This window comes from Motacilla alba, chromosome 14, assembly GCF_015832195.1.
Source record: "Motacilla alba alba isolate MOTALB_02 chromosome 14, Motacilla_alba_V1.0_pri, whole genome shotgun sequence".
NCBI lineage: Eukaryota > Metazoa > Chordata > Aves > Passeriformes > Motacillidae > Motacilla > Motacilla alba.
Window position 1 is genome coordinate 10,550,523 of NC_052029.1, and position 72,089 is coordinate 10,622,611.

The 72,089-nt window shown below is 43.3% G+C and overlaps 3 long non-coding RNA genes across 8 annotated transcripts; 2 read left to right on the top strand and 1 right to left on the bottom strand.

Annotated features, from left to right (window-relative positions):
* The first annotated feature begins 20,270 nt into the window (after positions 1-20,270).
* LOC119707092 lies at positions 20,271-35,342 on the top strand. 6 transcript variants are annotated; one of them, XR_005258681.1, is made up of 4 exons: positions 20,271-20,719; positions 21,629-25,889; positions 28,004-28,332; positions 30,433-35,342. It is a non-coding gene; the product is annotated as an uncharacterized LOC119707092 (long non-coding RNA). The 6 variants fall into 6 exon arrangements; XR_005258685.1 differs by having other exon boundaries at positions 30,865-35,342; XR_005258682.1 differs by having other exon boundaries at positions 20,275-20,719; positions 21,629-24,290; positions 30,433-35,340.
* On the bottom strand, positions 27,146-35,870 carry LOC119707094. Its single transcript, XR_005258687.1, has 2 exons — positions 35,609-35,870; positions 27,146-27,262 (listed from the first exon to the last, which is right to left on the bottom strand). It is a non-coding gene; the product is annotated as an uncharacterized LOC119707094 (long non-coding RNA).
* Positions 35,871-35,982: 112 nt separating this feature from the next.
* LOC119707093 lies at positions 35,983-42,317 on the top strand. Its single transcript, XR_005258686.1, has 3 exons — positions 35,983-36,499; positions 38,993-39,177; positions 40,221-42,317. It is a non-coding gene; the product is annotated as an uncharacterized LOC119707093 (long non-coding RNA).
* Positions 42,318-72,089: the final 29,772 nt, after the last annotated feature.

The window sequence follows — 72,089 nt, forward strand, 5'->3', positions numbered from 1 at the left end:
ATACAGTTACTGATGCCAAAACAGCAAGAAAAAGATCATTACAGCCACTGGTGGAAACGTTTCTTTCCACTGCTCTTCATGAAAGAAACTTGAGGCCAGGAATTCTTCTCTTGATGAAACTGAGAATCAGGTCACCAGACCCCAGAGTATAAACAAATAAAACCAACCTTTTGAGCTTTATCTATCCAAGAAAATTGCCAAAGAAGGTCCTCAAGAACAGGAGCATCGTTCCCAGGTCACTGCTAGCCAAAAAAGGGGAGCTCCTGAGCTTTTTTCCAGCTGCCACTTGGGTGGGCAGGGTGCTGAGCCTGCCAAAGTTGGGAGCACTCTGTGCTTCCAAGCACTGCAGACTCCTTGGCTCAATCTCCATGTCCTATTTCTTTCTTGGAGAGAATCACAAACAATACAGTGTAGCAGGTAATAGCTGCAAGAAGTCCAAGGGAATTGTGATTTAAAGGCAGTCAAATAGATCAGTGCTTAATTTAACAGAGCAAACAGTGGGAATGCTTCCCTCAAATTCCTGAAGGGCATTGATCCAAACAGGTATCCAGGATGATTCTAGTGAGATTAGGATGTGGAAGGATACAAGACCAAGCCCATTTAAAAATGTCCCAAAGGCCTTTCATTCTGCAGAAATGGGATCCTTCAAAGCTCAGCAGTGGCAGAATGTCTCAGCAATGGAGATGGGCCAGGCAGCCCCTTCCCATGTGGATAAACCAGTTAAGTCTTTATGGCTTTAAACTCTGAGCCTCTGCCTGCTCAATATTAAAAATGAGATTTTATTCTCTGTCTGTCTCTACACTCATATTGTGGTAAGAGAAAATGCAGTCCTTACTTACCTTGTATTTGTATTTGCTTGCAAATGTCTCATGACTGTGATGGGACATTTCAAAAATGTTTCTGTTGCCTCTATCAGATCTTGCCCTATATATGAAAATTTAGGAGGAGCCTTTCAGGACACCTGTGAATCACAAAATCATGGACTCATAGAAATACTTGGACTGGATGGGACCTTAAAGCTCATCTTGTTCCAACCCCTTTCTCACAGGCAGGGAACATTCTAGTAGACTCAGTGATGCTCAGTGCCCCATCCAGGCTGGCCTTGAACACTTCCAGAGATGGGCCATCCATAACTTCTCTGGGCAACCTGTGCCAGGGCCTCCTAACCCTTACAATAAAGAATTTCTTCCTTTTGCCCAATCAAAATCTACCATCTTTCATTTGAAAGTCACTCTGTGCCCCCGTAGAAAGTCCCTCTCCAGCCCTCCTGTGTCCCTTCAGGCACTGGGAGCTGAATCCCCCTCTGCAGCCCCTGCTGTCCTTTGCAGCCTGATGCTTGGACACCCAGATCAGAGGACAGCAGGGAAAGGCAGCATCCTCTGGCTCACCTGGGGCAGCTTCTGCTCCTGCCATGGAGCTTGTGGGGGCTGGCAGGGCTGGGGAAGGGCAGAGCAGGGCACAGAAGGTGCTGGGGCTCTGTGTGTGACCCACACAGCCCTGGGGACAGCCTGCTGTGCCTGCCCAAACCAGGTCCTCAGAGCAAGGCAGGGAAGAAAAGATGCAGAAGGAGATTAAGAGTGCCCTGAACTCCAGGGCTCTGCATTTTGTCCTTGGAAGGAAGCAGAAAAATGTCTTTGTAATCCAAAGCAATGCAGTCAAACATGAGCCCTGGGTCCACTGCAGGAAGGAATCTGATTAACATTGCAATGGATTTGGCTGAGAAGAGCAAATCTCTGGGCTAATATAAGCCTGTCTCTGTCCATGCACTCTCTAGGACTTTTTCCACTATTGCCTTTTTCCCTCAGCATGATTTACCTATTCACAGATTTTTCAGATACATTTGTTTTATTTATAACAGCGCTCTAATCAAATCTTCAGTGCTCCTCACCTTCAAGGATGGAATCATAATGAGTGTATAATGAGCTACTCCACAGCCACAAGTTCCCGTGCCTTTTAAACCAGCTTCAACAACTCTGAGATCTTCAGTGCAGATTAGTGGAACCCTGCTGATTCACATGGCTATTGTCTCTGGAAATAAATGAAAATCATATTAATATTCACAATGTCATTCACTTGTATGCTAATTGGAAGGATTGCAAGAAAAAAAACAACTACAAAGACAAGCACAAAAACCACATGTGGCTAGAGTAAATCTCAAGGACATGAATAATAAAGTGCTGGATGGAGTGGGACCTCTGAAACCACCAACTTTTGGGAATTTTTCCCACATTCCTACAGTTCAAACAGAGAGGACAGCCTTAATCAGGGCCATGCACTTGTCCCATGGGCCAGAACAAATGGCAAGGATGGCACAAACAGGGCTGGAAAGTCTGCAGAGGTCAAGGTGCCCGTGTAGGTGGGGAGAGGAGTGCCCTGCTGGGCATCCACCCCATGGTGATGGGTTTGATTGCCACAGGCAGATGTTCCCACACTCTCACAGCAGTCAGCTCAAGGTGAGAATTTCTCCCTGCTCCACTTTCACCCCTGGATCATCTCAGATAAAACATTCAGATCACTGTAGTGAGATTTTCCAAGTTAAATGTCAGTGATTTTTTTTCTTTGTTTTCTTGTTTTAGCTTTTTCTTTACTTTTTGGAAAGTTGTTTCCTTGATTTCCCTGGCTTTGATTCAAACTGATTCAAACCCTGGGCTTTGCCAGCCTTTCTCAGGACTAGAAAGCAGAGATTCCTTCTGTGAGGATTCTGTTCATTGCTGACATCTGGCCTCTTGCAGAGAAAAAAGGACAATACAATAAACTACACCAGCCACTACAGCCATCCATGAACTAGTCCTCCTCTCAGTCTCACACCAGACACCAGGAATGACATCTCCTGCTCTGCTGGGCCTGCTCTGGTGTGACCTCATTTAATTGTGTGCAGACCTCCCCACCTGAAGATGTCTGTGATGTCAAACATCAGCAATGTGTAAAGGTAAGAGCCACACTGGGGTTTGCCCAGCTGCTGCCATTCTGGGGTGATTGAATATAAATATCCAGAATATTTTCCCTTTAGAATAAAATGTTAATTCCTCTGTCTAGCTGAATTAATTTCATGTATTAAATAAATCAATTAGCAGAAATAAAAACCACCAAAAATAAAGAAGGAAAGAGAACAAAGCACACAGACAGAGAAGTCATAGTGGGAGGATCACTGATTCCTTGTTTCTCTTTTATTCCCTGATCACAGAAGGTGGAACTGGATCTAAATTATTAACTAGGAATTTAAAATTATTCTGATTTATTTTTCCTTTCTATTTTCTAATTCTTTTCTCTGAGCTATTGTTTCCCTTCCATTGCTGACGGCATCTACAGCACCAAAACCAGACCAACACTGAGGTCCAGTCCCTTTCTCCATCCCTAAGTCAGGACTTAGCTTAGGGAGCAAGGTCCATACCTAGTTTTACAGCTACTGTGTGAAAACCAAGGAATGCACAATAAATATATGGAATATACATACATACAATATGTATATACACAATAAATATGTGGAATACACAATAAATAAGTGGAGGGGACAGGGCAGGTATGCAGTTCTTTAGCACTATAAATTCTCTAGTTTACATTTTAATCTAATTTCCATATACTGGTAGGGTCACACCCTGGCGGAGGAGATTGTCTTTGCTGTGAGCAGAGTTTATTGGAGCCTTGCAGTTCCTGAGGCTCTTTCTTTCCCCCCATGCAGTCCTGAAGTGCTGAAGACCATCCTTTCCTTGCCAGCCAAGCCTCTCAGCAGCTCCTTGGTGAAATGCAGTTTTCCAGCTAAGGGAAGCCTATTTGAATTGAGATATTAAAGATACAATTCAGTCAGATGGGTTCTAAAAGCTCATCTGTATCCTAACCAGCCCAGGGTCATATCCTTTAAACCTGTCTAACCTCACAGAGAATTTCCAAAATCTGCTAGTCTGTGGGGAAACAATTCCATCCCAGTCTGGTTTTGGCCCTGTCCTTGTCAGGACACACATGCAGTCTGACCTGCTGGGATGTGCCCGGCACTTGCCAGGCACTGCAGCCTGGCCAAGGCAGCAGACCTGAGGTCCCCAGCTGAGCTGAGGAGTGCCAGTGAGGGACATTGTGACATTTGGGTACAGGAGGGCAGCCCAGAGGAAGGAAGCCTGCAGCAAGAGCAGCCAGGCTCAGACAAACTCTCCTATTGTTTGGGGTCATCTGGTCTACAAACTGTTTCACATGAGAAAATTAGATTATGCCAAACCAACTTCTTTGGAGTTTTTTGGTTTTGTTTTTTTTTTTTGTTGTTGTCGTTGGGTTTTTTTGGTGTTTTTTTTTTTTTTTTTAATTCAGCATTAAAAGGGTGGAAATAACCATAAATCTGGAAGCAATCACACACGCATCACTTAGAAATGCTCTGCCTCAGTGCAAGGGAAACAGAATACATCAGTGCTGATTGGCCTGGGGTATCTCTCCCCCCACCAAGCCCATGTCCCAGACAAGTTAAATGTTTCATTAATTAGGCGCTAACTATTGTTAAAATTAGGAGAGCTGCAAGGATGTCTCATCCTCCTTCAGACTAATCCTCTAATTAAAAGCAGGGCCCCCAAATTGGGCTCTGGTTGTTGGCTTGCAGCCCCCGAGGTTGGGCTTGAGCCAGCCTGGTGGGGTCTGTGGGGCAGGAGGGGGTTTGGGTCTGCTGCCAGAGCAGGGGACACACGGTGGGAGCAGGCAGGGGACAGCTGGGGACACCTCTCACCCCACGCTGTGTGTGATGGATGTGCTCCCTCCCAGCTGCCCCATGAGCCTGCAGGGAACCCCAGCTGTGGGTGAACAGAAATGGGGCAAACCATGGTTCTGGAAGGCAAGTACCTCCAGGAGGGACACCCAGGACATCCATGGCCTTTAGTCACACAGGAGCAGCAGAAGCCACAGCCCCACCTCAAGTCCCCACAGCGCAAGGGACACCCCACAGGCACTCATCTCCTCCATGCTCCCCCAGATCTCCACAGCTCAGCAAAATGCAAAGAAAGACAGTGCTCAAGCTGGGAAAAACTTAGATTTGAGAGTCTTTCAATCTTTTTTCCCTTGGAGAGTCTGAAATCTCCTTATTCCTCCCAGGCTCTCTGTTTTAATCTTATCTGTGTGCATAGGTGGCTGCTTTGCATCACCATTCTCGTAAAAGACATAAGCATGAGGAGAAATCCCATTTTCTTTTCAAGAAGCAGGAGGAGATCTCCTCCATGTATCCTTCCAAAGTGCTGTCAGACTGTGATTTGAATCAGAAAACAGTGGTTTTGGCAAGGCATTCTGTCAAGAAACAAAAGCAAACCTGGCCATTGAAGGCAAGCATAGAGGGAAGAGCACCAGAAAAGAAAACAATGGGGACATTCTGTAGTAACCACAAAACCCGAAGTTTTCTGCCATATTCTGTTTTCCATAAATATTGGCCTCACTTTAATGTAGAGCAGCCAAGAGCTGCTTGTATGAATGCAGCCTCCCTACCCAAGAGCTTTAATCAACTATAAATAAAGTTGCTATGACAGACAATAACAAATATAAATGAACACTGCTAAGGTACATCTCAGCACCTTCCAACAAAATGGAAAACCAGGAGAGGGTACTAAAAGGCAGATGCTTCCAGATGAGAAACCACTATCTCTTTAGGGGTAGTCTACAATATTTGGGAGACAGCCAGGGGAAGGATGGAGAGTTGCCTGCCTTAGTGCACCTAACACTTCAGGAATCAAACCCCTAGACTGGTTAAAATACCTGTAATTTTGCTCAAACCCTTCCTCCCAGGTCAACACCTTCTCTGCATTTTGGGTTTTCTCTGTTTGCAGTTTAACTTTTGAGAATGAGGAGTGACTCGGGACACATTAAGCAAGTTTTGTTCACCATAAATCCGAGGCGTTGAAGTTCTCCTAATGAAAAGCTGAAACTGTCACATGAGGACTCAGCTCCAGGAAATGATGCATTTTGTACATCAAATACAGTGAGATTTGCATTGAAACCCAAAGATCTGGAAAGTCTGAGGATATCACAGCCGACACTGGTTCTTGGTTAGCAAATTTGCTTCCTCAAGAGGGACCAGGGGGTGAATACCTCCAAGAAAAGAGCTCCTCTTCATTTTTCAGCTTTGAACAGCAGAGATCAGGGAGTTCCACCTGATTTTTTTTTAACAGGAAAAAAAAAACCACCTTAAATTTCATTCAAGTAAAACACTCCAAGCAAAAATCAACTATGAAATATTTAGCTCCCATTAGTCCTCTCTCCTTGAAGTGCAAACACGTTCAGTTCCATCTCTAAACAAAAGTTCCAACAAAAATGTTGGAATCAAAGGAAAGCAAAGCAAAGCTTCATCTTGAGAACGTTGCAAGATTAGAGCATTATGAATTATTATTACTCTTAGTTATCATCTTCTCTTGGCTCAAGCACCTGAGAAACATGATTTAATTTGCAAGCCTGTCAGGAGGACTCACATCCACATTTTTTCCTTTTCTTCTAATGAAATATTTGGCCACAAACATTCACCCAGTTCCCATCCCAACACCCCACCAGCTTTGACCCTGTTTACTTCACGAGAGCTGATTCCTTCCTAGTCTGAAGTGGGGAATGACTGGAGGCAGGAAAGAACCCAAATAAACAACATTTGTAAGATTTCCCCACAGCAAAAGGAACTACAATGCAGTATTTTAACTCTCCCACTGTGCCAGGGAATTTCATCAAAGTGTGTGACCTTGGAGATCATGTGCCTTGGAACCCTGCCAGAGCCAAACAGGGAATTCTAAGTCAAGTAATCATTTCAATGCTTTTTTCCTTTCATTTACTGGCATTGAACCCTTAATGGGAGTTTATCATACCTTCTGTCTCTAATGTTAACATGTACAGATATTTACAGAAAAAACAGGCTGAATTACACTGGGAGAGGAAGATGCTGGAGTCACACTGCAGAAGTTCAGCTCGTAAAGAGGAAAAAAGAGAGCCCTGATGTTATTTCAGCTGGAATAGCTACTAAATTCACTACCAGCAGCTTTCCTTGCTGAGAACAGTATCTTCAGCCATCCTGGTCAATGCTTCTGAGATTTTGGGATAAATTTGACATTAATTGCAAGGAACTTTTTTCTGGCTGAGAACCTGGACCTGAGTTTCCATCACGAACCTCTGGTAGGTCCATTACGACCTACCTAAAATCCACCCTAAAGAAGACTAAACCCTGGAGAAAGCCACAGTTCTCCCAGAGCCATTTATAGAAAGGGAAGTAAATATGTTTTTTCACTGGCTGCTCAAGGAGATCGTGCACAGTTTGGTATCTGGCAACTAGAGATCCTCTCTCTCCCAACAACAGAGCAACCAAAAAAAAAAAAAAAAAGTAGTAAAAATCCCATCTGACTGACAGAGCAAGAGCTCAGACTCCCTCTCAGGAGGCCAAGCCGAGGAACACTATGAAGTTTTTCCATGTAGATGTGCCAAAGACTGTGTTTGCCTCATGTACTTTTTTGCTGAAGAGCACAGTTCAAAAGGGTGAGTCTTGCTGTGATTAAAGCCCCATTATCTTCTGATGAGGCTCAGGGCTCGGGGCAGGCTCTCGCAGTAAATGGATGGGGCTGTGTGGTTGTTGTGAGCGCTCAGAGACTTCCTTGGATACATTTGATAATATAAAAGGAAAAACACTCAACCCCCAGCCCAAACTGTGGCCTCGGGGATCACGTTTGGGCAGCAGCACAACCCCTGGTTGGCAGAAGCAGCAGCGAACATGAGCCATGAGAAGAGGCACTGCTGGTGCCCTCTGACACAGGGAGGGTGAGGGCAGCACAGCAGCTTTTTTGGCCGAATGGCTGCTTGTTAGAATGTGGGTTTGTCATACCCACATTCAGCCATCTGCTGTGGCTGAGAAATGATCAGCAGCTCCAGAACACGAGTCAGCCAGAATCACAGAGGAAGGGTGTTGGGTAGCAACGCTGCAGAGATGGTGGCACACATCCACAGACAGGTAAATACAGGATGCACAGAGGTTTTATTTCCCCTGAGCCCATCCTTTTGCTCCATTTGCACCTATGACCAGCTATAACACAGATGTCTGCCTTTTAAAGGGATGGGAGGGTTTAGACAAATCCAATCTGGACATTTTTTCCAACACTATTTTTTGAATGAGTGAAAAACAAAATGCAGCAGGAAACTTGTTCTGAAATCTTTCCAGTCATAAAACAAAACAAACGTAAGAATAAAGGCAAAGGGATAATTTTCATGAATTTCAAAATAGATTGTTTCAGTGATCCTTATAGGAAATGTGTTATTCTGAAAAAACCTCACAGTTCATATTCTGACACTTCCCAAAGTTCAACTCTTTGAATTGTTTTGCAAACACTGCCTTTCTTTTCATAAAGATCACTTCACAAGCTTCAAGAAGGATAAATAACTTGGAAATTAAATACAACACTGAGTTTTCAGTCAGACAAAACCATGCCTGGAACCACAATGAAAAATTGGGGGCAAGAGGGTGTGTATCTTTCTTCATTTCATTCAAAAATTTCCTCAAGCCTCTTTCACTTCAACCAAATTTTCTCACAGATTTGCATGGTTTTTTGGTTTGTTTTGTTGGTTTTTTTTTCCCAGCTTGGCCTTAGAACTAGAAATTAGAACAGTCAGGGGGTGCTCTCCCACACCCTTGATGAGGGAGGAGGGCAGCCAGAGGAGCTGTGAGAGGGGACAGGCTGTTCCCACGGTGGGGAGGAATGTGACAGCCCAGGAGCCATCCTTGGCTGATGCCTGCAGGAGCTCTGTGCTCAGGAGGGGCACAGGCAGCTTCAGTTTGACCTGGTCTGGTCTGAGTTGAGCCAAAGTTGAAGCAGTCAAGATTTCCAGTGACATCCCCACCAAGGAGGGGAGGAGAAGTGAACAACATGTAAATATATATATAGATATGGTGTATATAGGGTGATATATGCACCTCTGTGGTGTCTACCTATTGCCAGTTGTGCTCTCCCCTGCAAGACCCAGTCAAGACACTCCAAAGCATGACTTGTGTCTGCAGCTTTCTCAGTCAGGTCAGCTGAATGCAGTGCCATGAGTGCTCATTTCTGTAACTGCCCTGGGACAGGGATGCAGGGTGGCTGACTGCAGCCACTACACTGGGTGAACTCAGCACACACACAGAAAAAGGAAAAAAAAAAAAAAAGAGAGAGAAAAGGAACCATTAAACAGCCTGAATTGGAAACAGGCTTCAATAAATCACCCTTGTGAAAGAGGCAAGCAGTAGATGCCTTAGACCACCTGTTGGGATGGGGCGTTGGACATGCTGAATGATTGTTGTGTTCTCAGACCTAACCCACAGAAGAATAATGGCATGGCCACAATCCCTGCTCTTGTCCTTGCCATCAGGACAGGCCCTCAGCCACACAAAGGGACAAAGGCAAAACTGGTACTGTGGTTTAAGTGCTTGAAACCAGGCTGGCTCCAATGGCTAAGAAAAAACAAAGGTCAGGGCAGAGGACAGGATTAAATGGAAAGAAAAATGGCATTGTAGGTATGGATCAAATGCTTGGTAAATGTTTAACCTGCTAAAATATGTTTAATAGCAGCAGAGGAACAAGACCTGAGGGGAAAGGGACATGATAGTCCAAATGGAACATAATGGTAGGAGGATTCTCTAATGCAGTGGTTAAAATACTGGGCACACTGCTGAAATAACCAAAATACAGGCTTTGTGACCTTAAAAATATAGGTTTCCATCAGTAATAAGGCATCTCACCAGTCTTCTTTCTGAAAAATCTCTGTTAGACATATTTTAAGGGAAACAAAATAGAGCTCCAAAGGCAGCTCTCAGAACTGCCCTGCATTTTGGTCCTGTCAGGTCACCTCTCACCCAACCCCTTTTCATCCAAGCAGCACAAAGATGTCACTCATGAGGAGGGTTCTCTCAGCAGCTGGAAGTCTCCAGCCTGGTGACAAGTCCCAGTGCCAGGTGCCAGGGGTGGGCAGAGGAAGGGCTGCTCCCTGTGTCCATCTGCTTGGAAAGGAGCTTAGGGTTGCTCTCCTGTGTGGAAACACATTTTATTGTAGCAGTGCCCATGCCATGGCTGGTTAGAGGGGGATTTTGGACAGCCTGAGACAATTGGGAGGAGTCTGGGAAAGATGCAGGAGAGCTGGAGGGTCCCTCATCCCCAGAGCTTGAGTCCAGCTGAAAATCCCAACTCATTTTGGGAACTTCACTGCAGAAGCTCTGCCTCGAAACCTGGCAGAACTTTCTGCAGCGTTTCTCTGAGAAGACAAGATAAAGACTTTAACTCCTGTCATTATTACAAATATAGTGGCCTCTAAATCTCTCCAAATACAGCCGATATGAAATAAATCATAATGAACAGATATATTTTGTGGCAGTTAATGATGCCATTTGTCGAATTTCACCACATGGTGGCAATAGTAGTAAAGGTTTGATGCAAAAGATTTTTCTGGAAGCTCCCAAGACATTTAAACTATAAACTGGGCTGCTGTTCAGTCTACCTTGTGGCATAATATAGCTCTTTTTTTTTTTTTTTTTTTAATGTGTGGAGAAATCAACTGTCACAGCTCCCTTATTCTAAACTATGTGCACTTCTCACTCACACGTCTGGTGAGGACTACAGACAATTTATGACATTTTTTTAATGTCTTCTTCACTTCTTTTTTTCTCTCCTATCTTTTCCTCCTCCAAAACACATAAGTGCAGCTTCTGTGAAATGTTAATTCACAGAAGGATGTCTTCTCAGAATCAGGAGTATTGCGACATTCATTTCTTTAGCAAATGAAGGAGACTTCATAACACATAAGTTGCCCAAATGTTCCAGTAAGGTCAGATATTTGTATACCAGATTAGTTGCCAGCAGAAGAAAAAAAATATAAAAAAACCAAAAAACCCTCACAAAACAGAATAAATAATAATAATAAAAAAACCCAACCCCCAAAGGGAATTAAAAAGCAGTACTTTGGAGTTGAAGTATGACTTCATTACAACTTCAGTTGCTAGTGGTGACTGACCAATATTGCAACATCATTTCTAGAGGTAATAATAAACTCCTATCATCGTTCATTCTGCAGAAATACAAATTCAGGGCTGATGTTCACCCACCTCCAGGGTGGAGCAGGTTTGTCTGGTTTGTACCAGGCACAGTGTGCACCTTTTTAGCAGGTGGGAAAAAAGCCACAAGGGACAACAGGATACAGGTTGTATTTTAGGTAGCCAAATAAATATGCATATTGTGGTTTGTCTGATAGACATGTGCCCCTTAAAAGCACCCTGCAGTGATGGTGAAAGCCTTTAGAGTGTTCACCACAGTCACACTGATGTGGTGGTTGGTGCATGAGAAGGAGAACAGAGCAGGAGCTCTCTCCCATGCAGAATTTCAACATGACAGCACACACACAAGAGTTAACACCCCATTCCCATGAGAAGTCCCAGGGATTTCCGGCTCTCCCAGGGGATTTGCTGCTGTTTCAGCCATGCTCCAGGAGCCCCATGCAGTGCTGTCTGCAGCGCTGGATCAGCCGTGGCATTTCCTGGAGCACCTGTGTTTGTCTTGGAGGTCTCTCCTCTCCATACTGACCGGACCTGGTGTTGCTTATCTTCAATGATTAGGTCAGCTCATATCTCCAGGACTGGAAGGAATGATATAAAAACATGCCATCCTACACCATCTCAGATGACCTGCCAGGAAGCAGTTTATTTATATGTCCCAGGCACTCATTGAGGTATGTGCAGGCAGACAGGTGCAGACTGAGCAGGAAAAGCCCCAGAAACGTGCTTTAACCCTGTGGTCACCCATTCACATTGCCAGGGAAGGTCCAGTGCACAGACTGCACTGCATCACTTCGGACCACCTGGCAGCTGCCCAGACCTCAGTGGTGATCACCTCCATCCTGGCTAGCAGAATATGGTTTTCACACCTTCTGGAAGTAACCAAGCTGCTTGGGTGAAATCAGAGCTCACCTGAGCCAGGCTTTTAAACATGGCCCTTGAACAAAACCCAGGAGCAGTTACCAGATGGTGCAGGATGATTTGTCAGCAGTAACACCACTCCTGCCTTTGTTTGGGACCACCAGCCCAAACTGCATCATCTGGGGCAGCTCCTCCCTGTGACTACCCCCCACTTCTCTCCCACATCTCATGCTCTGCCCTTTCTCCCCTGTGGCAGCCCTGGAGGAGTCAAACAGCCACTGGAAATTGCCAGAGCATCACTGAAACAAGTGGTTCTTTGCTATTTTACCTCAGCAGAGCCCTCACCACAAGCATCCAGGGCTGTCAGGAAGCTTTCCCTGCAGTAGCTGTGCCACTGGTGTGTGCAGCTCAGGCCATCCCACGGTTCTGCTTCAGGAACAAAGCTGTTTGCAGCTCAGATGGAACAGGATTGCAAGGGAGCCATCAGTAAAATTGATCTCTGTGTCTGAGGAGAAATGTTGGATGAAATCTTTCCCTGCGAGGCCAACAAAAACAGCACATCAGTTACTCCAGTGGATTTAATTTCACATGTAATTCCTGGACAGATGCCCTAAACTGAAAGAGTAAAATACTCTGCTCCTGGATACTGGGATTGCATCAGAGTGCATGTCCACTGCTAAGCACAACTCTAACACAACTTTTTATTTGTACTCTGCCTGAGACTGCCACAAAGCCCAGCCTCTCAGGGGACCAGTATTTTTATGCTGGTTTTCCTAAACAATTAGCATAAATCACTCAGAAAGGACCAGAAAGAAATAGTTCTGGGATCTCATACTGAAACAGCCTCATGTAACCAGGTTAACAATTATCACACATGAAAAGAATATGTAATAGCTGAAACTCTGTGGTGTGCCCCCAGGATTTCATGGTTGGTTTTGGAGAAGGAGAGGCAAGATGCAAGTGGAGTTGAACATCCCTGGAGACATCCTTTGCTGCAGGACTTGGGAGTCTTTTGTCCTTGCTTGGGACAGAACACATCCCTCAGGCACATCTTTTCTGTGTGCCCTTGCTCTAGTATTGGTGTTTTTAACTGAATTCTGTATTTCTCAAGGGCTGTTAATATCCTGGAGAGCCTAAATGGAAGGTGATCAAACAGCAGAAGAAATCAGTAAAGCAATTTAGTGGGCTATTGACTTATATCACAATTTAACAGGTGTCTGAAGGTCTATTTGTCATTTAGCTAACTGAACAGCACATTCAAGGAAGATACAGACCTTATCCTAATTTTCTTCTTAGACACACTAATCTTTACTGTAGGAGCTCATATGAATCAAAGAGAAAACCAGGCAGTATCTGCAATCCAGTTCACAGACAGAGTGGCTTAGCAGGCAGACATAGCAAGGCCTGTCTCCCCCTTTGTCAGGCAGGGCTGGGCAAAATTCAAACCCCAAAATTTGATAGCAAGGAGGAAATTACAGTTAAGCTTCTGTGCCTGCTCATTTTTTATTTCTTTTAAATGCATTGAAATGTACTGTGCTCTGAACTGATGCTTGTAGAAACAGCAGAACCTATAAATGCTTGGAATATTTGCTGTACAGTCTGTCCAGCACCCACCAGGGCAACAACTTCCTGCATCCTGAGGGAAAGATAATGAGGATAACACACTCTCACACTGCCCACATCAGGGGCTGTCCTCAGCAGCACTATTTAACTGAGTGCCATTTAAAATCAGGCCCATCATATGGTTTACTGGTGAATATACATCATTAGCTGTTCTCTCAGCTCTCTTTACTAATGTTACTGCTGTTCTTTCATAGACAGGAGTGACCCTTTATGAAAGATTTCCCTTTTCACACATCAAACAGTGTCAATCAATATCCAGTTTTCAGTGTTACACCCTTCACAGTATGCAAGACCTTACTGAACACCTTATCTGACTGGCCATCACTGAGGCCATCAGAAATTCCTGATTTCAGGCATTTCTCTTAGTTTTACACTTGTCTCCACTGTATTTGACAGAAAGTATTTCAGGCAGCAGGAAGTGTTTAGATGTATTAGAACTTCCTTGCAGTAAATATGTTTAGTTAACTCAGTGATTAGGAGCAAAGGAGGGTCAGGCTGACACCAGGAGCCCACGGTGCCCCTTTGTTATTCCCTTTGTTAGCTGGTGGTGTCTCAGCAGTTCCTGCAGGGGCAAGGACCTGGCTGTGAAACTCAGCCAGGGGCAGGGAGCAAACAAACCTGATTCCCATGTTTCCCCTAAAAACATCCACTTTTTAACACAGCTGTAACTGAGTGCACGCCAGCACACGCTACCCTCTGCAATGCTGACATTTCTTCTACCCCTTGCCTTGCTCAGCTGCAGAACCCGGATTCTCCAGCCTTTCCTCCTCCTTCCAAAGGGAGGTGGAAGCTGCTGAACAAAGCCAAGCACAACCTATAGTTCTGCTTTTTAACTTGCTTTTGAAGATGCTGCTTAATCTCTCTCTGAACAACAGCCAGTTCCAAGAAAGCAAGAGAGAGCAAGGTCCTTAGGACGAGATGATGGATGGAGCCATGGAGTTCAGAGCACTTTGTTCAGCCACTCAGGTTCTTTTTTTAGATAATGATAAAGTTAACTGGATCAATTTTAGAGGTTTATAACAGCAGAATGACTATGGATTGACAAGTCAAGAAGTGCATAACCCATTTAGAAGTCATCAGGCTGACACAACACAGACTGTACCTGGAATATCCAGCCCTAATATATTTTTAATAGACTAATTGTCTTGTAGATGGCATGTCTTAAATAATACTAAAATCATGGCTTCTCTGTTCAATGTTATCCTGGTTTTATTATTAATATCACCACCTACTGACCAGGACAATTCCCAGGCTTTCCTAAATCCATGCCAAAGCACCCATTAACTCCTGTGAGCTGATACTTCTGAGAGCAGGAGCAAATCCCTATGGAGGTAAATTAGTGTAACTCCATTAACTTAAATGGAGCTTTATTTTCTCACAACAAGCAAGCAGCTCCCTGTCTTGGATTCTGAATTGGTCCCACATGTCAAGCAGCCCCTCTTCAATGAGTTAAATTGACTCATTTTGCTCTGATGCAAAATTGAGCATAGAGAAATGGTAGAGCATTGTCAGTTTGCATTTGACTATGGACTCCAGAGACATTTTCTCTTTGTCATGCTTCTCTCTTGCTCTTCCAGTGAATGTAAAATTAGGAAATAATTAAAGAAGCCATGGGCATGTATCAGCCTTGCCACTTGACCAACATTTTACCTGCCCAGCTGGAAACTCAGGTAGTGTTCTAAAAGCAGACAGTAGACCAACATTTTACAGACTAATGGTACTCTCAGCCCTGACCAAAATAGACAGGCTTAGTGTGTCCTATCCTTTGCACTGTTTTTTGTAAGCGTTTAATTTCAATAAATAGAGGGTCATGCTCTCAGCAATGTACACAAGACCAGATTTGTGTCCACATCACTTGTGCAGCTCAAGGTACACTTATTAATTTAAGCTGCAAAGGGGCTGGGGTATTCTTTGAAGAGGGCAGTGCTGTATAAAGGGTAGGCAGGGAGGCAACATTCTCCTTTAGATCTGTGGTTCTATCCAGATAAATCCATTTTTCCCCTTTTCCTTGAGTCTGATGTCTTCTGAAAGGATCCTCCAGAGGTGACCATGAAGTACAAATGCACATTTCAACAGAGCACTTTGGGAATGCGAGATGTCAAAAAAATATGTCAAAAAAAAAAAAAAAAAAAAAAAGAAAACATAACAAAAAGGAAAAAACCCCACAAAACCTCAAAACAAAACAAAACAAAAAAAAAACCAAAAAAACAACAGGCTTGTGAGCCACCAATTGAACATGTTGAAAATTGCTCACCATGGTTGTGAGGAATTCCTTGGAATTGCCAAGGATGTGGTGCAGGGGAGTGACATGAAAGGTGCCCTGGTGAAGTCAGGGGGGAAATCCTTGGTTTGAAGAAAAGCTTTGCAAATTGCACTGCAAGTTGTGTGTCAGTACAAGTTTGTACAACTTTCCCTCTTCGAGCAGTCGGTTCATTGCTTCCGGAAGGAGAAGCAATGGAGTGAAACTTTGATATTGTTTAACAAAGCAACCTGTGTGTGAGAGTCAGGGTGAGGTCTTGGCTTTCACGTTGGCTCCTGGCACGCAGGGAAACCCAAGAAAAAGCCACCTTTTCCCAATCAAGTGGATGCTGCTGAACTTCCAGCCCAGATTTTGGAAGAGAGATGACTGCCCCAGGGTTATTTTAGGTAGCTCCCCTGATTATAACAGTTGTGTTGCTGTACTGACACAATCCTGCTTGTTGCTGAGATGAAACGACACAGCAGGTTCAGAGCAATTTTCACAAACTGAAAATCAACATATTGAAATAACGGAGGCAAATTCTGATCCCTGTCACATCTGGAACATTCTGGAAGCTGCAGCAGCATTGTTAAGTCGGCCTGTGGCTGAAGCTGTTCTTTGGACCAGCTGGTCCCATCTTCCCATCCCACTTGCACACTGGGTTTGGTGTGGTATAAGTCAACACTTCCACTCAGTTCACTCATCCGTGCTCTTTCCAGCTTTCCATGCAAGGCCAGACAAGATCATTGTTTGTTTGCTTGTTATTTCTTGGTTAGCGCCTCTGACAAGTTCATAAAACAATATTAATGGATCGACCCAAGAAAACAAAAGATTTACATATTTTAGCAAGCTGAAAAGCAAATAAATTTACAGTTAACACTGAGACCAACAGAATAGCTTGTTTGGGACAGAATGTTATGTTTGCATTCAAGTTTGAGAAATTTCTTTTTTTTTTTTTTAAACTGGCAGTAAGGATGGTGGCAAGTGTTAAGATATTTGTTCTTATAGGAAAATCAAAACATTCTGTTCTGAAGGATGCTTTCTCTGAATGTTTGTTTGCCCCAGCAGGAACAATTTACAGAAATGAGGCAAATTCTCAAAGCGTTTTCATGTTGCTGAATCTCTGTTAGAAAAAAGGCAAAAAAGCATTTAGAGCATTTCCCAGCATTACTAACAAACTATTACAGAAATTAGAGCAAAATAGTACTGATTAAGATGGGTTTGAGGGGGCATCACCCTTGCAGTATCTCTATCCAAGGCAATGGATTTACTCGACGTTTGGGTTATGATATTTCTAAAGCCTTAAGGGGTTCATTTTCATAACATTCTTCTTCGATGAATGAGGGTGGAACATTGCAGATATTAGCCCCACTGTTTACAGAAGACAAAAGAAGCAGGATTTACTCAGACAACAACATGCAGGTGCTGAGGTGTGGACTCAGATGGGCAGTAGGTGCAGCCAGCTGGTCAGGACAGCAATGGCAACACATCTGAAAGGGACCTGCCCTTGGCCTCCTCTTCCTCCTCTCACTTCTGGCTTTTATTTTTTCTTCATTTGGTATATCAGGCCCATCAATTATGAATTTTCACTCTGTCATTAACCCACATTTTAGAGGTTCCACCCTTCCATTTTGCCAGCCTGCGGCAGCTCCACTTGCGCAGCCCATTGAGGTTACCCAGGAGCCAGACTTCAAACATGGGAGTGAGACAGAGGACACCCACAGGAAAAGCCCATGAGTCTTTCCGACAGGGACAAATGTCCTTCCAAAGAGTGCATGTGGTTCCAAGGGGAAGGCAGAGGAATTAGCATTAAAATAAAATATTGGTTTATGGCAGTTTAAAAATTACACATAACTGTTAAGCACTCTCCTCCATAAAATGGAAAAATTTCAGTTATTGTGGGCTATTTGCCAAGGATCCAAATTCTCACAAGCAAGCTTCTCTAAGCTCATTTGAAAATCCACGTGAACTCTGCTGCCTGTCCCACATAGGGTTCAGGATGAAAACGAAACCCTGGAAGCTGCTGAGAATCCAGAGGGCTGCCAGTCCTCCCAAATCCAAGCGTGGGACTCAGCTGAGTTTTCCCCACCCCACAGAAAGCAGATGACATCATCTTTGGGCTTGTTCTGTCCATCCCCCACGTGGTGGAAGCAGAGGCAGGGACCAGCTCACTTTTGTTTGCAAGTTTTCAGTCTGCAAGTTTGCAAAAGGGTTGGCAGAAGATCAGGGGTCTGCATCCACATTTTCTAGGAAGGCCAAGGCTGCTGTCCAGCTCCAACTGGACAGCTGTCCTAGCTGGGGCACACAAGCACACAGCTCCTCTGGATGGTCCCTTGATGGGCTCAGTCCACCTGTAGGTCACCTGAAGTCCAGCCACGAGCCTCACTAAGGTCATTAAAATATGCCTTGGGTTTTACATGGTTTACACTTTGCCTGGCTACTTGTTGACGAGTTTGACAGCAGCCACGTCTGTCCTTGTCCGTACCCAGGGGCTGGGGAGCCTGCTCAGGTGTAAACCTTGGAGCATGAATAATGCACATTACCAGCCACATGTGCACGTGACGGTACCTGTGGGTAGGTGTGTGCACGTGTCAGCTCTGGGGAGCTGATCCAAGCATGCAGCAGGGAGGGAAGTGCTGCACATTGCACAAGCTCCCTGAAGTGAGGAGGGAGTGTAGGACCCCCTGCCACAAAGTGCTTATTTGATTTCATTTTAGATAAGGACATTCCAAAGTTAAAATCCAAGCCTTGATAATGGTGATGAAAAATGAAACTAGTGTTGAATGCTCACTGCCATTCCTTTTTTTTTTTTTCCACAAAGACATGAGCAAGTTCTTTCTAAATTATAAATAAAATATGATACCTGGAAAAGAAGGGAAATTCAGAGGTAAAGCTCAGCCTGTTGACCTCATTGTCGTGCAGCTGAACAGCCAACACTGGGACACAATTCCAAGACAGACTGTGGGCATGTCCATAGCTGTGCACAGCTGAGAAAATAAAAGACCCCTAGCTAGGGCAATAACCCAGATAAAGCATCACCTTTCCCCTCCACCCCAGCAGCTGGGCTGTCACTGATTTCCCCAAAGCCACAGACTAGAGTCCAATGTCACCCCCCGGCCATGGCAGCGGGACATGTGGGTGGCAGCAGCACGTGTCTCTGAGATGTGCTCATAAAGTCAGTCACCTCCTGATTTTCTTCTTGAGCAGATTTTCACAGCTCCAGCTGCACAAGTTGATTGCACTGTGTGTTTTCCCCTGGTGCAGGGTGATACTGGAGACCTGGAGGCACAGCTGAGGGTGTGTGGGCAACCCGGCCTGGGCTGTTGTTCTTTCCAGGGAAAGCTGCTGAGGGAGGATTTGGAACATCCAGCATTGATTTTTTGGATGCCAGCGTTCAGGAAGACAGATAGTTTGGGGGATTTGGGGTGTTCTTTTTGTGTTTAACAGAAACATTATTTTAAGTGATTTTTTGGAAGCACTGCTGATAAGCCTCAACACTGAAATGCAGGTTAATGGAGTAGGGGAGGTCTGCATGGCGCAGCCTCAGTTCTGGAAGAAAACCAACCAAGATCAACCTGGTTTAGCCACAAATCTCACACAGGCTAGCAAAGAGCCATTTCAGGCTGCTGTCTGCACAGAGGAGGTTTGGTCTTTCAAAACTTGTTGTATGGAAATCTCTTTTGCAGTTTGCAAGGGATGAACAACGATGAGCTTTGATGCAGATTGCTGGGGAGGCCACAAACATCTGCCACTGCTGTCCTCCCACCATCCCAGTGCACAGGGGGAGGTAACTCAGGGAGAGGCACATGAATGTTTTCTTTGCTGCTGTTTCAGAATACAGTTTATAAACTTTAGTTCTAGTGGTGGCCTGCTGATGCTATCTGCTGGCATGCAACCAGAATTGTGACCTGCAGCAGGTGAAGAAGAGCCACTTGTGGGGAAGCTCTTGAGATGTCCCACGTCAAGTCCACAAAGTCATGGTGCCTTTCTGAAGATGAAAAACTTTAAAAGAGTGATTTAAAGGTAAGAACACACACTGGCTCATTCAGGCAGAACCACTCTACCCCCACCCTGAACTTATCTTTAATATCTAATTATCAGGACTAATGACTGATAATGTGTCTCCAGTGTTCTCGACCTTTAATAATTCCTGTCCCAATATGCTTTACCGCTTTCCGGGGGAAATGTTATCTGAAGTGTGAAATTAACCATTCTTTTGTTATGAACTCACCACTTGGCCATAGCTGCTACATAGTTTCAAACCTGAAACATATTTGAACTGTTTCCAAGTTCATCTAGAGCGTGACCTTGTGTGTTTTAATAATTATAATTTCCTCAGTAAAGTACAACTCTAGAACCAGAGAAAAAATGTACAGACAGCTGCAGGGGTGGGTATGGCTGACCTTGATGATGAGCTTTACAAATATAGCAGAAGGAAAGCAATAAATCTACAAAACCAAAATGCTTTCTCATTTTAACCCCTAGTGTGCAGCAATGCCCTGATGGTAGAGGGGAGCAGACCCTCCTGCAGGCTGCCCCAGTGACCGTGGAGAGGGGAATGTGGAAGAAGAATACAGAGGAGGTACCAGCTTGATTTTCCTTTTCCTGTTGAGCTGCTCCAGTGTCAGATTTTCAGCTCCAGAGTGGTTGTGTAAATCAGCTGAAGGCAGCAGGATTTGCCCCTGCTCTGCAGAGCCCTGGGTATGCGTGCACATGTGAGTAATCCCGATGGAATCAAGGACTTGCAGGAGGAGCGGGCACATGAGTAATGTTTTGTAGATACAAGGGCTGGAATCTGGGCCACATGGCTCAGGACAAAGAGACATGTCAGTTCTGCATAAATAACACAGGCACTCAGCTTCCAAACTTCAACCTACTTAGCAAGTGCCAGAGTCACTCTTTCCATCCCACGACTCGGGAAACAGGACCAGGACATCCCGGTGACCTTCGCTGGAGCTCGGGTGAGCCCAGGGGCTGGGTGCTCCTGGCACCCAGGAGAGGTGGGTGCACTGCAGCCAGCGTGCTCTGATGGGGCAGGGAATGGGATCTCACTGTGCCAGAGCTGTGCTTTGTGCCCTGATCTTACTGAGAACAAAAGCCTGCTGCAGCCTGCTGTAGGTACCATCCCTGCTGCAGGGGAATTTGGACCATAGCAGGAGGAAATAGCCTCTGTTTCTCCTCCAAACACTTTCCCTCTGTACAGCTATCAGCTCCTAAAGCCTCAATGAAACGGGGTTAAATAACAATCAAAGGAGAGAGCCAGGGTGACAGACCACCCAGGTCAGGGTGCATTTGCAGGCATGCATTGCTCCATGCAGTGTAAGCCTTCTCTGAGCCACTTCTGGGGGATTTTACCATAGGAATATGACTAACACAACACTTGGCAAGGCAAAGACTAATAGTGTGATTGTTCTGTCGGCTTCTTCCCTTCTTGAGTAATATCGTGCTGAGCAGTGTTTTAGTGAGCGATCTGAAAGGCCTTTTCATTATTGTATCGAAAACTCCTCTGACTGCAGATCTCTTAATCAAAGGACTTTTATGTAAAGTCACATTTTTTCCAAAACCAGAAAAGTTCAGGCTCAGAGCATAAACATTAGACTCATTATTTAGAAATAGCAAGTAAGTCCTTTGGGTTCTGGTATCAGATCAAAGCTAAAAAATTAAATTGCTTCAGAAAAAAAAATTAGTTCATTTTGGGAATCAGCATATTTCTTGTTTGCTTTTTCATTATGGAGCTAAAATAAGGAATAGTGAGATTCTGTTGGTGGTTTTCAAGTGTTTTCCAAAACTGGATGGATGCTGCATGCTAAGTACTTCCACAGTCTGTGGAGGCAGAAAATATTTTGTTGACATGACAATAAAAGCATTCTGCAGACTTATCGAATTATTTTCTCTGTCACCATCCACAGCCACAAGAAAGCAGCATGATCCCCACACTGCCATGGAACAGGAACCTGCTCTCACCTGGCAGTGCCTTTGAAATGAAGTGCTGGAATCTGCCCCAACATGTGGAGGAAGAGATTTCTGACCAGGTTGTGGGTGAGACCTGGGAAGGGGCCTCAGGTCAGCAGTGTCCCCCACTAACACATGGCCTGCCCATGTTGTCCCAAAGAAATCACTCCTTTTGGGACTGCCTGGTGGTAACCACTTTACTAATGGTGGTTTGGGCAAAGATAATTCCAGTGGTGTCCATCTTCCTCCAGCCCCACCCACGCTTCTGTCTCCTCCTTCCTTGTGGCCCCCCCTGGTTTTTAGGTTGTGGACACATAAGTGGAATTGGCTCTTGGCACAGGTGCAGGATGGAGATGGGAGTGGTGGAGAGCCATGTCCCACAGATCAGACACTGCCAAGACAGACACTCTCTCCATCCAAGACAAATCCCACTCTGGAAACAGCTGCTGCTGACAGCAGCTCCCACTCTCCTGGTGGTGGTGGATGCTGAGTCCATGGTGCCGTCTGCCACGCTGACCGTGTGATATCTCAAGAGAGAGGGAGCAAGGGGAGATGCCAGACTAATATTTGGGCTTGCTTTATTATACCTTTGCCTTCCTAATTTTTTTCCCCAGCATCCATCACCTGTTATAATTCACGAGGCGAATGTGACCAACCTGAATTCCTACTGATTTTGTGAGCTCTGCAAGTGCCTCAGAGAGAGGTGGGACTCTCAAGAAGTACCAAGGAGAGCAGGCTGCTGAGGGCTGAGGAATGGCAGCAATGCCCACATGTTTTCTGTTTGTGACACCGTGGCTGATGGGAATCATTTAATCACACAGTGAGACCGGTTCACTCTACCTTTACACCAGTCCTTAAGATGTTTCCCTTATCTCTGACTTTCTGCAGACGGCTGGGGCTTTCCCTGCCTGGTTCCTCTGTCACCTACAGATGGCTTTCAGTGCTTAATCCTTGGGAAATGTGAGTTTCTCCATGACTCAGCCACAGTTTCTCTGCTTGGCTGTCACACGGTGTTTCATCTTTTCACTTCTCAGTCCACATCTGTACAAAGAGGTCAGTAACGAGAGGAAAACAAGCATAGCAGGGCCAGCTACACACAGATCCCCAAGTGTTGAGGGGCCACATAATTTCTTAAATGAATTGGTCACATGATACTCATGATACTCTTTTTTTTTCTTTTTCCTCCTTTACTGGGTAATTGAAACTTCATAGACATTAAGAATCTGAAACATGCATAACAGTTCTTTATGTACAAACAGCTTTTTCTCTGCAAACTGAGGGGTTTGTAGGGAAGAGAGTTCTGTGAACACTGGAGCAAGCAAGCACCTGTTTCCCACAAGCGTTGCAATTCCCACAACTGGCAGGAACAGTTGATGTTCAGGGTATAAATGCCAATTTTCCATCTCTACGTCGCAGGATTATCTGCGTTGTCCCCAGTTAAACCTCCTCACTAAATATATAACTAAATATTTCCAAATGACCATGTCCTGCTCCCTCTAATAAGTTCTGCCTTCATCTGGACAAACTTCTGCCCAAGTCTTTGCATTTCCTATAGACTCAACACTTGAAGACCTCAATTAATCTCCTAGACCAGGAGGTCTCCTACTATAGGAGACAGGAGCCCCAAGAGCATGGGTGGGTGAACTGGTCCCCGGGATCTTATTGAATGGGAGACACATGGCCATCAGATTGGCACCATGCCAATGGAAAGGTCCCTGCTGAAGCCAGGGTGTGTAATTCGACCTTGTAAATTCAGTAACATGGGAAGCAATTACACAGAAATCCAAGCTCCAGCAGGCAAGGCTGCACTCTGCTGCTCTTGGGCGAACAACACACAGTGAAGGTCGGGATTGAGCTGATGCTGAGCTGGCAGCAGTCCTCAGTCCTCTGGAATTCATGTCCTGTCTTCAGAAAGGAGGAATTATGTATAAAAATGTCTTCTGGTCACCCATTTCCACGCTGCCACTCAGCCCTGACCCATTATTTGGGAAATTGCTACTTGAGGAAGGAAAAGATAAATCAGTGTACATTGGAAAAACAACTCCAAACTCTGTCTCAAGGCAGGGAATCAGAGGAGAGCAGACTCCAAACTTTTCTACTAGTTCAGTAAAATGTTGTGATATGATCAACTAAGCAGGGGAAGTCAAAGACAAGCTGCCTTGCAGGCATTGCTGGGCAATATGAAGAGACCCCTGGGAAGAGACTTTCTGGCAGAAAGGACTGGGCTCAAGGAGGTAGAAGTGACCCTTTCTCAGATGTTATTTTCCTTAACTACATTCAGCACCATCTGATGGAGCTCACTGATCACACCATCACACTTCCCACCGCGGGGAGATCGTGTGTTACAGACACTGGAACATGGAGAGCTGCTCCTGGAAGCCAAGAGAGCAGCTGGGAAAACACCACAGCCAAGGCAGCTCTGCACAGGCACCACCAGACGGGGTCTGGACATGGGGACCCAGCCTCCAATGACCCTGCACCACACTCCAGGGACAGCACAGCATCACATCATGGCAGGAAAGCTGATTTTGGGGAAATGGAAATAACACCAGCGCAAATCACTCCCAACTGAATTGTTAATGGGCGATTCAGACACCATCAAAGTCAGGAGCACAGCAGGTTTGTGGCCAAATTCACTCACTCCATTCTCACACTGGGAGGGGAGAGGGTCAGAAGTAAAGAAATGTTATTCTGTGTTTGAAGGAAACACTCAACCAGAGACCTATTTTTCTTTCTATAAGAGAGTAAATTTGCCATAGCTGCAAATGAACTGCAGGGATCTACTACAAATCAGGATAAAAAAATAATTTTATTTCATTGCAATCAGAAATTTCAGAATTTAAGGAGTAGAAAGTATTGCTTTAAATAATGACATCATTTTATAATCTTATACTTAAAAATCTCTGCCTGTAAATATGGAAACAAAGGACATTATGAGCTTTTGAGGAGAACATAATAGTCTAAGACCCAGGGAGACTTCTGGTTCTCTGAAGCTCTTAAGTGGTCACCTAAACATCTTTTAAACTCTGGCCTGCCTGCATTTTTACAGGTGGCAGAGATTTTCTACTTGTTCCTCATGCCCAGAGTTCACCTTTCAGTGCTCCACTTGTTCCCTGTACACCTTGAGTCCTGGCTGTCACTCTTTGCCTCTGTGTCCTGAGCCCCTCTGAGCAGTCTTCATGTCTCTGGGCCACAGCGTCTCTGTGTTTCATACCTGAACCTATCCCTTTCCTTCCATATCTGCACTTATAAAGTATCTCTTCTTTTCTGGTATTACTTACTCCTAATCACTCTATAATTACATTGTGGAGCCCTGTCAAGCTCCCAGGAACAAAGCTCATATGAAGGATGCAAAAATGGACCTCTATCTCAGGGGAAATTGTGCTGTGGCAGAGATGAGGAAATTGTTTGATCATTAGCCTTATCTAGAACAAATTGCACATAATAACTTTTAATATTTTCCATCAGATTTGGTTCCTCAGACAGACACAATTTTTTTAATATTAAGCTGTATTTAACTGAGTCATCTAAGTATATCTGAGTCCCCAAAATAAGATACTTAAATGTGCATTAAGAAATAAACAAATCACTAGTCCACTGAATGTGGCCCTTGTTTCACTGCCCTTGACATAGGCTTTAGAACTCAAAACTTTTGTATTGACTTAAGATAAAGGCTGCAAGACCATAAGCAATGCATTGTTCTTATGGTACCCAATAATCTAGTCCTTTTATTTAAATATGATATAAGTAATCCCAGAGCCAATGAAAGCATGGAATGACTAGGTGCTACGTTCCACAAATACTGTATTGCATAGAAGAGTTTAACTCCTTATCTGAAAAACAGTTGGCTGTGACCGTATTAACAATTATATTATCAGTTTTCCTTGGCAACATTTATGTGTCAAAATGTATCATGGGTTTCACAGCTTAGTTCCAGAAATAGGCTGTGGTCCGGGTGACATCATACCTTCCCCCATAAAACCCTTTTTTTTTTTTTTTTTTTTCCTTTTCATCCTTCCATAAACACTTGTTCTCCCAGCCCTGCGCTGGACCCACTCAGGCCATTAAGGCATAACGAGCTCTTCCCAGCTCTCAGCATCCCAGTCCTGCAGGAGGGTTGAAAAGTTTACCAAAACAGCGCATTTTGTGCCGGAGAGCCGGAGACTTCGCGGCTCTGCCGTGGCGGGGCAGGAGAAGAGCAGAGGCCGCGCTAAAACCGTGAGCACTGAGCACTGAGCAGGCACCAGGGGCTGTGGGTGACTGAACGGAGCTGTCTGTCGGTTGGCTGTGTGATGTCAAAGGATAAAAATGTGTCAGGACTGGGAGGTGCAATCCCTCCCTCCATCCGCGCTCCGCGATGAGCTGATCGCTCCGCCAGCGGTGCGGCGCAGGGAGAGATTGTGAAAAGCCAGGAGCAGGCAGAGCTGAAACCCTCCTCCCCAAAGCCTAGCTGGGGTTTTTAAATACTAACAAACTGGATTCTTACAAAGGAAGCCTTACAAAGTGGCATTGTGAAACTGCATTGCAAAACTCAATTAAGTGAAGTTGCAAACAGCTATGCAACAGCGTTGTGTTGGAGTCTGGGTGCCATTTGGGTGATTCACCAACAAACATTGCACTGTCTTTTCAATTTTTTTTTTATTTTTTTGTGTGTGTGTCTTTTCAATTTTTTCACAAGTATATATTAAGGGAAAAAATTCTAGAATAGATTTATAGCATTCAAAGAAGAAAGGATATAAGGAATTCTGCCAATCCTTTCCTTCAAAAATAATGAAGGATGAAGTATAACTAAAAAGATGTAATATGTTGTTATGGTCAGTTTTGTGTCTTCATGAAAAAAGCCGCAGACCAAAACATTTTCCTTTATTTTGAAGGAGCAGTTTCCTCTATCTCAACATAACTGGCTTTTACCTTCAAAATCTAGGAAGTTACAAGATGGAGTAAAAAAAGAAACCAAACAACCAAAGAAAATCCACCACTGAATTGAAAAGTTGTCTTAGGAATCATTCAGGAAAACTTAAAAACTAAGTTCAACTTTGAACTTGAGTGTTTGGGCCACATTAAACTCCGGGACAGTGTTATTCAAGTTTTAGCCATTCCAGTTTTGATTTCATTTACTTTGGAAAAGACTTCAGCAGCAGTGAAGTTAAGGCACTCTGTCAGAAGCTGAAGAGAAGCTTTATAACATACTTTGAGATCTTTAGGGGATTTTTGGAAGCTTCTGTGTACTTCCTCATGCAAACAGCTCTTCACTGGACAAATAGCATCTGAATATTGGGATGTGCCTATCAATTCCTACAGAAGTTTAGAAGTGACACATAGCCCAAAATAAAGATATATTTTAAAATTTCTTGGCTTTTTTTCTTTTCCATTTCCTTTTTTTTTCTCCAAAAGCCAGCGGCATAATTAAAAAAAATAAGAGAGAGAAAGACAGAGAGAGAGGAAGAACCAGTGGAATTGCAGAACAAACAAGATGGCAAAATAACACAACTATTTTTTAATAAGCTGGGAATTTGCCTCAGTATGCAGTTCTTGGAGGAGAGGAAGTTTCTGTGAGCTGGCCAGATTCCCCGTTGCAGACATATGGACACCTGGAAGAAAAGACAAAAGAAAGTTTTATTCTTGTATAATCCTAAGGTTACCTTTTTGTGACAAGGATAAGTACACCTTATTAAGGAAAGCTTGAGAGATTGCAAAACCTGTAAATTGTAGCTTTTACTGGTAAATGATAAGCATAAACCCAGGATCTTTACTCTTCCTGTGAATGCAGGATAGTTCCTTTAACATTGATGGAGCTACAGAGCTGGAAAGTTGTTTTTGAGAGGATAGTGCAGCTGGTGAAAATAAAATACACTGAGAAAAGTGAAGGGGAGATGAGGAGGGAGAGGAAGGGGAAATTCTGTAAATAAAACCTATATTTGAGTTAAGCTCTTCTTGATCTTTAATGAGTTATGTTTCCTAAGGGAAGAGAGAAATAAGAGCTGTAATGAGGGAGACAAATACTTGTTGAAAATTCAGAAGATATTTTCCAGGGTCCCAGCCTTGAGGCTGAATGGTAACAGAGCTGGACTCGCCCAAGGGAAAACACAAGATTAATGAGGAGAGCTATAAAATCCAGAAGAGAAGAGACATGCAGAGCTATGTTCCTCTCACTGAGACTGAGCATGGGATAGAGGGGGATTAGAACCTAAACATTGCTCATGCGTCAACTTTTCTTCAAACCTAAGCTGTGGAAAGCTTCTTAGCTCTGGGATGATTTTGCTGGTCTTTCTAAACCTTAATTAGCTAGCTATTAATTCCCTATCATCATTATTTATTTTAATCTATTGCAGGGAGGCTCAGACCAGCTGAGAAGCTGGTGTGAGGGAGCTCTGGAGCACCACCGACTCTGTTCCAGTGACACTTTGCTGTGGGGGTCCAGGACAGGCAGAAGTAGCAGTTGATTCAGTTTATTCTGGGCTCTTTTTTAAGATGAGATGACCTGAATTATGCCTAATTGTTGGCAGTTGGCCTCAGCTGCTTTACAGGGTTCTCTGGTAGCTCTGGGCACTCTTGCTGGGGACATCAGCAGCAGAAGCCTCCCTTGATACAGAAGTGCTGGAAATGGACATTCAGCGCTACTTTTGACTTTAAAGGGAGCTGAAATTCAAGAAAAAAGTAGGTGAGTCGAGAATTCTCAAACCTTCTTAATGCACCAAAAAGGAAGGGGTGTATCTCTTTTCCTTCCCTTATAGAGATTTTCCTTAAAATGAAGTCATTCCACTTTGAGAAAAGCATGTGCTAATGCGTGTGGAAGTGTGTCACTCCATTAGATGTCATCCATCAGTTGTGACATTCCATTTTTAAAGGAAATGTGTTTTGCCATCAGGACTTGCAGCTACTAATATTACCAGTAGTCATTTTCATACTCCATGATCTGCAAGTACATCAACTTAAACAGCAAGGCTGCTCTTAGGAGGGAGCATGTGTTTATCCAAAGGCAGCACAGAAGTCACACAGGCTGCAGGTGTTTTACTGGAGTGCTTCAGAGGCACTTTCTCATTAGGGGTTGACACAGATGTGTCTGTACGTCTCAGAATTCATATTGGCTTACCAAACCTCTTAACATGTGCTTGCTGGGAGGCATTAAAAATATTACCATCCCCCTCGTGAAGTGCTTGGATAGGCTGTGTGTCTGTGTCAGTGCAAGTACAGTTCCTCAGGTGCTGCTTGTGTGCCCTTGTGACCAGACCTAAACTCTTTGTGGATGGCGCAGCCTCTGGCACAGGAAAGGATGGGAAATGCAACCACCTAAATGACATCTTTCAGCATTAGACTTTGTTTCTCTCACAGGGCCTGAGAAACACAGCATCTACCAGTAAAAGGCATCTCCCTTTGCAGTTAGAAATAAATATTTTCATGATATCTCCCAAATATTTGATGAAGGCAGAAATACTGAAAAATCTACAACTCTGAAGGCGTCTTCTTCCCACTGGCACTCTGGAAAGGGATGTTGTGGGAGCCAGCGGGACTTTAGGTCCACAGAGTCTGTACTTACTTGTCCATGAGACAAAGTGAATCCCCTCACGTTCTGAGTTTTGTGAAAAAGGAGAAGCAAAGTGTCCCCTCTCAGAAGGACCTGCCACACTCAGCTGAGCTTGGTAAAAGACACAGCCTTACTAAATCATTAAATTGAATAGAAACATCAGATGTCCACCACCATGGATTGGTGGGCATTGGTGCAGAAGAGCAGAAAATGAAGTTTCTGCTCACATATTCTCCAAGGTTTGTTTCACTCTATGCCAGTGGTGTGCTAGGGCACTTCTGCCTACAGATCATTACCAGGGTTGATGGCTTTTTTTCACACCAGAAGTGGGAATGTAGGGAACAGGTAAACGCACTCCTGGTCTGTCTGGAACATCATATTTCTGCTGTCACACACATCCTGCCCTTGGGTGTCACAAGTCAACTTGTGGCAAGAAAGTGCATTTGTCAAACACATCTGTTGACTTTTCTAAGCAAGTTGCACAAGATGCTCACCTCTAAAAAAAAAGGATTGTGTTGCAGCCAACATTGCTATCAGAGCTCAGGAACAAATAAACGTGTGGCTCATCTCCAAGGGGCTTTCCCCCCGTTTCCTCACAATTGACAAAGAAACCAATGTTGTTTAAGAGTAAGACAGGATGACAAATCCATGCATGTGCTCCACTTTGTAGCTGTCTGAGCCTGCTGCTGCAGAGTTGTCTTAAGAATGACGGCATTATTATATATTTCCTGGCACAGACAACCTAAACTGATGCCCATTTTCTTCCATCTGCCCTGGGAACTGCAGGGAAAAGAACAGACAATTGTACCCAGGATGGATTAAAACAGGAAATATCATCTAAAATAATGGAAAAACTGGTTGTCAAGCAAGAAAAAAGAATAATAATTTAAAATATTAACAGTGGACAGATTTCTGTGGTGGTACATAAGTGGATGTAAAACTGGAATGGAATGATCTCAGTAGAGCAATTGTGTTGTGTTATGTCACATTACGGCCCCAGTTACTTCAGTTCATTCAGTGACATTCTTTGGGATGTCTACAAACATTAAATAGTTGGTTAGGATGTTGAATTTTTTGCAGTTTGAAATACATATCCAGCAGAGAAAATCTTGACCAATTAGAAAAAAAACACAGACAGGTGCCCTCAAAGAATCTCAGTGCAGTCTTAATGTTTGTCAGGATTCACCTAATAACAAATGACAAATTAACCATTAACCAAATATTCCATCTCCTCAGGGAACCTGTCAGGCTTGTAGGCAAAGGAAACCAAGCTGGGCCATGGAGGGATCCCACACAGCTGGCTGCAGCCAGAAAAAGCTGCTCCTCTGCCTCCTGGGCTGCTCTCCTGTGTCTGAGACTTCCCATCTCTAGGGAGTCAGGCTGGAAAGGAGTTTGCTGTGGAAGCTGCTGCTGCTGCAAAGTTAAGATCTGATTACAGGGAGAAACAAAGCAGAGCCAGCTAACAGCTCTCTTCCTCCTCCTGCTTCTGCCACTTACTCCTGGCTGCTCTTCTCCCACATAAGGATGGAGAAATATGGTTTGCAATTGTATGGAAACTCCTTGTAACCTCTGACACTGCTGCCAGCTCCTTGTATCTTAGAAGCCTACTTAAATTACAATAAAACAGCTCACAAGTCTGCCCTTCTTCCTCCTGTTTCCTGTAACTAGAATTAAGCTCTGCCCTGACTCCCATAAAAACCGTGGGTTTATGAGCTACCTGCACGTCAAGAAATTCCTCGTGGGAGATCCATTAATGAATGAGAAACAGCAGAACTGAGAGAGCTGGGGAAGAGTCTGCACCTGGAGGAAAGGTCTGATGGAATCATCCCTGAATGGTGATGGTGAAGGCTGGAGTGTGCCCTTGGATGTCCCTGTGAAATGGAACTGTCTGCACACAGCCCTGGGCAGCCTAAGTTAGCTGACCCTGCCTGAGGCTGGGTTGGACATGATGACCTCCAGAGCCCCCTTCCAACCTCAACCATTCTGTGACTTTGTGAGCCCATTGATGAACTTTGTTTTGTCCAATTCATGCAATTTATCACTGCCTTCGTATCTCATGGCTGTAGCCTCTATTTCCTACATTTAGCTACCCATTTTATGTATTAGGAAAAGAAAAAGACCTCCCTGCCTCACAGATGCCTTCTGCTGAGACTTGCCCCAAACGCCTCACCCCTTGACAGACCTGTAAATCTGATGGCACTCTCCATTTGGCTCATATCTTTGGCTTGGGTGTGGAGGCTCTGTGGGGAGATGAGGGACTGGGAACTGGAATATTTTTTCTATCTTGCTCCCTGGGGTTAAATATATTGCTTTCCCTTGGTTTAGACCGGCAATTTTCCCACTGACACCCTGGGTGGTAACATGGCCACACTGAATTCAGACTCCCCCTTGGGCTCACTGGAGACAGAACTTCAGCCTGTGCTTTCTGTCGCATTGCCCTAGGTTAGCTCTAACATTTAGGACCTTTGAAAATGACACACAGGAGCCCTGAAGCTCCTCTTCCCAGCAAAACAACTGATTTAGAAAGATCTGGTCTTTGACTCCTGGAAAATTATTATCTGTATTCAGAGGGATGCAAATTCTAACCACTGAAGATGATCTGATCTCCTCTATGACTCACTCAATGTCATTTAACTGCAGAATTCTCTAATTCCTTGATTAAGAAAAGTCTTATCTGTAGGCATCTAGTCACCATCTGAAGGCTTGAGGAGACAGACAGATAAAAAACACTCCTTCATCTCTTTGCTGTATTTCTTTCTTAGACATCAGTCTGTTACATCCTCTTTACAACCTGTCAATGATTACAGTAATGGGAGAATATGAAATATAGGGACAGCTTAGTGATTTAGAATCAGAATGACTGGTATCCCTCAAAGATAAGGGCATGTGAAACTTATCAATATGTATTAGAGTGTTTTTAATTTGGAGAGAGAATTCCAATAGGGTCATTTGGGAAAATAAACAAACTTGCTTTCACATTGCTGAGATTTTGACTTTGTTTTTCAGTTATCAAACACGCCAGTCAGCCCAGAGACTAATGAGAATTCCACCCACCAAAACCAATTTATGTTCATAATGAGTAGAAATGGTTGAAAATTCTGAGTTTTGAGTGCTTGATAAAAGTGTGTCAGTCACTTCATTTTTCAAACAGGAAAGAATCGATTCTGATATAAATATGGTCAAAGACTCTTTTCCATGCAAATTTCCTGTGTAACTAATAACATGTTGGGTTGAGTTTGTTCATTTTTTAAGTACAGAGGTCTTCACAAAAGTTGTGGTTGATCCTGAATTAGGATATGGTTAATATAAATGTAACACCCAGAGAAAGAAAGCCATAAATCAGACTGTCTGTTTATGATCATAAAAAAGTTATTACCTTTGCACTAATGCTTTGTCTTCACTAGAAGGGAAGAAGAAGGAGCTAATTTGAAAAAGACAACCAAAAATTTACTTCAAAATTAGTTGGTTGCAGCTCATGCACCAATCCAAACTCTGCTAGCATTTGGCTATTTTAGTGTAAAAATATATATTTTTTCCTCCTGTCAAGTAATCCTAAGATCAGGAGGAAGATATGGAAAAGGTCAATAAGGATCAATTTTTGAGAGGGACAGATTTCCCATTAATGAGTGCAATAGACTGATCACTACAGAAAGAATACAATTTAGTGATTAAATCTAAGAAGTATGTATGTTTTTCTTGTCAAATGTCATTCCCTTTAAAACTTGGCAATAGTAACTTATTGCAATTTTCTTTCAAGTGAATTTCAGCTGGGCTGTGACTCTGTGTGTAATCGTTTTCTCATGATGGTAGTAAAATTTGACATATCAACTGTATATTTATAATGGAAATAAACTTCATTATGAGTCCCCAAAGGGATCTGATCTAAATCTCACTGAATGAAAAATGGAAAGACTCCCATTGACTTCTCTGATCTTTGGTCAAACTATAGCTGTAGAATTCTCTCACTTTCCCCCTTTATGCTGTGTTTTTGGAAACCACATGTATTTTAAATCTGTGTATCCTAGTCATATCTTGTTTTGTTCCCATTGCCTCGCAGAGCATTAGAGGTGCAACTTGCAATGTAAAACTGAAAAATTATCATCTTGTTTCTGGGCTGTTTTCTTGGCAGCAGAGTGTACAAGTATTACAGGGCTAAAATCCCAAGTTTACATTAGGCTGCACAGAGCAGATTTCACAGGAAGGTAACTGCTGACTTCTGTAGCATCATGACCAGTTTCAGGGGAGTAGAATTTGGCCCCATTTCTGCAAAATAACTGTGGCTTTCCTTAGCAGTCTGATCATGTCATAATTCACTTTAATGCTCATGTATACTGGCCCAAGGGCTTATATAATTATTATGCCTGTCTCATCATGAAAGATGGATAAGTCACACCTGAATACAAGAGTAGGAACTTGTTGTTTTGTTTAGATTTTAAACATTTTAAAATCATTATTAAATGAGCAAATTACACATGCCCTGCAGAAGAGGGTACAAGTCAAAGATCTCTGGGCACTTCTTGCTACTCCTGCTATGGATTTTGAAGAGTAATATTTCATTAGAAGGAAACATGGATTAATAGGATTGTGGTGAGTTTATGTGCATATAATTCAGGGAGTCAAAAACAAAGAGAAATTCATTGTGAACTGCATTCCAGTGGGAATTCAGAATATGTCATAGATCAATTAATACTTTACTGTAAGCCACAGGATGTCATATTCATGGGGGACCCTAATTATGCAGATATGTGTCAGGAGTGTTATTTACACAAAGCCTTCTGAATAACACAGATGATCATTTCTAGTTAAGATAAATTCCCAGGAGATGGGTCTCCCCAGAGTGGGAAGCAGAGATTCCCACATTAGCTGAGCCTGCAACACACATTAAAGTGACAAAAAGTTAAATATTCTATGAAAAAAGTGTCAAGGGAGATGAAGATATATAAACCCTAGGGAAGAGGGTAAAAAGGATCTCTTTCACTTCCACAGCCTTATACCAAGATCTTTGGAGGTTCACAAATGGAAGCATTAAAACCCTGGACTGTGGTAAAATGAAGAAGATGCTGTAGGCGTGGGTTAAATCAAGATTCCTCATGAAGGAAAAGTGCCATGCTGGTGGAAAAGCACTCAAGGGCACTGAGAAAGCTGTTTCCAGTCACTCCACACAAATTGCACAGTTCCCTTCCTGCCTCACTGGATACATTCAGACCTTCACTGTTAACTGGTATATATTTAACTTTGTGGGGTTTTTTCCTGATTAATTTAATACTTGAGGAGATAACTATATTAAACACTATGAGTACTGGTTATTGCAGGGACTGAAAAGAGTAGGAGTATGGGACTGCAAAAGGCAGTTTCTTCCTTTTATTTTTCCTATACTCTATGTTAATGACCTTAATTTTCTTTCTTCTCCAGCCAAATCAGCAGAATTTGTATTAAGATAGGTACTAAATGATTGCATTATTCAAGGCCAGCTCCACTCCTGGGGTCACTGTTACAGCTGGCTGACTGTAGAGCTATAACATCCTCCCTCCTCACAAAGAACACGTGACAATTAGATCAGCTTTACCTCCTCTGAGGAAGAGGACGAGACAAGGGCTGAGTGTTCACATCCTGCCTTCTCTGACTCAGGAAAAACCAAATTTTGAGCTGCCACTCTGGCAACTTCTGCTCCTCTGCTGCTTTCACATGGTCAGTTAACACTGAGATCTACAGCTTTTCTTTCTCTGTCACCCTGATGGTAGATGTCATGTCCCAAAGGCTTTGGGAATTACAAATATTATAAAATCCAAAGTCCTCATTTGTCACAAATAAAAACAGATAAAAGCCTAGGAGGCCAGAAGTGCTCCATTGCTGACTGTGTTGATTGAGTTGTCCCTGTCAGCTAGGGTCCTGTACTTCCTTCTTTTTCCATGTAAGGGAAGGTTTCAGCTGGAGGACACTTGGGTTGATGCTAATTGACCCATCCTGGCTGCAAGAGCTTTTATCTTTGTGGCAAAATTAATCCTAAATCAATATCATCCATTCAGCATTTACTTTCAACCCAACCCAAAGTGAAAGCTCAGTTTTAGGTAAGGCTGTGCTCTACTTTATGCTGCAACAGTGCTCAGAGAGGCTACAGCAACATTCCTGAAACCAGCCTTCCATAAAGCCTTGTGACCTGCTGAAACCCAAGTCATGATGACACCTCTAGCATCTCCCACAATATTTGATAAGTAAAACTCAATAAACTGAGTTTATGTCAACTATCCCTTCCTCAATTTTCCTCATAACAGTTATCTTGCATTTTGTCTGAATTCTACCCTGTCCTCCATCATACTCCAATGAGAACAAAACACAGCTCAGTCCTGTCATCTGCCGAATCTTCTTCTGCTATTGCAGTCACCTGCCATGGCTGGCCAACTTCATTCCTTACCTTTTGTCAGACGTTTGCTCTCTTGGTGAAATATCTCGGTGCACCTCATGAAACAAATCCAAGGATTTGCCGGGAAGCAAAGGGAAATTTCAGGCTGAAAGCAATGGAGGTTCTGGCTGTAAACTCGTGAGGATGGCAGGGAGTAAACAGGGTGATTTGTCCCGCTGAAATGTTTCAACTGAGTTGGCAAAATCATGGTTGGCAACTGCGGAGCACACAAGTATCAAAGGGAAGTAGGGGTTAAAAGGGAGAAACCCAGTAAAAGAATGTATCCTTTGTGCAGGGAGGTTATGGATTTAACAGATCTCTGCTCAGTTACTTAATAACACACCAGATGCCAGGGACCTCTCGGAAAATGGAATTACTTAGAACTCCAATGTCAGAGTGTTTGCAGGCATTCCTCCTGGCTGTCCACACTTCTGCCACAATAGCTCGAGTTTTGTGTTCTCTCCTCTCAGGGTTTCTGCTGTGGATGGATGTCATTGCTGTGGCTCTGTTTGCCATGGAGCAAAGGGACATTCATGGGCCACAAAAAATCTGGGGACAGAGCCCTGCCATTTCACCACTGCTGTAAAAGGGGCAGCTTTTAGTGAGCCCTCTCCTCCCGACCACCAGGTCTTGCACTTCACCAGGGGCTGTGAGTAAAGCTGAGCAGAATGAAAATCGTTTCCACGGCACTAATCACTTTAAGAATTTCAAGCCTGGATGCCAGGAGGGTGATGAATAAGAGCTAAACCACCTTGATGGATCTTGAAGTTTCACTGGAATTTCCCTTGCCTTGAAAATGGAGTCCAGCCACGATAAGAATTGCGACAGCTTTCTTCACTGATGGACCTTCAAAGAGATCCCTCCTTCCAGGTGTATCAGACAGGAGATTCCGAGGAGAAGGAGGTATTGGGGCTTTGCTGAGGTAGTAGTTAAAATTTTAATTTTATCTCCCATCATAAACAGAGCCAAGCTGCCCCTGTCATACAGCTCTGTCAGACCATTTCAGAGACAGCCTGGCTGAAGCCACCCACTCCACCTCCTGCAATCCTCCCTCTAAAATACTCTGTATCAAAATGCTTTGGGAAGCAGCTGTCCCAAATTCTCCATCAGCATCTGGCCTTATTTTTTTCCTTGGCCCAGAATTTCTAGGGGTCTTTACTAATATTAATGCAAGACTAAATATCTGCTCTGACCTTACTGGGAAACTGAAATTCTGGGAAAGATGGAATGTATTTGCAATTTTTAAATCTTCTTTAGCAATTTTTTAAAAATTATTTCTTCATGAGCAACAGGGCATTAAACTGATTAGGTGTTTTTTGATTAACTTCATTGACTCACAATTGGGATTTATCCACAGGAACCAGCTTCTGTTCCTCTACCAAGACCAGCACCATTAGCTCTGTCCCTGCTCTCAGCTAGAGAGAATTTTTACCTTCACTCAGGTCCTTCCTCAGGACTCTGATGAAATAAATTCCCATCCAGTTATTGTTTGACCTGCAGAGGGTTTCATATGTATCAAGTTTTTATTTTGCAACCCAGAGACCACTTTGGGTTTTTGGTTTAAATATGATCTAGATGGAGTACCAGTCTTATTCTTGCATGATTTTGCCAGCAGATTATGAAAGCTACCGATGGAATGGAAATGGTGTTAAATCAAAATTGAAGGCTCATCTAATCCCATGTCAACACAGCACTTCAAATAGGGCCTAAAAACCACAGTTGGCTTTTATATGAAATAGAGACGAGCATTTGCTAAAAAATAAACTACACAAAATATGTGTGCACTTCAAAACAGCTGACCCTTGGGCACATGAGCCTGTGGTCACATCCATGAAAGCAGGGAGAGCTGTGTTATTTCTCTGAGCTGACAGACATGTTAAGAGGCACCTGGGTAATGAGCCAGCACTTTCACTGCTACTCCAAGCTCATCTTGGCTGCATCTGCTCAATAAACAGAGGTCTGTGGGAACAGAAAGATTCCCAAATTTGTCTAGCTTTTTCCAAGTGCATTCATTTTTTCTCTCTAAATTCCTGAGTTCTCTTCTGAGAGGCTGTCAGAAAGAACAAATGGAAACAATGTTTTTTTACAGATGGGAGGAAATGTGAAGTAGACAGATCCCACCCACTCTACATGCTTTACCTTCTTCCTACCAGCCAAGTCACAACTCTTTTTTAAGCAGATCCTCTGCTTGTACTGCATTTGTGTTGTAGGTGAAACCTCATTGCTGAGGAAGAGCAAGATTCCCTGAGTCATCAGATTAAACACCTTAGTAGTTTAACACTTCCAAGATGCTTTGGAGCAAAGGTGTGAGGATCTAATTTGGTCTTAAATTTCAGTATCTGATTCTATGGGCTCTTGTTTCCTTGAGCAGTCAAGAGTGGAACAATGGGAGTGGTGATAAGCTTTCCTCAGGAACTCTGGCAGGGATATTATCTACCTAATGTGATTAGTATGGTAAATACCTTTGTAGTGCAAAGCTAAATAAGATTATTTGGATACCATGAAACAAATAAATAAATAAACACATGATTTCTTAAAGAGTCAATATGATTGAAATATGCACCTGTGATCTTATTTGCCAAGTGGTCTGTGGTCCTGTGCAAAAGAAGGGGTTTTATTAGCTTCCCCATCCTGCATATTCATTTTACCTCCTCCCCAGCTCCTCACCTCAGCTGACTTAGGGCAGGCACCATCCACCCTATCTGGAATAAAAATAAACAGTCCTTCTGCCCTCCTTGTAAAAAAAGCAAGTTTAGCTGGTGCTCCAAAGCCCTGAACTGGGAGAAATTGATTGATTTACAGTACAAGTGATCTCATGAGGAGTCCCTTACATCATCAGGTTGTAGATTTAATTCTACTGAAAATAAATTTCTCATCCCCCAAGCATAAATTAATGAGTCAGTAATTTACTGAGTCAGTAAATGATAAATCTTTCAATAGAAGAGAAGAGGTAAGAAAAGTATTCTTCAGAGAAGCATTAATGTGTTGTCCTCTTTATTTGGTGCAATAATCACATTAATTAAGGCAATTTTAATTAAATTATTTTCACCTAGACTGACTCCAAAAATTGCATTATTAACGATAAGAACACTAATGGCTCATCTATGCTGCAGTGGGTTTTAATGACAGCTGTGTTAACTATGAGAGCTTGCACCCCACAAGATTTTCAGATTAAGCAAGTGGGTGTGTTGCACCCACTGCACAGACAGAAATGTCACTATTGTCCACATTGTTTTTATTCCTGCTCTTTCTCCACAATAGCCCAACTCACTGTATCCTTGCCTTCTTTGTCTAGCTTGACATTTGGTCCCACACCACCAAATAGTGTCTGGTTGGAGGTAACCAAGTAGGAGTTGGTTGCACTTCAGGTCCTTTTTTTCTTTCTTTTCTAAACAGGTCTGTGTGATAACAGAGCAGTGTGGCATTTCTGAACACCACAGGGGCACCCACTGTGGAAAAGAAGCCCCTACCTACATTTTTATGGTCTGTCCACAGATGAAAAGGTGCCTTGACAAGATGTCCTTCTTCGTACTCTAAACATGAAACCTGTAATTAAATAGGAAAAACGAAGTTACCAAGCAGTAAGTACTAAAAAAGCTCACACTTCAATAGTGTTCTGTTTCTAGGAGCTCGGGTTTAACCTGAAAGGGTGGAAATGGTGCAAAAAAGCAGGTCACAGCTATTTCTAGAAATTGTGGAAGTGATTGGAGCCCCTTGACGCCAGGAGCTGGAATTTCCAGACAGTAAAGTAGCACTAAGGTAGACTGTATCTGATGCCAAGGAGCTGGCAATTATTATTAATTCAACCACAAGTAAGTGCATTTCAGGTAGGATTAAAAGGCTGAATTAAGACTACAATAGCATGGACAGTCAGCTAAGGGTGGAAGTCCAGGCTGGCAAGTCAAGCTCTGCCCATTGGAATGTCCCATGAAAACAGGCAAAATGGCACAGAGATCAAAATGATTTAGCTCTTGGAGGTCTTACTCTCCCTTTGTTTTGGAAATGAAGACACTTCATAATATAGAAATTCTGGTGATTAGACTAGATTAAGTTTCTAATTACTTTTGCAATCTTTCTTAAAAGGAGCCCTGAAATACAACAGTGACTATTACTTAGGTAAAATACACATTTTACAGTCTTCCTAATTACATGTGTTTCACCAGCAGTTATTATGCATAGTCAATTAAACATGCAGTGGAAACACCTTAAATTGCATACCATGGACAATACCGAGTAAATAAATAATTAGGGAGTTATTAAAATGCAAATTCATAACATAAGGAGCAATTATGGAAGAAGAAAGTATTTTAGTTTATGACTTATTGACCATATCAGCTCTTCTGGTGGGTCCTTCTGCATTAATGTGAATGCTGCTGACACAAAAGACAAAGCAGCAAAATTGTTTGTTTTGGTCAATGCCTAATTACTTACAGCTTTTAGATCTTGAGGTCTTGGCTTAATGGATTTTAATGGCTCAGAAGAAAAAAGGAAGATCACTGCACACAAAAAGTCTTCACAAGATTCTGGAAAACAAACTTTTTCTTTGCCCTTTTATATTTTCTCTATATCTATCTTTGTCTATCATTCAAAATTGGTATTTTTTTTTCCTTTCTTTCAAATTTAGCTCACAGAAAAAGAACCATCATGTTTGCCAGATTTTTATCAGTGAAATCTGAGATCAAATGGAGCTTGGACATCAGAAACTGGCATAGACCCCATGCGTTGTGATTTTTCAAGCTTCAGATGGGTCCTACCTGATGCATGGTCTCCTGCTTTGGATCCACGGAGCTTCAGCTGTGCCTCGTGGGTTTTGGACACGAAACTCAGCAATGGACTACTCTGCCCAAGAGCTCATGCAAAGTAACACCAGAGATTATCTTTTATGGTCAAACACATTTTAATCTCTTCAAACAGAAGGCATTGGATGTTCGCAGATGAAGGTGTCTTGAAAATGTTGTCCAGGGAGGTCCTTGCAGTGCTCTGGTTTGTTTTAGGGCCTCTTTTGTCCTGTTTAAACCATGAAAGCACAATTTACAGCTCATGCAGTAAGGCACGCTGTGTGTGCTGAATGAATTTTATTCATATGAGGAACAGACTCAGATTTCTTAAGCTGATAGTGTTTTCAGTATTACCTTAAAAGTCCTCTATACAATGTTTAAAAAAAAATTTGAAACCTAAAGTTTCTTATAAATACATTTTTCAAGATGTAGGAGGAAATTTCTATGTGTTTCTGCTCCTAAAAATGATATTAGCATTATTTTATTGACATTGATTCCAGCTTTGTTGCAATAACTTTCTTCTGGTGCTGTGGTCTTTGCTATGACTTGGCTAGACTTGTCTAGAAAACCAAAATTAGAAGAAGAGTTGCAGTTCAGAAAATATTTATTGCTATACTAATTACATGTAAAAGTAATTTATACAAATCATATATTGCAAAATTCCTCCAGGAAAAATAAAAAAGCCCCCACATAGTAGTTGGAATAAAACAGCTGGTTACCTTTCAGTTTTATTGGCATGAACACTGTGATTGCATCAAGCCAACTCCTCAGCTAATGAAAACTAGCAAAGCTCTATTGCCTCCAGTACCCACTGCTTCAACCAGAAATAAATCTTTGGCTCTCACATTGTATGTGCAAGGCAAGTAAATTTAGGGATTTTTTTTTTTTTTTTTTAGATAAAAAAGAAAAAGACAAAAACTACTGGCTGAAAGTTTTCCCATGTAGGGAAGTAACACACCCCAGGCCAGGCACCTCCCTGTGGTTTGGGGTGGAGGTTGAAATAAAAATGAGGGGTCTGGGATGGAAACTGGGCAGTGAGCAGATGATCCCACATCTCGTGCAAATGTCCTGCCTATTATTTATTCAGTGTACTGATTATTATTTTAAGGCTTTTATTTTCTAATTGCTCATGGCTGTACCAGAGTGTATTTTACATATATGTATTTGTATATATCTTTAGTCAGCAGAGCTTCCCCTAAATAAAACTAAAAATGCTTCTTAAAGTCCCTGGGAGTTTGGAGGTACCGGCTTAAACCAGGCAAGCCATGAAGAAAATCAATGAAAAAGGAAAAAACAGAACAGTGTACATGTGCTGTTATCTCTCCAATAACTTCAGCATAATAAGGTTAGAGAGGAAACTCAGCTAATCATTGTACATTTTTCTTATTAAAAAAAAAAAAGGAAAAGTTCCTCACAAAACCATGGGAATTAATGTAACTGGTTTCAGTGAATTAAGGAAATCATGTGTGACATTCTTTTGTGAAAAAAAATCCCTTCTCTTTTCCTTAGCTCTCCATTTTCAGCTCTATACATTGAAAAACCATGTGGGTCATATCTAATTAAATGTGGACTCCTCTGACAAAGCATTTTTGCCTGGTTTTAGATAGCAGCAATCTGTAACTGATGTGATCAATTCTTCCACATCTGCCACAGACACAATGTGTTCTGTAAGGCACACAGGCCTGGGGCTGTGAGAATTCATTTCAGCTCCCAGCTGGGCACAGTGCACCCAGAATGGTTCTTTTCTGCCCAGTTTGGGTTTTCCCAGCTCTGAAACAACTTCTCCATCTCCAGGTACTGCTGTCTGGCTGAATATGTTTATGAATGTAAGGTGCTTAGATGAGTCTGTGGACAGATAAGTGAAAAGTGAATTAAAACTCTTCATTTCATTAATGTCTCAGTCTTTAACTGCCTCTCCACACTAATAAAATGTTAGAAATATATAATGCACTCACATCATGTTGTCTTTCAAGCAAATGGTAAAAGAACCACAGTAACCAATTTAAAATATGCATGAATACATATATTATGTTTACATTGGTAAACCCAGTCTGTTTGTACTAGGAAACATTTTTAGCAAATAATTTTATTTATAACTCCTGTGCAAGCATTCCAGACAGAGGTGGTCTGTAAATTCCAGAAGACTCTATTTAAAAGGGAATTCTTCAACTAAAAAATGAAACTAATAATAACTCCTTGAGGTGCAAGATACTGCTGCAGCTGATACCAAGTGGTAATCTTTGGAGAAATGAACTCAATTTTGTTTTGACACTAATATAATGCTCTATGATTTCACTGAGAAAGCATTATCTATCCCTGCTCTCTCTGCCTCCAATAAAGTTTTACAAGCAATAAAAAGGCCTGGAGATCAGCTATTTTCCTATTGGTGCTGTTGGAGGTTTCCTTTTGATGACTCCCGACAGAAACCTCCCTGGTGAGATATTGCAAGGAGCACTTTGGTGCCACTTCTCAGTTCAGGTGTTTGGTGTGAGCTGCAGAGCCTGGGGATGGACAGGCACTGGCAATGGCACGGTGATTAAAGGGGAGAATGTTCTCAGATAGGAGGTTAAATATACATTTAAAACACCTCTGGTTTTCTGAGCACTGTCTCCTTGGCTTCTCCCTTCAGAGGGTGGCAGCGTGCCTTGTCCCCACGGCCAGGTGCTGGTGCCTTCCCCAGGTGGCAGAGCCAGAGCTGCTCCACGTTTGTAATGACACTGGAGACAGGGGAACTCCCACTTCCTACCCTAAATAACTCCCTTGGGGCTAATCCAGTTTGCTCTGAGCCAAGCACCAAGTCTTTTCAAACTGGTGCAGCTCTCCTACTAAAGTAGCAATTAGGAGAAACATTGCCAATTAGCTAATTGCATTTCTCACAGCTGCCTCAGTACAGATTGCCTTATATGTCATAAACTCCTCCATGCTTTATAAATGACTTATCTCGGAAGTACTTTTTATAAGCAATGTGTTCATTTATATTTAAATTCCAGGAAAGTTGTTGGCTTTCCTGTTGCCTTGTAGAACAATGTACCCATCCAGATTTCCTCAAAGGGTTTGTGAGCCCTGCGCTCACAGAGACCTGAGCAGGAGCCACAGCACCCTCCAGCTCAGGAAATAAATCCCAGTTCCTGCTGCACACCAGGGAACATCCACAGGGACACATCTCCATAAAGACGTGTTGCCTCTACTCTCCTTGAGTGTCCACCTCTGCCCACTGCCAGGAACAGGATATGGCTCTGCATGGCCTGAGAGGGCTGGAACTACCCAAAAATGGTAATTCTTTGCTTGTTATGTCTTAAGATTTTAGCTGGAGTGCACCAGCCATGTTACTCACTTCCTGCCCTTCCTCCTGGAGCCAGTCACAGGAAAGGAGGAACAATGCACCCTTGGGCACTGCAGTCCTCACCTGGCAGGTCACACAGGGCACTGGTGGCACGTGGCACTGGGACAGTCACCCAGCCCAAGATGGAGCAGGAGCAGTGGTGGGAGAGCCTGACCTGAGGGGATGTGCAAGATGATGCTCTTCAGATTTCCTCAGATTGATTTGAATTCCCAGGCATCCTCAGTTCTGCTTGATCCAGTTGTGGTGGAACTTCTGCTGCTGCACAGCCCAGAGCTGCAAGAATCTGGCATGTTTTTAAGGTGTTACCTGTCCTGCTTCTGCTGTGTTTATTTACACCATTGCACAGAAAGGCTCTTCTCCAGAGACATCTCCCATCCTGTGACTCCCCATGGGCACAAAGCAGACCTCTGCCATTCCCATCAGCTCCAGCCAGTCAGAAAAGCAGAGGGATTGAATTTAAATGCAAAACAAAACAAAAAGTTTCCACAAGAGTAAAACAGCCTAAACTTGGTGCACAATAAACTCTGGTCTGTGCTGCAGTCTTATTCCATCCAAAACAGAGCATAAATGGTCTTCCTGTGCTAAATTGCCCACAGATATATTCTTTAATTCCAGGAAGAATTCTCATGTTTTTCAGAATTGAACTGCCTAACCTTTTTTACCTCCTTGCACTGTATCTTTTTAAATTGCTTTTTATTGGCAAAGACTTTTTTTGTTATTTTGTGTGAGTTCAGGTCTTGCCAATGTTTCAGTGCAGTTGCTAAGTCCTGCACATACTTAAAATGATAGGCTTGAGCCATCTTTGATCTGAAGCCAAATGGGTTTTAATACTGTTATCTCTTTAAAAGCAGTGCTCTCCCTCCTTCTTTGCTGCTTCACCAAGACAGAGCAGGCAGGAAATTCTTCCTCCAGCTTTCATTCACAGGCTGGTTTGTAGTAGTTGTTACAGACAACCAGATCCAAATCCTGTTGAAAGCAGTACAAAAAAAATCCCATTAGTTTGCATCAGGCCCAAATTGCTTTCTGGACCTTTATCTAAGTTTTGGGAATTTCCAAAATATTTGTAAGGTAACACCACTCCTTGGCTGGCTGAAATTTAACCTTTCACATTTGAGGAGATGGTGCTTTAAGCAGATGGATAAAATGTACTGGAGACCATGCTGAGGTTTCTAAAAACTGAATGGAAGGCCTTAATTTTAAACCCGGTCATTAACAGGTGGGGTCGGGCATGTCCCTATTCCCCTTGGAGGAGGATCTGGGGTTTGGCACAGGAGAACCAGTGCTGGGCCTCCCCATTCTCTTACTCCATCTGAACTGGAGGGAGAGAAGGCACAAGTGATGGTGATGGGGGTGAGAAACTCTCTTGTTTACTGCAGAAAACTACTCACTGTGAGGAAAACTATTCAATTCTCACACAAGCCAGGTCATAAAGGGACCCTGTGTTAGTGCAGAGCCTCAGCAGCACAGGGCCACCCCCAGAGGAGAGGGCCTAGGCAGTGAAAAACAAGAAGAGTCTCTTGAATTTGGGTTTTACACTAAACTGGGAGAGGTTATAAATGTCATTGTCAGGAATCAGAGGACACCAACAATCTGCTCATAGAATAAAAAGAAAAGGATGCCAAAGAAAGGGTTTGCAGAATGGGAAGGAAGAGATAAGTCCTTAAAACCACGGTGCAAGCCCTGGTGGTTACCCTCAATCACCCCATCAGAGCCCAGACCCCTCTCCTTGCTCATGCAGGTCCAGCTTTCCAGGCTTGCAAAGGCTGGAGTCACATTTTGATTTTCAGTGGCGGATGACAAATTCCACTTTTTTTCACAGGGGATGTTACTAAATCACTTTGTGCCACGTTCAGAGTGAGTTGGCCTTTTCAGACACCCTGTGCTCCAAGGAGAGACATTTGTAAGAAAGTCTGTGCAGTGCATATAGGCATTTAGTGGGGAGATTAATATTGAAATACTCAGCTATCCAATCAACTTACGAGGTTTTAATGCAATGACTCGAGTCTAGATGTTAGAGTTCACTTAAAGTTCACTGACTATTATGGGACTGATGGTATATAGAATAGCTTAATCTTACCGTGGGAAAACTAAAATCATGGAGGGGAAAATTAGGCAAGACATGGAGGATAAACTCCCATTCCTATGAGAGATACCACGGGACATGCCAAAAAAGGCACAGAAGGAGCCATTTACTTCCAGTGCAGTGGGAAGGATGTGCAGTTAGCAGCACTTACAGTAGCCATTTGCCATCCTGATCTGTTTTGTAGACATTTTGCAAAGGCAGGGAAGGGGGAAAGAGCTGCTTTATGTGTCAGTTAAACAATGCAGAGGGGAAACCAGAGATTCAAAAGACAGCTCTGTTTTTCAGGCTAAAGGTTCTTGCTTCATTTATTGACAGGACCTTTCCATGCATAAGAGGAGACCTCCCACACCTTAAATTGCTGTGCTGAATGGATTTACATTCTGCTTTATCCTCTGCATTCCAGCTTCTGCCCTTAGCCTTGTGATTGTGTGCATGAGACTGCAGGCTGCACATCCCAGAGAGCTCAGGTCACAAAAAAAACCCCAAAAAAAACCAAAAAAACCCCCCCCAACAAAACAACAACCAAAAAACCCAGGCCCAAACCCACAGGAAAAAAAGGATCCTCATTGAGACAGATCCTTCCCAAGGGCCACTGCTTCCCTGAGCAAAATTAAACTTGCAGAAGAAAACATTTGAGAGAAAGTTTGGGCTAATGAAAACTGCACAAGGTTCTTTGGCTTCACTCATCTGGAGAAGAAAAGTATAGCTCTAGGCAAGCAGGAGCTTGTTGAGCTTGAAGAAATGTTACCTGCTTAAAGGCAGGTAAAATCTGGCATAAGCTGTTAATCCATCATTCAGGTTTTTACATGCCAAACTCCTGTAAATGTTTTTCTACCACATCCTGTCTCCTCCTCCCCTAGCTGAAAAATAATAATAATTTTGGAAGAGCATGAATTAGGCCTGTCATTCTTTTTTTTTTCCCCTTATCCTTGAACTGCATCACACAAACTCACTGTCTCTTAGAGGATTTGATCCTGCACTCCTAATCAGGGGCCAAAATTCACCATGACTTCAACTTTGAGACTCTGCATTTTCATTCAGACAAAAGCTAAGCTTTCTTCCTTGCCATCACATATTCCTGGCCATCATTAGGATGGTGCTTTGGTCAGCTGCCAGTGACCCAGACCAGGATTTCCAGCAGGAGATCCTGAACACGCTTACCCAGGCAGGGGCAGGTGGGAAGGGAAAGGCAGAGAGAGGTTAGTGTTGGTTTGAAAAATGGGGCAAGGACAGGTTTGAGTAACTTCAGCCTCTGCACAGCTAAATGTTGACAAAGCAGTGAGCCCGTGCCAAGGCATTATTCTGGATGAACAGCCCCTGACAGCAGGTTTCAGCACAGCCCACAGCAGCACGGATCCCTTGCTGTGCCCGTGCTCACTTGGGCAGCACTGATGCTGCTTCCCTTGGACCTTCACATCTCCTGATGTGTGCATACAAGTGCACTCATTCTCCTCTGAGTGAGAGGGAAAATCACTTTTTTTATTTTTTATTTTTTGATGAATAATGCAGATTCTGTGAAGGGTTTAGCACCCTGTGTTCGCACAGAGCTGAGTGGGGATGGGCTCCACTGCTCACTGCTTTAAACCTGTGCATTATTTCAGGGCCAGTCCCACCTTCTAATGACAGCTTCACATTGAGAACAGCAGCACAGTGCCTCTGCAGATATCCCCATCTGCTCTGGCTTCACAGGCTCTGCTCCCCTTTGCAGAAGCAGAGGCTTACAGCAGAGGTGCCACACCAAGCCCAGTGGCAGCTCCCATTTTTCCAATCCCCCTCCCTGTGGTTATCACCCCTCCACAGCTCCTGCAGCCTGCCTGGTTCCCTGCTCACCTCTCCAGATGCAGCAACAGCTGGAGCACGTAACACCTGGACTTTGCAACACAATTCTGCTGCGAGCCAGACACTAAAAGAAATATGCAGATCTAACAAAACATCCAGACTCTTCAGAGCACCTGCAGGTTTCTTGATCACTCCTTATCATTCCTTGGTCAGAGTCCTCAAGGGGGCTTGCAGCCCCTCCAGCTGCACAAGGCTTTCCCATCAACTCACCCCTCCCTCAGCCTCATTTCTTTTTGCTTAAGGTTCTTCTCTCCCATGCAAGAGAACTCTGAAGGTAATGTTCATTTCTGCTCCCATCCTGAGGAGTGTCATGGATTTTTTTCAGTTTCCAAGGATGTGACCTGATATTTAGTGCCACACTTCCCCAGCAGGCGGGCTGGTCTCACTGGGGAAGTAGCCCTTCCAAGTGCTCACATTATCACCCACGTGTAAGGCCTTCTGCCACCATGAGGAGATAAAGACTGCCGAAAAAAATCCAAGATTCCCTCATGGAAAAAAACAGTTTGCAATATATTCAATCTCTGGTTAGATTCTTAGCTTTTCAAGCTATGTTTCTTTTCCATGAATTTCATTTTCTCCAGAAGCAACAAAGTTATGTATAGCACCTTTTAAGTGGCATTTGACATTTACCATACTATGGGAACACGAGCTGCCTCCCTGATTTCCTGTTTGCTGTGCCACATCTCTGTGGGACACACAATCTCACAGAGGCACTGGTCAGTGGCAGAATATTTTCCTTTCAAGATTTGTATGCACAGAAGAGATCATTGACATATTCTAACTTTAGGTCTAACTCAGGACCAAGCTCCCTGTAGTGTCAATGCAGCCTCCAGAGAGCAATTCAGGATACCTGAGCCAGAAATCCTAAATTAAGCCATGTGAATGCTTCCCAAAGTACCAAGAACTCCACACTCAGCTTAAGGAGAGATCACAGCATGAATGAACCAAGAGGAACCATTGACCTTAGGAAGACCAGGATTTTCATTCACAAATTTAATGATATTTTGTTAAAATCAATTCTGGGGGGTTTTTTAAGCCACTTATGAGCTCGCTTCAGAGCTTTATGAAGCTGCATGGAATAATTAAGCAAACAAATCTAGTCCCATGCTAAGTTAATTACATGCCTTGTGGTTTCATATATATTTTTCTCCCTTTCATAGTTACTTTTTAATACGTCCCCATATTTCTTCCTGACTTTTCTGTGTTACTCTCTTTAGTCTTCAGGAAACCCATTATTACTCAGGGGACCAAGTAATCAAATAAGTCTCACTGAGTGCAATTAATCTCTGCAGCTTGCAGGCTGGCTGTGAGATGTTGTTCACCTTTATGTTTTCCAGTTGCTACGGATCAGCACAGCCTCCCCCTCAACTCTCTTCCCTCTGATCCCTGTGTTGGACGTGAAGCCAGGAAGAGTTTTCAGGGCTCCTGGAAAGCCATGAATTGACCCCTCACATTTAACTGTGCTGAGGAAGGAGGGAAGGAAGGGCTTATTTCAATATTTCAGTGACACCCCTAATGAGGCAAGGGATTTATTTCAGGAAGGACAGATTAATGATAGTTGTATCAAATGTGTGGATTTAAAATGTTAATGTTGCAGTAGAATTATAGTTAAAGGCATTTTTAGGCATCTTGGCAGAGTCGTTATTTTGGGGACAGGGCTTTAGGTCTGATCTCAGAAGAATAATTCTGGGACCAAAAATGCTCATGTGTCCTACAAAAACATTAGGAATAAGAGATTTAAATCTTCCAGACTGTATACCTTGACTTCAGTGAAATTCTCACAGTGCCTTGTGGTATTCTTATCAGCAAGTTTGAGAAACAGATTGAAATAAACTTATGCAAGATGGGAACACAAAGTGTGAAAAGCTGTTCTCAGGAAGACCTATCTACAGCTTACTCTTAGAAGAGAAGTGCAAGGGTTAGGAAATTCTAAAAGCCTGTTACTGATCTTTAAACATATTACATAATAACTGGTAGAATTTACTAGATAATATGCTTAATAAATTTGGAGATGGTATCAAGTTAGAAAGTCTGAAATGTGCTGGAAATTCATAAAGATCTTATAGACTGGGGAAGCGGCCAAGAAAGGATGAAACTCAATAAGAAAAAATAGAATTTTCTGCAATTAATAGAAATAATAGATTGCAAAAATGCAGGATGTACCTGACCACCAGTCCTGTCTGCAGGAGCCTGAGGTTTGTAGGGCACCACAAGTTAAATAAGGGTCAGAAATGTCCCTATTTTACAACAAATGCACTCGAGATGTGATTCGGGAGTTCTGTCTTTAACACGTGCAGCCACACAAAATCAGTTCCATCCACATCATGCTGGGAAGGTCTCAGCTGGAAAACTTCTCCTATTTTAGTACTACAATTTAAGCAAGATGTGGGCCATTGGCCAGAGTCCAGAGGACAGCAGGGATGACCAAAGGTCTCGAAAACAAGGACCACTGGAGTTTGAGGCCTGTTTAGTCCAGAGGAGACACAGAGTCTTCAAGTATGTAAGAGCCAGAGGGGTGGAAGTCACAAATTCTTGCTCTTTTCCATCACAGATGGGACAAGAAGGAATGTTCATGAGTGGCAGCAAGGGACATCCTGCTCAGGCATTAGGAAAACTTTCCAATGGCAAGGGTATCTGGAACTAGAAAAGATTGTCTAGGGAAGCTGTGAAGTTACATTTATTAGAGGTTTTTAAACTGCTAGCAGAGTACAGGGGGCAAGTAATCCTCCCCTGGGGCAGAGGGACCAAGTAGATGAGCCCCTGAGGTCCCTTCCAGCCTTTCTGTGCCTCTGTGTGAGTAAGAAAAGAACCAAATGAGCATGGGAAAATATCCTGTAGCAAAACACTATTGATCCAGTTCACCCAGCTTTAAGGGGCAAGTCAGAAATTAATTGATCTTTAAGGGATTTCGAGCAAAAGTTGTGCTCTTGCTCTCCTGAAGGTGTTACATAGCTTTTGCATTGCCACGTAGCACATCTAAATTATTCCACTATACTGTTGAAGAGAGTGGGAGGACAGTGGGAATATGGAGCTACTCTGTGGTGTGGCTACAGCCTGAGAGCTTTAGCATAAAGAGAAGAATCAAATTCTTCCCTATTTAATTTCACAGAGCAAAACTGGCCCCTGCATTTCCAGAGGGGACACATGGGTACAAGGCCCTTCCAGATGGCCCTGCCTGAGCCCCAAACACAGCAGATGCTGGCAGAGGTTAAAATCATCTGCAGGGTAGCTGGTTTCCCTCTCTTGAGGGACCTTGAGCCCTGCTCAGCTGAGGCTGCAGGACAGGAAAACCACTGCCCTGAGCTGGCTTTAGCCTTGTGGAAGAAGCTGCACAAAGTCTGGTCTGCTGCTGGAGCAGCAAACTGCAATCTTTACTTGGGGAGTGCCTCCTCCTGCTTGCTGGTGTAAGGAACCCCAGTATCTGAGCCACTATTGAGCATCTGACAATTGTTAGACAATTATTCAAAAATGCTTCACCTGGCAGACATTTATGAGCAGAACCAGCAGTAAAACTAGTCAGGCAAACAGCAAATTGAGGGGTTTACAAGCTGCTGTGTCTGCCCAAGAGTAGTTTAGTACCAAGGATGCAACCTTTTCTGCATTTCCCTTTAGCCACGTAAAAATTGAATAAAATATGAATATTTCTGATGGCACCTTACCCATTGGGAAGGTTAAGCTTGGAACCCATTCTGAGTGGAGCTCCTGCTGCCCAATTTACCATGGAGATAAAGAATAAAGTAACAACTCAAGGAAAAAATAAGATCATCTAGGCTGGTCAGAGATGGCAGCTATATAGAGTGATCACTCAATATTTGTAATGTTTTCACCACTCCTATGGGACTCTGAAAAGCTCTTGTTCATGCAAACTCATGTCGTTTACAGAGCTTTCTTGATTTATTGACATGTACATTCTGATAGCCACACAGGAAAGTGTAGCACAAGATAGAAGGAAAGAGAATATTGTACCAATGGAGGGACTTTCTGAAACCAAAAAAAAAGGGGGAATAAGAGAGGGGGGGAAAAAATCACCCTTCAGAATAACCCACTGCAAAACTGGTGCTCCTTATGTAAGTGAAGAGCTTGCTGCATTTCAGGCATTTAATTTTTATTTTGGTTTCTTTCTGCTGCGATTATTTATAGCCCTCTCTTTCACTTGCAAGAACATCCAGTGGTATTTTAAAAGAATTTCAGTGAGCAGTGTGTCCCTGTTAATATCCACTTTGCAACAAGTTTTGCCTCAGTTTTTTGAGAGTTATTTTTTCTCAGAGATGACAAATGAAAACTTCTACCAGGCTGAGATGGATCTGTCAGATGGGGGTAAACAGACCATTGTGATGACAAGCCAAATGCATTTATCTGTATTTTCATAAATTTTTAGTTCAGGTCATATCAGTACACAAGGAGGGAAGGGGGAATTGTTTTAGGTGTGTTTTGCATTTCTTAAGTGTGGGCCTGCAGTCATGTTTTGATGATGTTCTTCCTTATCCTGCTGCTGAGGGTACATGGAGACATTGACATGCCACAGTTTTCCACTCAGGGTGCTCTCTGAATGTGCACCAAGCATTGCCAGAAAATCAGAGCAGTGCAGCCTGGACTGGGTGACAGCACCTCCAAAATCTGAAGCTCACATATTTTTGTGCACCTGGTGAGTTCCACAGTGGGGTTTTTTTTTTTACATCTTCTGGATCTCAAGGTTCTGGGGAGCTCCTGGGCACTCCGGGTTACTCGGTGAGTTTGAGACAAAGGTCTGTGTGAGTGGCCACGGTCATGGGCAAAGCTGGAGGTAAACCCAGAGCCCTGTGCCACTGCCCCATCAATCAGTGCCCAGGGAAAGCACTGCTGGGATAATGGAACCCCTGTCTGGAGCTCACTCACTCACTCAGACCCTGAGAGGGCTGGATGTGCTAACCCAGACCTTTCCACAACCCATTTACATCCCCCTGCAGGGCCAAGTGGCCATTCCAGGCCTGATAAATGGTGCTGATAGATCAGGCTTGCTTTCAGAATGAGGCAAGTTAAATAGCATCAAGCTATTATAATTGTTATAGGAAGGTTGTTCTGTTTTGGAAATACAGTAAAACATTTGCAGGGTTTTAGGGAGGCCTCATCCCTCTGCCTTTTACCACATTGAACAGGATAAATAATTTAAACAAACATTTTGAACAGTTTTGCAAAATGCATTTAATGAATTATTCAATGAGCTCTACTTGATCCTCTTCAGACACAATAGTGCTGTCAACAGCAATGCAGAACTTTCTAAGTAGGTCTTAAATATTCATTTTTCCCCATTTGAGAAATAATGTGTACTCTGTCCTATCACCCATGTTAGCATGTCTTGGAGAGAAATAGTTTCACAAGTTGTCATCTCTCCCTGTATTTGTGGTAAACTTTAAATTTAAGATTAGATTATCTTTTACATATATATATTTTTTTTTTTAAAGATAAGTGTAGGGAACTATTTGCTGTGCCAGTTAAAACCATGTCTACAATGTAAAAGTGAGTGCATCTCTGGATTGGAATAGTTACATAAAAACACAAGAGAAACAATGGAGAAGGAATGGCATTCCTGGAATGCAGTCCAGATGTATATGGGCTGGGTAAGGCCAGATAAAGTTTTAGAATAAACTCTGCAGTAATAATCACTTAAGACAAAAGGTCTCTAAAGCTCTGATTGCTGATGAAATCCTAGGGTCTTAAGGGGACATGTCTGAAACTTAGATCAGAAATGAGTGCTGTGTGATTTTGCTGACAGATAGTGAAAAGAATTGTGGCTATTGAAAGCTGAAGCAGGAAAATGAATATTCCCCAAATTTTGCATTAGGGGTGAGAAGCTGCTGGGAAGGAAGCAAAATTCCCACTGGCTTCCTTGGGGATCAAGATTGCTCCAGATTTACATTTAATATCTGTCTGATGGGGGCAGTTTGATGCGGAATCCTGGAGAAAGAAGAGATAAAGGCTCACTGGAACAAAATTGTAGCACTAGTCTTTACCATCCTTTTTTTTTTTTTTACCATCCTTTTACCAATCCCTTTTTCTTTACCTGTACAATAAAGCTCAAAGCCAAGGTTGTTTCCCCTCTCAATCCATTGCTGGCAGCAGGTAGGAAGAAAAAGAGGGAGAATGCCCCACATGGCAGCTCTGATACTGTGGTTCCTGGGCTGGATTTTTTTCTGACTCTGCAGCAGCATTACAGCTCCTCTGGGATGGAACAACTTGGAAACCAAGGCAGCAGTGGCTTGTTAGGCAATGGGTTGTAAGAATGATGGGCCAGACCCTTGAAAGCCAGAATGTGCCCCTGCCCAGCCAACAGCCCCACGCCATCAATGTTTGGGAGCCTCGAAGGCCTCCAGTTCTGTTGCAATAAAATAAAGCTATTCTACAGCATGGTGAATCCAGGCAAAATCAGCTCTGCCACCTCTCCATGCCTCCAGAAGCAGCTGACATTCATTTCTGTGGTGCCACTGGCCCTGGCTGCACCATACCCCATTTTCAGTATTTCCTCCCCCTGTAACATCCCATGGGTATCAGATGGAGAGATCTGCTGGATATTTGGCTCCTACCTGCTGCTCAAAAGCCAGAAAGGAACTGGAGCAGGCAAGAGAAATCTGACTCAGAATCCTGTAAGGGGAACACTTCCTTACAGGAACAGTAGCCCTCTACACCCTTAAAGAGATATTACAGTAATCGGAGATCTTTGGAGGGAAAAGGTGTGTTGTATAGATTCATATACAAAAGTGAATTTATACATCAAACAACGGGCATGTTGGCTGTTATAGGAAGGACACACTTACTCATGACAGAGCCCATATGCACTTTTTCAAGTCATATTTTTCTAACTTGAAAGTTTCTGACACCTGTTAGCCTTTTTTTCTTTACGAGTATCTCCTCTTCCAAATACAACCAAGTTAAAAAAAAAAAAAAGAAGGAAAACATTGCAGCTTTTATCCAAAACTCTCAAGTCTGTATGTGATGTGTTTTTCTTTTAAGACAAGGTGAAACTTTAAAGCTTCTGAAAGGAAGTTAGTTTAACCTCAGCATCAAAAAGCTTTGTTTGCACATTAATGTACCAGCGTTTATTTGAATTGCCAGGGCACTACAACTCCTGAAGTCTAATGGCTTAAAAGAGCCTGAGGATGCCAGACTCCTGAGGGCCTCTGCTCTCCATCTCAACTGTTTTGTTTTGAAGTCACCCAAGACTGCTATAAAGCCACAAAGGACCCCAAATCTCCCACATCACCTTTGTCTTGCTACCAGATGAACTGTCATGCTTGCTGGTGTAACACTTGCTGGATTTAAACTATGCATGGCTCCCTAGCAGCCAGAGGAAACTGAAGATACCCCCTCCCCATGCAGCAATTTTCCTAACTAGGTACAGCTGCTCATTTTTTATTCTTACATTTTACTAGAATTTGTATTAATAGCATCCAGCCCATGTAAAGATCATCATCTGCACAAGCGGTTTGTGGTTTGTTTGTTTTTTAATTGGTGTTTTCAGGCAGCAAGTGGACAAAGCAACAGCGTTTATTTCCAATGCATGTTAATTCTGAATTTAAATTCATGTGTCTATAAGGTACAGGCTAGAATGCTTTTCCAGTTTCCACATTAACAGTCCCATTATAAAACTCATGGGGTGATTATATATTAATTTTCAACCCAGCCCTTTAGTAATGAATACAAAGTAGACTGGTGCAGATGTAGCACTGATTTCTTCGTGCTTCAACAGTTTGCTAGTTAATACAGAGAGGCTTTCTTTCTCCCAGAAGTAATGATGTTTCTTGCTACTTTTACACATTTCTCTTTACTGTACATGACTCTCAATCTTCATCCTTACAGAAATGTGTCAGACAAGCCCTTGCTGATGGGAGACGTTGGCTACATTGTGGATGAAATGTACTAATCGAGTTTTTGTGCATGAATGAACACATGTGGGAGCTACACATTACATTAAGTGTCCCCTTCATATTTTCACTGGAATGCTCTGCAGCAGCTCCTTTACCCTGCTCAACAACAAAATGTCTAACTCGACAATTTACTCCTAAAGGCCATGCTTGACATCCCCCTGCACTTAACCCCCAATCACAGGAACCACAGTCTAAGGTAAGAGGGCAATTCAGTCCTGGTCCTCAGCAAGTCTTAATAGTTCCTTTTTGCAGCAGCCCTGCCAAATGTGGTCAGATACATTCCTGGGCGGCGGCTTAGAAGTGCAGTTGGCTGCCTGCAAAGCACTACACTGGCATCACTGAACCTCTGGAATTTTTCAAATGCTGCAGGAAGAACTCAGGCGACAAATTAAATAAGAAAAAGAAAAAAAGAAGGAAGAAGAAAGGAACAATAAAGAAGGAGGAAGAAGGAGAAAGAAGAGAAAGAAGAAGAGAAAGAGGAAGAAGGAAGAAGAAAGGAAGAGGAAGAGGAAGAGGAAGAGGAAGAGGAAGAAGAAGAAGAAGAAGAAGAAGAAGAAGAAGAAGAAGAAGAAGAAGAAGAAGAAGAAGAAGAAGAAGGAGGAGGAGGAGGAGGAGGAGAAGGAGAAGGAGAAGGAGAAGGAGAAGGAGAAGGAGAAGGAGAAGGAGAAGGAAGATGGAGAGAGAGGAAGAAAGCCAAATGACAAAGCTAAAAGATGCCTGTGGTACAAACTTCAGCACCATCTGGGTGAATCCTATTGGATAGGGTTGGCAGTGAGATATTGGCAAGCACTCACCCACGTACCTTGTCTGAAGGAGAACCCAGGGCTTTGGCCCTGTTAGATCATATTTACAAGAAACATTTTAAAGCAAGCATTAAACCAGAAATGTCAGGAAATATAACATCTGGTGCAGGACTAGGGAGTATATTGAAGAAACGGAATGTCAAAAAAAATGTCTTTGTATCTCTATCTTCCTTAAGCATAAACCACTGAAAAGCTCTGTCTTATTAGCTCACACAGCACAAGCTACAGCTCAGTAAATTTATAGGTCTGCTGCCTTTGCTGTCTTTATACACTATCAGCCCAACTCCAGCTGATTCTAGACTGAGATTAGATACAGCCCTGCTGTCCATCTGTGCTGATAAAATGAGAGAAAATGAAACGATTTCTGCGATCTTGTAAATCCATTTCACTTGCTGTTGTCAAGAGGTGGTGAGGGCAATAACAGGGGCAAAATCCCCAAGGTCACTCCATCACACACTGAGCCTCCTGCTTTTGAAGGGCTCCTCCTGCTCTCTTCTGAATGAGTTCACGTGGAAAAAGAAAGGCAGTGAAAACAAAATGGGAAAGGGAGCACAGACATATCCAATGTTGCAAAAGAAAATAACAAACCATGTCAGACTGCTTTGTGTTCCCTTCTGTAAGAACATGCATGTTCAAACAGGCTCTGCAGAGGTATTTGCCTTGCTCGCTCTGAACAATGGGGAAGGAGCTCCTGTGTGTGAGAGGAAGCTTCACTCAGATTTGGATCACAGATTTCTCTTTTAAACCAGGAGGAATTCTGAGGGGGTTAAGACCTACAGGAATTGTAAGAGATCATACCTAATGCTTACCTCAAACTCTGGCTCCTAAGGAGAACAACTGTGTAAGACCTGGATCCATTAGAGCACATGCCCTGTTACACTTCTATATGGAAGTTATTATAACCTTTCTGCAAAGCAAATTGCTTTCCAGGTATTCCAACCTCCATGGAAATTGGATTATCCTGGATTCTGAAACCCAATTTTCCAAACCTCTACTGATACAGACTGCCATCTATTTAAAACTCTGCTTCATATTCCATGAGGTTTGTTTTCAGTTCCCGGTGACAACAAACTTTCTTGTGAAGTCTATCTGGGTCAAGCTTTCAATCTGTTTTTATGAAAAAAAATTTACTTGGGAACGCTGAGATGTGATGAATGTGAGCTTAAGTATCTGTCAGTAAAAGCCAATTCATCCTTCAGTATCAATATGGATTCAGTTTTGCTTGCAAGTTGTACTAAAAGCTGAAACATACTGATTCTCCAAGTTATACACACAGGGGGAAAAAAGCAAGTTTGCAGAAACCTGGCACTAAAGCACTTGAATTTTCAGAGTTGTGGAGTCAGAGCTGCAAAGCCAGAGCTGAAGTTCTATAATCTCAGAAGCAAATCAATACAGAAGATAGGCACAGAAGATGTGCACAGAAGAATGAGAAAGTGAAGTGGAGGTGGCCAGGTGTTGCGCTTTGAAACGCAATGGATTTCGATCTCTTCCTTGGGGACCTGCTCTGCTAAAGCAGATGCTTGCAGGGCCAGGAATGCAGTCAATAAACAGGTTGGAAAGTGTGAACTTTCTACTGTAACAGCCTGCAGGGGTTTGCTGGCCAATGCTGAGTAAGCAAAATGCTGCAGACAACATGTTTTGCTGCCTTGCTGCCCGGAAGGGAGGGCTGTGGCTGCAGCACCTCTCCTGCCTGCCGGGGCTCTGCAGTGTGTGCTCCCTCCCAGCCCTGGAGGAGGCACACACACCTCCTAACCTGGCCCCACAGGACAGAGATCAGTGGTATCTACAGAAATCATCTCTGCATAGTGTCCTCTGTGTGTAGACACAAAAGATTTTAACAGGATAAGGACAAAAATGAGGATAAGGGGACAGCCTGCTCCGGGTGGGGTCGAAGAGTATCCCAGAGAAATGTGAGGTGATCCATGTGCAGGCAGATAAATGGCAGCTGCAAACTCTGCAGACACCACCACAGATGGAGGTTAGCAACCTACGGGTGTCTCTTTCAGTTCTGCAGGAGAAGAAGAAGAAAAAAAACCCTGTAAATTGGAGGAATAACAGTGAAAAAGGATGGAAACTAATTATAAAAGTATGTTGGATGCATTCACAGCAGTGAAGCTTTCTCATCTGTTAAAGAACACAAAGTAAATGTTCACTTCAGAAAACCACCTGGGAAATGCCAACAAAGGCTGGTGTAACACCATGTCCTTCGTTTATTTGCGGAAGCATAAAGACCTTTTTATCAGGCATTCTAATCTTGCTTAGCATTTAATAGGACAGTGTGCTGGGATATCCACTCTGCTATTTACTATTTAATTAATTTGACAGAAGTCCAAAAATACTGAAGGCAAAACAGTGCATCAATATTTACTGTACTGATTCACTGGAGTTAAAATACTGTAAAAACATAACTGTGCACAGAAACCGTTTGTCTTGGCAAATAAAATTTTTTTGAAGGTTCGTGTTCAAAACACAGGTTTGGAGTAAAATTATCACTGAAAGGTATTGATCAGGCTGTTATGTTCCTAGCTTTGTCCGATACCACAAAATATTTTGAACTTCATTGGCTGTGGGATCTTAATTATCAAGCCAAGGTTATGAAAACAAAATGTTACATTGATAGCTAAATAAATATTGCCATTAACACACTTGACTCTGGAGTCTCTGTTGACCACAGCTGGACATAGAAATATTAAGTGAAAGGTGGAAATGCAACACTGGTTTTTAATATAGCAGACTCTTAACAAATTGTTTCTGTGCCATCCCTTCTTTTTTCTAAACAGGAAGAAAAAACAAGACCTGAGGTGTGAAAAACCACATCAGGGTCCTGCAAAAGCCAAGTGATGCATCCAAATGATGGAAAACTGGTCTGGAGGATGCAGAGAATGTGAACAAACTGTGTTGAGAACCTCCATACTAAAGATTTTTGCTGAAAAGCCACTCAAAACTCTTCCTTTAATCCAGGTTTTTGTCAAGAGTACTGCAGTCTGAGTTTCATTGTCAGGCAAGTATTACTCATTAACTGCAGAACAGGAGTTCTGCATGGACAGCCTGTCCCCAAAATGAACTGCCAGTGCCTCAAAAACCTGAAATTGAATGCAGTGTAATAATACAAGAGAGAACAGCTCCTTTAACAGCTTGGGGGATGGACAAGAGGCTTTAGGGAAACAATGAAATCCAACAGAAAATGGTGGGGTTATGAGTGACCCTTATAGAAAGGATTCTTGGAAGAATCCAGAAAAAAAAATAGTCCTTGGCAAAATTCCATGAGCAAAAATGGCCATGACCATTCTCTGATTTGGTGTAAGTCCATCCAGTCACCACCTGCCCACTGAAGGCATGGCTGCTCCATCTGCACAACACTGCTGTCTCTCCTTGCCATGTGCTGGGGGTGCAAAGGGGCACCAACAGCCCCAGTGCTGCAGCAGAGGAGCCCCCAGCACCCTGGGGAGGGGTCCTGAGCCAGGATGGCCAAAGCTCAGGGGGGGCTTGTGAGAAAAACCAACAACTCAAGCTGGAGGAGAGTCACTGGTGAGTTCTAGAAGACAATTCTACAAGCTTGAGAAGTAAATGTGTGAAGAAAGGAGTTGACCAGAGCAGTATATAATTGCTAATCCACCCTCCTCAGGAAGGCAGGTATCGGGAGTGCATCTCAGACCTGTGGGGTTTTTTAAAAAGAGGGGGGGAAAAAGAGATAAGGAAAAGATAAAGTATCTCTAAAAGAAGAGATACCAATGTTTCTGATTGCCCAGCAGGAATGAGCCATTAGACATCAGTCCACACCTCCGTGATGGCCTGATTCTGCCTGTCAGTCCCTGCCTTTGTGGCGAGGGCACATCAGTGTTTTTCTTGGTTCATGTCTGTAAATTTGGGCAGTTAAGTGGGATCTAAATCAGGTCAAGGGAACTACAGTTCCCCACTGGCCTGGCTGGGAACCAGGATCTGCAGACAGGCAGCTGCAGAGCGCAGGGGAGTGCGCTTGTTTAGCACATTCCTGAAGGGCACTGACTATCTACAGCCATTTTCAAGTGGTTCTCCTCAAGTCCAGCCAGGAATGTGCTGATGGGCTGTACAGGTAGGGCCAACCTGGCTGAGAGGATGCAGGACATTCAGGGCACTGCAGGGAATGGAACGTGGCCCTCCAGCCCCCTGGAGAGCTGAAGGGAGGAACGTCTGCAATGGGAAGCATTGCGGAGCAGTGTTACCTCTGGGAATAATTTAGCTCCTAAATTAAGCACTTAATTCCTCAACCCCATTGTACTCTGTGTCAGGAATAAACCTTGTGCATTCACATGAAATAAAAGGAGGTGGCAGAGGAAGAGAGGGATGCAGGAGTGCCATGGAGAAGGCAGCAATCACACCAGCTGGGGAGGTTGTGATTTTACTCCTCCAGAGCCTCTGGCCTGGGCTGCAGCAAGCAGTGTTTCACTCTCGTGCCAGATCACTGAGTCTGAAGGAGGAAATAGGCTGGTTGAGAAATTGCTTTTCAGAGAAGAGCCAACATCCTCCAGTATGAAGCACTTTGAAAAACTTTGCATGAATTAGCAAGTAAATGTGAGGCTGGAACAAGCAAAGAGGGACAAAAGTTGTCAGTTTTTCATTTATGCAATAATTCTGTCAAACGTGAAACTTCCTGAAGGTGAATTTTGGCTTTGTTTTAGAAGAGAGAAAGGAAGAGGCTTTTTTGTCCTGCATTTGTTTTGGGTTTTTTTCAAAATGCAGAATCCACCCTATTATTTCTGATCATTTTTCACCTTTAGAATGTCACATGGCAATTTCAGGTTCCTCTGTGAGTGTCACACTGATGTGCAGCATCTGAACATCCTTATTTGTTTCACTAACAGGGACAACAGATAAATTCAGCATTTGTTACATATTCAGTCTCCAATGCCAGTTTCAATTCTTCATGAATTGGAAACCTGGCTGGAATACAAATCAAATAATAATCCTATCTTTTATGAAACAGTCCGCATTTTTTGCCATCAATCTCCAACCTGCTCTAGTCCCGGGTCTTGTACAAAAAACTTCATTCCAAAAAGTCCATTAGAGACTTGAGATGTAGTGTTATGTAAAGATAAAGAGCTGCTCAAATTACCAATATGCTCTAAAAAGGCTTGTCCATTTTCTGATTCAAGGAAAACTAAATTCACCTCAATTTCATATGTTACTACAAGAGACTCTGAAAAACATGCACCAGGTTGGTCTAGGTGCCAGCCATCTTATAACCCTACAGGCAAAATGGAAACAGTTGAAAGCATAAGTTATTGCAGTTATGGTGACAGAATGGAGACCCCATCCAAGACCTGGAGCTGTACAGACTATAAGAAATGGCACTGTGACTGTCACCCAAAAAACATCTTTGTCTGAGGGTTAGTAATATCACTGGCAGGGCTCAGAAATGAACCCAAGTTTTCAGATTTAAAACTGACACAGGAAAGCACATATTTTCTGCTCTGCAATGTCAGACAAAGGAGCTGTTATCTGAAATTCTGCACAGTGTCTGAATAACCTGCCAGACTTAACACATCCTGCCTCAGGAGTCCAGGTGGGAAACTTTACTATAAGAATCAAAACAAAATGCAAAAAATACCTGTTAATAGTTCACCTAGTGCGTCATCAACACCCCTCAAATAAAGTTGCTAAACTGCACCAATCTCCACCAGTGGAACTGCTATGCCAGCTGGGAAAATCTGTAAGGACAGGTTTAGGGAAACAGGACATCCATCACCTGTCCTAATTAGAGCTAGATTGAGAGGTGGAATGATGTTTCTTCATTAGATAAAGCAAGGAGGTAGAGTGGGTCATTGGATGTAGAGTTAAGGACAAGTCCTGGGTGCAGGGAATGAGGACCATCCTGTGCAGGAGGAGTAGCTGGCCTCCAGGCACTGATCAGGATAGATAAGCAAGCCATTTGTGGAGGAAAAAAAATCCCATCTCCCCAGGTTCCAAGAGCAGAAGGATCCAAATTCTCTCCTCTTTAGACACTCTAAAGCTTTTCTGGCAGATTCTCCCTGCCATCAGCTGTGCCAGGTTCAACCACTCATCACAAGCTGCAGGGGAAAGTTTCCCCACATTTATATCTGGCACAAGAATTTTCAGCTCAAAATGATGGAGCTGTTACAGGGGTAGTGCTTATGAGAGCAACATCCTCCCAGACGGCCTCATAAAACAGGGAGAGGATGAACTTGTCTCACTGAGTAGGAACTGCCAAGCAGGCAGAGCAAAGATCAAGTTCTAAAAAGAAAAGGTCACGTTGCATCACAGGAGTGCAGCCCTCCCCAGCACAATAGACAGCCTTAATCCTGCCTCCCTCAAATCAACAAGGGTTTTTCCAACAGCCTGAACAGCAGCAAGATCAAAATGTGACAGCATCATCTAAAGCCAGGTGAGATAATAGGAAAGTTTCTAATCACTGGGATGGGCTTTACATCAGTCCCTAGATGACTAAGACGTGGATATATATGACTGGAGAGAATAAATCATAAAGGGGATAAGAGCACAGAGCTGCTGGTAGATGATTTGACATCAGTTTAATTTTATGATTTCTGAGGTGTGCAAGTACTGATGTCTTCTGCAAAAATTCTGAAAACAATCAACACTAGGGTGAAATTTTGTCATGCACAGATGTCTCTTTTCAAAGGCTTATAGATGAAAAAGCAAGCTCAAAACTGCCAGCAGCAGAACTGAACCACACAAGTTTCCTGGTAGGACAAGAGTTAATGGCCTGTCCTGCCCCAGAGAGACAGAGCTCAGCTCCTGTCAGTGTTGGCCACAGGAAAATGGCACATCACCTCTTTAGGGGCAGCTGAAAAGGAAGGGCAATGCACAATGTGAGTGTTGCTCAAGCAGATGCCATTCAGTCAAATCAGGTACCTCTTGTGAGAGGCCAATGTGGAACAGCTCTTTGTGCTACACAGTTCTATAAATCTGTGCTGTTTAGAGACAAGACTGGAGGAGGTTTTACCAAAATAAAATAAAATAAAAAACAAACATCCAGACAGGACTTCCTCCCTCTCTCCTTGCTTCCCTTCACTACTGAAAAGTGTGGTCCACTGGTATGTGATAAGGGTTCAGCTTCCACACAGTCAAAAATTACAAGCTGGATATCAAATCCATACAAACCCAGACAATGGAAAAATAATAATCTTCTTTCAACCAATGCTGGTTAACCATTAGAATATCTTAGTTTGGGCCAGTATATATCTGTGGAGTTGTTACACACATTCCTCTGACAACCTGCTAATAACCAAGTTGGGAAGGGTCTAGGATGAAGTTAAAAAAACAAAAAAAAAGAATCACTGATGGTAGTCCCAGACTCACAGAAATGTGTTTTCAGAAATTAAACTAGTCCTCCAGGCAGAGCTGGATTTTCCTTCAGCTGTTTCCCATAGTCCTTGTGGCAAAATGCTTAATCCAATAAATCCAACTTAATTTTCTTTTGGGCAAAAAACACCCTGAAATCACAAGCCATAACCTTGTGGCTGAAATTTCATGTTGTAGTGGGGCCTTTTAAACCACAAGGATGACAAAGCCAGTATCACTAGATTCATACACATTTCCTAACAGCTTCTGATGGAAGATCTGTAGCTTGACTTTTTGGTTTCTGTTCTGGTGAGTTTATTTGGGACACCTTAACAAATAGGGCATTCATTGAAATGTTCTCTCAGCCACCAGCTAGTTCAAAACTGAAGATGCCTGTTGCAAAGGCAGGGTTATCTCAGCTGCACTTTACACACAGGAGTTCCAGCTTGTGCTCACACGGGAACCTCCCCACACTGAGGCAGATGCAACATGACTAATAGGCTCATCGTGAGTAATAAGTTCACCCCAGCTACAGCACATCAGTCAAATCAAGTATTGCTTTTCACCAGACATGACACACCATGATGTGTAAGGCTGGGAATTTTGAAAGATAACGTTAGTGATAGACGACACCCTGATGCAACAGCTCCAAATGCAATTTTGACTATCTCCAGGGTAACCACGTGGAATTTCTGCCGGGAAGCCTTGGGCCAGGATCTCTGCTGAGCCCCCTGTCTAAGCACAGGGTGTTCATTAGGGTGTTGATCTGCAGTGTCCCTGTCATCAGGGGATGTTTTCAGAAGGTCAGCCAGGCAGGTTGGTTTCTAAGATTATTGGGATTAAGGTTTGAGATGGAATCATGCCTCAGGTAGAATGCTTGCAAAGATCAAACCTTTGAATAGCTTTTAACTAGGATTAGGAGGTGAAGAAAACAGGAAAGAGAAAAGTAGGCACTGTGTAAGAGGGCTGGCCAACGTGGCTCTGGAGCAGGAAGTTCCTTGGTGGCTGTCCCAGCCAGGCAGGCCAGTGAGCACTGGGAATGGAGGGTCCGCCTTTCACATCATGAAAAATGAGTGCACTTGACTGAAATTTACAGCAATAGTTCAATTACTGCCATAAAAAGGGTGTTGGAAGAAATTGGGTGGGTTAAAAACTAGAATCAGATGTCTGGTAATTTTCTGCCATAGCCATGACCACATTCTACCACTTCACTTCTTCCACCTTCCACCCCAAAATCTGTCATTCCAGGTGGAGAAATACCACCTGTCCTTTAATCTTCACAGCCCAAACTGTGAATTTTGGTCTCACCCTTGAATTCCAACACACAGAGCCCCGCAAATGAGCTGTAGAGCGAGGAGCTGAAGTTTTATCACAAGAGCATCAGTGTCTGTCAGACAGCTTCAAAACTCCTGAGTTTGATGTGGAAACCTCAACTCTTTGGCATTTGCAGACACTCGGCCCCAAAGTGAAGAGTTTGGACTGGCACTGGTAGGCAGTCACTGGTTTGCTGCTAATTACAGCCCCGAGGTGTCTGTGAAGATCACTCTAACTTGTGGCATTCATGAATTGTGCAGAGTGAGAAATATGCAGGCTGAAGGGAACATTTTCTTGTGACCTTTACAAATTGAAATGGTGATATGGTGGTCACAGTGATGGTCAATTTGTTTTGGGCATCCTTTCTTCATTTTTACAGCTTCTTGGTGCTGTAAGGCAAACTGGTGTAGAAGTTAATGGCAAAAAACTCTCCTAAGCTGCAGTTAAGTGTGACATAATGAGGACATCAATTAACTTAGGGCAAGCATATATGATTAACTATGAAAATCAGTAGCATTCAGTGGTGCATAACAGCAGAGGGAAGACAGTCTTCTAGACCATTATTCCACTACAAGGTCATAATGTCACAGCAATTTCTTAAGTGTTCTGACTGAGAAAATATAAATTTTCAGTAGAGCTTTTATTTTGGGTGTTACTGCACTCATAATGTCAGAAAAGGCAATTAACTTTTCATATAACTCTATAGATGTGACTCTGCCTTCTCAGCCTTTATTGAAGCTGCAGATGTAGACCACGACTGCCAGATGACATTACTGCCTAGTCTGGAGGTAAATACGCACTCTGTTCTGATATTTACCAAGAGAAGTGGAAGAATTATCTAGGGATTCATGTATTTATAAACCATCTCACAATCTTAGAAGGGGAGCCAGGGAGAAATCTTGATAGGAAGAAGAGATTTATGGATGTTTCACCCTGGCTAAGAATGTGCAAGATGATGAGGCAGCAGAAAAGCTGGTGCTGTTGAGGGATGATTTCCTTCAGAGAGACCTTGCAGGCGCACAGCAGAGAAAAGCCAGGCTGGTTGTGTGATCTGGCCTCACCTGGCCAAGAGGCCAAGCCACACCTGGCAGGGTCTGGCAGACCCTCAGTGTCCAGCCCAGTCTGTGCTCTGGGTAACTGATGGTGAGAAATCAGTGACAAGCTGGAGGGGGCTCAGCAGAGAGCAGCAAAAGTATTGCCAGGTGAGAGGAATTGAATTATAGGGGGAGATTATAACAAAAATGAAATATTGCTCCAGACCAGGTCTGTGCCTTGAGCAAAGCTTTATACATACAGAGTTGAATTGATTTATATTAGCAAATGTTTAACTTCTAATGTCCTCATCCACTTTGCACAGAACATTTTCATCCTAGGGTGATTATAAGGAAATAAAAGAGAAGGTTTTGCCTCTTATCAGAACAGGTTCTTCATGGATTATCAGCAGAGGAAGTCAGTTTGTTTCTCATAGTACAAAATCTATATCTAGCAGCAGAGATATCAGAGAAATTAAAAGGAAAAAAATCATGTAAAGTGTCAGGTAAGGTCTCAAACACTAGGATTTAATTAAGGCCTAAAATCAAGGAATGTTGTTTATCTACCAAAAGGTTCACTGGCCTGAAGGAGACATGGTCATGCCATCGACTGAGCAATGTATCCCAGTTATACTGAATTTGTGTAATATAAGTGTCAACCCTGCAGCAGAAACACAGCTAAACACCTTGATAATGATAAAAGCAAGAAGAACGACAACAGAATAGAAAATAATATCAAAGAGAAAGGGAAAATGGGAGCTGCAGCACTCACAGGTACAGATATTCATAGCTGCCCCCTCCAACCCTGAGCAGGCAAGGTGTTGTGGGGCTAACAGGTCACTGGACTGAGTATAACAATAGCTAATCTCTGCAGCACTCTGCTCACACAGCTCTCAACAACCATCTCAGAGCTCGTTTCTAGACCAGATCATTTTATAAATGGAAGTGTACCACAACATGCCATTGCAGGTGTCTCAGTTGCTCTGAAAAAATGTCCACCATGAGAGAAACAAGTGTAGCTCAACACCTAAATAGCCCAGACAAGCAGTAACAGCCAGAAAAATGCATAAAATTCCACTTGTAGCAGCTGCCAAAAAAATAAAATAAATAAAAGCAGGCTTACTTCACCCATTAAATCCATCAACCCCTGGGAGACCCATTAAAAAACCTACAGTCAACACCCCAAGGGTCCCACTCCCCAGGATGCTATGCACTGTGGCCAGAGCTGCCCTACCCAGAGAATATGCAGAGGTGTCTCCTCTTCCTCCCTCTGTGGGAACCGAGCCTCTTCACCAGAATTTCTCTCTTTTCCCTCCCTGTACTCTGGCCAAACGTCCTGCAGGCTGCATCTTCTCCACACACTTCATCAGAAGGGGAGGTGGCTGTGGCTGTGCCACCCCTCCCTCTGCGCTCTCATCCAGACCCCGGAGCTGGGGCTGGGGCTGGAGCTGGAGGTGTCAGACCTGGCGGGGAGCAGGGCTGGCAGCCTGCTCTGCTCTGCTTGGCTCGCAGGAGAGAAAAGCTCCGTGGGTTTGGAGCCCTTTTACAGGAATCCTACAGGCTGCAGCCCCCCAGGAGACAGGAGCGCCAGAAGTACCTGGGAAATGAGACCCATGAGTGGGACGGGTGTAGGACTCGCTGTGAAAGTTATTTTCCACAGTTCTGGGACATTTTTGGGGTAGGATAACCTTTAATGAGCTGATGGTGACACACGAGGTGCCAGACACCCTTGCACCCAGGCATCCTTCACTATTCAAGGACAGTGTCATGTGTGACAGCTCCAGCCCGAGGTGACACCACTGCCAGCTGGACTTCCTCAAGGCTGTGCCATGTAGAAGTCTCCAGTTCCTGGAGAATACCTTCTCTTTGTGCACACAAACCCCTGTGCTCATCCAGATATGAGCTCCAGGACACAGGGAAATGGTTATGAGCCTGGCTCTTGATGTTTTCATTATGCTCTGTATAAGAGTGGTGGATTCCTGGTTGCTATCATGTTTTCATTAGGTACCTAGAGATAAACACATAAATCAAAGCAATGTTTCCCATGGTACAGGCAAATCAAACCAGCAATTATTTTCCCATTTCATTTTAAACCGCTGAACTCCTGTTTTATCTCCAGATAATGATGAATGTGGTTCTGACACCAGAGATCCACATGCTCCTGCTCTATTTCTTCACCACGGAGCACAAATAAGTTACTTGTTAATATATGAACTGTCATGTAAGAAGCCACAATTATGCATGATTCACCCCTACAAGCTATGTAAATCTGTGGTGTGTATATATGATAACAAATGAGTGTTACTTGATGGGAAAACACAGGTGCCAAGAGCTAGGACTCTGTGTGCTGCAGATGTCAGATATGGCATCGGTGTTAACACCTCCACTAACCTTCACCTTCAGGTAGACTCATTTCCAAAGGCTTATCAAGCATCCCCTATCACTGCAGCCTGTCAGAGCTCTGGCAGTGAGCCAGAGCAGATCCCAGCCACGCAGCGTTGTTTGGGGGGGAGTTGGGAGAGCAGAGACAGCACGTGCCTCCTTCCAGAGACCAAATATTCCAGCTCACCCAGCCTCCCTGCTCCCAGTGTTATATGGCCAAAATCTGGCCCCGTGCCTGTTGTTGCCATAGCATTAAATGATGGTGACAACCATAAAGGACTTGCACCACGCTCCTGTGGAGCAGCAGGTCCATGAGCCTTGCTGGGAACAGCCAGGGCAGGGAAGGTTGGAAGCACAGCCTATAAGGAGAACTCCAACCCAACACCCTGCCCAATGGAGCTCTGACTAAAATTTTGAGGTGCTGTTCCCCCATGGAGGGCATCTGTGTGTGTGTCAGGTGAAGACACATGGGGGGAATGATTATATCCAGCACACAAATCAGTCTTTATAGCTCTTAGTGTTTTCCGCTACCCTTGTTCATTTTCAGCAGAAATTATCATCAAAGTGGCCTTGGCCACTGATTCTGTTTTTGGCTAAGGAAACTGAGGGGTGGAAGTCTCCTCTATCCCCTTCCACCTCAACCAGTCCTCAAGTTCCAGCCAAGACCTCAAGCATATTTTCAGCATCACCCTGCAGCCCTGGGAGAAGTTAACAGGTTAATGCCTTGAGCAGCTCCCTTCCCACAAGTGCTTTTGCTCTCATGATGCCCCTCAAAGGCCACATAGGTGAGCCTGAGTTATGGACAGAGCAAGAATATGAAATTATATGTTTAATTCCAGAGGATAAATATACAAACCCACCAGTTTCAGGACACATCCTGACCACTTCAAAGTGAAATTAAAGGTTACAGTGGTGGGGAGCTTTGTATCAGCATAATTTTTCACATTTCAGATCCTTGATGAAGCAACTATTAGAAAGAGTGTTTTGTACTATTTGGCTCTGATTTATTAAAGCTATAAATTACAGTGCAGAGTACCCTGTAATCAAGTGCTTGTGAACCTTGTGTGTAACACCTTGAAAATCAGCAAGTTGGTATGTAACAGATGCAGCTTCTTTCTTTAGATGAAAAAGTAGATATTTGAAATAAAAACCTCAGCAGTCCAAGAGCCAGAGTGAAAAAGCCACTTGTGCTCACAGGTTTAGCATTCTTCTTCATTCTGTTAGTTATGGTATGGGATAATGCCTTTGGTGTTTTCTTAGCCCCCAGTGGACAGCAACACACAAATCCAAGCCCCACACACAATTGGAATGATCTGTGTGTTTGGGGAACAAAGGGCTCCACTGAATCCCCATCCACACGTGTCAGCAGGAGCAGGCACAGTGCCACCAGGACAGGGGAGAGGTTCTGACACCTGCCCTTGATTCTCACCCACATAAAACAAAAAAGAACATTTTTCCTGCTATAATGCTTCATGCTGTGAGGGCTAAAAAGGAAATTTTAAAAAAAATCACTGGTTTCTTTCCTTTGAAAAAGGAATAAAATTATTCTAATTGGTGATCCCTGTAGGGGAAGAAAAGTGGGCAGCAGGAGTGAGGCACTGATTAGGATGAGAGTGCAAAGACAGAGTGAGGAATTGGGTATAATTATAATTATGAACTGGGTATATTATAATTATAGACACTTTGTGTTCATTGCAAGGTGCTACTCACAGGAATTCTCATCTTCTGAAAATTTTGTCTGAAAATGACTTGAGTACATCCAGGTGTACCCTGGCAGGTCCGGTGTCTCTCAGGTACTCCTGTATTGTCAATCACCATGGCATGCAGGCACCATAACTTGCCTTAACTCAGCTTGATCTTCTTTTTCTCCCTCCCTCTCACCCTGCATGACCAGGTGTGCAGGGCTGCAAAAGCAGCTCTCCCTCTGACAGTTCCTGGTGCACTTCCTTGGCACTTGATTTACAGTTGAAAGATGAATTTATATGGCCACGTTCACCAAAAGGAAGAGCAGATCTTTTGCCTTTTTTTGCAGGGAATCTCTTCTCAATCACACTCCATTCTTGTTCATGTCCCTGAGGTGCAGTTTTGATACAGGGAAACACAATGTACTTTGCTCCACACCCTGGGGAACAGCTTGTGCATCAGCTATCTCTCCATCTCTGCGCTCAGAGTGCCTCCACTTACAGTTTCAGAGTTGTTCACAAATTCTTGAAGATGCTTCTCCCTGCAGTGCACTATTACCAGTTATTAACAGCTTCTCCCTGCAGTACATTGTTACAGTTATTAATAGTTATCAACAGCATCTCAGATTTACAGATTTGCAACTAAGGCTCAAAAAATGAATGGAGTTTCAAGAGTCTCCAGATTTCTACACTGCATTTTCTGGTTTACTTTTGAAAACACTGCAGGTCCATGTCTCAGTGCCCTGCTTGAGATCACACTATGAGTGAGAGGAAGAGCTGAGACCTGAATAGCAACTTCTGAAAAATTTGGAGGAGAGGACAGCCAAGCATTCCATAATATGTACATGAGATGTCCAACCAAATAGGCTGAGGACCCCCCTAACTCTCCAAACTGCAGAAAACAGAGCACCAAGGGCCAGGTAAACCCTTCCCAAAATGGCTTCAGAGAGTCCCTCCCATGATTAACCCACGTGTGCTGTATGTTTGCTCTTCCACAGAATGTTCCCTAAGTAATGTCTGGCTTTTCCAATGGTTTTGGATGACTTTAGATGCTTTTTCCAACCTTGAGAGTTCTATCGTCTCCAGAAGACAAACAGCTATGAGAAACACAGAGAGCAATCAAACCAAGTGGACCAGACAAAATGAGACCTGAAAGAGGTCCAAGGTCCTGATCTCCTTTCTAAGGTGATGAAGATGGCTTCCTATGTATTTATCATGGCAGGGTGGGAGCATGGTAGAAAACTTCCTGGGGTTAATGCTTCTTCCTTGCCTGTTTTTTCTCTCAAGCCTGGATTAATGTTTTTGTTTGGAGGCCTTGCTAAGGAGCTCAGGTTTTCATCTTAGTAGGTTTGCTAATAGTACAGGACGTTCCCCTGGATTTGTGATTTCAATGCAGGGTTTTCTTTAGAGGGTGAGGAATTTTTTATTAGAACCAGCCAGTCTAGAGAACTGAGCTGTACCTAAAAATAGAAGAGATTGCTTTTTTTATCGTGTTAAAAATAGAAGTGTGCAGAAAGGGTCATGTATAGCCTGATTTTTGCAAGACAGAGGTGCTCTGAATGGAAATATTAGATATCAGCCATCTAGCTGAGAAATGTCACATTTATAGTTCCATGAGCTGCTGCTTGTGAAGCATGAAGAATTATAGAGTAAGCCTGGATGGTCCGAAAATTGAATGATACCATGCTGAAATGCACACACTTTTCCAGGGAAAAAATGAGACTTTTGGTCTTGTGAAGCATGAACACATCCAGCACTTCAAAGCTGGGGAGGTGCAGTGGGATGGATGAAGCCAAATCCTCCCATGTTGTCTAATTCTCCCGTTGGTGGAACCCTTGCTCCAAGCACTGTGGAAAGGTGGATTCCTTCCAGTTCTGCTGGAAAAAAAAATACTAAAATCCCTATTTTTCCCCCTACTTCCCCTCAGTGCCCACCCACCACAGGTAAGAGTGGGGAAAAAGGCACCCAGAGAGGCTTTCAGAGGCAATCAAATCTCACAATGATTTAGAAAGTCACATCTAATCTAAGCCCTGTCTTT